At 42.9% G+C, this 72,089-nt stretch overlaps 2 protein-coding genes across 8 annotated transcripts in view; one reads left to right on the top strand and one right to left on the bottom strand.

Annotated features, from left to right (window-relative positions):
* Positions 1–9,864, top strand: part of LOC105895755 (NACHT, LRR and PYD domains-containing protein 3-like) — an 11,579-nt gene extending 1,715 nt beyond the window's left edge. For 2 of the 7 annotated variants that reach the window (XM_031580917.2, XM_031580918.2), the window contains exons 5-20: positions 936–1,043; positions 1,552–1,662; positions 1,808–1,873; positions 2,135–2,245; positions 2,413–2,526; positions 2,781–2,894; positions 3,262–3,318; positions 3,727–3,840; positions 4,148–4,216; positions 4,674–4,699; positions 4,910–6,710; positions 7,071–7,244; positions 7,504–7,677; positions 7,809–7,982; positions 8,226–8,272; positions 8,812–9,864. In XM_031580917.2, the coding sequence (XP_031436777.1) occupies positions 936–1,043; positions 1,552–1,662; positions 1,808–1,873; positions 2,135–2,245; positions 2,413–2,526; positions 2,781–2,894; positions 3,262–3,318; positions 3,727–3,840; positions 4,148–4,216; positions 4,674–4,699; positions 4,910–6,710; positions 7,071–7,244; positions 7,504–7,677; positions 7,809–7,982; positions 8,226–8,272; positions 8,812–9,347 (3,796 nt within the window). In that variant the 3' untranslated portion in view covers positions 9,348–9,864. The remainder of the gene's footprint in view (positions 1–935; positions 1,044–1,551; positions 1,663–1,807; positions 1,874–2,134; positions 2,246–2,412; positions 2,527–2,780; positions 2,895–3,261; positions 3,319–3,726; positions 3,841–4,147; positions 4,217–4,673; positions 4,700–4,909; positions 6,711–7,070; positions 7,245–7,503; positions 7,678–7,808; positions 7,983–8,225; positions 8,273–8,811) is intronic. The other 5 variants (XM_031580919.2, XM_031580920.2, XM_031580921.2 and 2 more) reach the window with 5 other exon arrangements.
* Positions 9,865–14,946: 5,082 nt separating this feature from the next.
* On the bottom strand, positions 14,947–43,828 carry spred1 (sprouty related EVH1 domain containing 1). The gene is made up of 6 exons (XM_012823014.3): positions 42,619–43,828; positions 30,372–30,594; positions 26,813–26,981; positions 24,061–24,107; positions 16,115–16,267; positions 14,947–15,723 (listed from the first exon to the last, which is right to left on the bottom strand). Exons 1-6 carry the CDS (start codon positions 42,645–42,647, stop codon positions 15,064–15,066), a joined length of 1,281 nt encoding a protein of 426 aa, XP_012678468.1. The 5' UTR covers positions 42,648–43,828; the 3' UTR covers positions 14,947–15,063.
* Between the last annotated feature and the right edge of the window lie 28,261 nt (positions 43,829–72,089).

The raw sequence follows: 72,089 nt of genomic DNA, 5'->3' as shown, positions 1-72,089 counted from the left end.
GTGAAAACTGCTAATTAAGACGGGGAGACATGAATTATTTTGTTAATGTGGACTGTATTTCATTTCGGAGAGGTATCCTCCATCTACAGGTGTGGTCTCTCTCTCTCTCTCTCTCTCTCTCTCTCTCTCTCTCTCTCTCTTTCTCAACACCATTCACCTGTTTTGCATGCTTACTCAGTATATTATCAGTACAGAGCTGAAAGTACAACCTGTTGTTTATTCTGCTATTCGTTTCTCTCAGCAATAAAGGGGTTAAAATAGGACTGCAGCTACTTTGTTTTTGTTGAACTATTTTAAGTCTGCGGATATTGAACAATGACTCCATACTGTTAAGGTGGTTTATTCATACTGGACAAAATCTTACTAAAATCACTGATCTCTGGGAAATCATCAGTGTGATTCAGTGGAGTTTCCTGTAGTCTTCAGTCAAAGTTCATCTGCTAAATATTTCTTAATGAACTAATTGAAATTTAACGAATCTTGAGCCTTGAGACAATTTTATTGTTTTGGCGCTATATAAATAAATTGAATTGAATCTGATAACCTTTCCCCTAGTGAGTACAGCGCTCATTCATTTAGACTTCATAGGCCGGTGTCTCCATCTGTTAGTTGTGTGTCTGTGGAGTGTTATGTGTTACTCTATAGAGCAACTTTCCATGTTAAGGGGTCCATTAGAGGAGCTCTTTTACTGTTTTTAAAAGTCCATATTAAACCAGGCCTTGCATTTTTATGGTGTTTTATACACAATTTCTTAATATGTTATGAACAACATCATTCAGCTCCACTATGTACGCTGTATATAAAAGCCTCATGTTAAATTCATGCCTGTTCTTATTGTAAACAATACTCTATTCATCTCTTTAAGCACTCTGAGGTGTACCTGAGGATGAATTCTACATCATTTAACTGTATTCTATGTTTCTGTGTGTTTACAGACTGAAGACAGACCGTCGTGAGTCCGCATCTAGTAGCATATCTTTCCAAAGTGACGGGTCTGTAGAGCAGCCTCCTAATATCAGCGATGGAAAACTCTCAACAAGCAAGTGAGGGCACTGTGTGTGTGTATGTGTGTGTGGAAAAAAGCAAGACCCCCAAAGCCTGAACGTGGTTGTGACTGAATCCCTTTAAGGTCATTTCAGATTTGTAAAGAATTAAAGCAACTCTGCAACAATTTGCCACTTATTGGGGAATGTTTTTTGTATTGATCTAGTGTACTGAGCCTGTGTACTGAGCCAGTGTACTGACTTGTGTACTGACCTGTGTACTGAGCCAGTGTACTGATCCAGTGTACTGATCCAGTGTACTGAGCCAGTGTACTGATCCAGTGTACTGACTTGTGTACTGATCAAGTGTACTGACTTGTGTACTGACCTGTGTACTGAGCCAGTGTACTGAGCCAGTGTACTGATCCAGTGTACTGACTTGTGTACTGATCAAGTGTACTGACTTGTGTACTGACCTGTGTACTGATCAAGTATACTGATCAAGTGTACTGACCTGGTGTACTGTGGACTGTATCGTTCACCATGATTTGTCAATGATGTTTTGCAGTAGCCAGACAGAGAGGAGAGACTCATCGTTCAGCTATGTTTCTCTGCGTAGTGATAGCTCCGTTCAGATGCCACCCAACCTCAGTGAAGAAACTGCATCTGAGACCACAAGGTATGGCCAAAGTGTCTTTGCCCCACAGTGAAAACTGATAATTAAGACGGGGAGACATGAATTCTGTTGTCGATGACTGCAAAAGGGTGAGGCAAGAAATGTTAATTATTTTCTTTTTCATTGCACTGGTGTTACTGGACTTCAGGATGGAGAAACAGAGGATTAGGCGCTGGCGTGGTCTCTCTATCCCGCCCCCTCACATTGCCCAAAGGTAACGGACAAGACATGTCTCCCCACTCCTCCCATGATTCTTTCTGTTGCCCAGAGCCACCCCTTAGTCCTGTACAAAGTCACATTTCTATTTCTCCCACAAGTCTGTCTGTTTCAATCAACACATTTCTGAACTGAATTTGCCAAACTGTAGAATCGTCACACCCACTTCTTCCAGAATTTCTTTCTGAGGTCTCCCTAAATAGGCCTTGGAATAGGGATTTGCATTTACCAGTGAGTTCGTTCTTGGTTGTATTTTCAGGCAGCACACAGGCCGACAGCAGACTTTTCCCAGAACTGTGTTAGCACAGAGGAACGCCACAATAGAAGATTCTCTTAATGTTTGTGATGGAGCTTCTCACTGTCACATCAGGCAAGACCTTATACACTATTGTTTCAGTGCTTTGGTCACAGCTTAATTTAGTCCACGTATATAAATTCCAGTGACAGAGCCTGAATGACTGAAAACATGTCTTAGGTAGGCTAGGCTAGGACTTATGCAATTTGACTGTGCTGAACATTTCTTTCTGATGTCTTTAGTCTGGAAGCAGACAGACGTGAATCTTCAGCATCCAGTTGCTTGTCTCTACACAGTGACATCTCCATAGGTCTGCCTCCTTGTATGAAAGATGGAACAGTATATCCTATCACCAGGTGAGGAGGCTGTTAGTGCCATTGCCCTCCTGTAGGCATATATTGGAATATTCATTGAAAGTGTGTGTGATGGAGTGTGTAATGCTTTATGAGTAGTTAATGACGGCTTATATAGATGTATTTGAAATGAAAGTGTTGGAAATGTCACTCAATTCCAGTGAAAGAGTCTGAATGACTGAAAACTTGTCTTTGGTAGGCTAGGCTAGGACTTATGCAATTTGACTGTGCTGAACATTTCTTTTTGATGTCTTCAGTCTGGAAGCAGACAGACGTGAATCTTCAGCATCCAGTTGCTTGTCTCTACAAAGTGACATCTCCATAGGCCTCCCTCCTTGTTTGAAATATGGAACAGTATCTCCTATCACCAGGTGAGGAGGCTGTTAGTGCCATTGCCCTCCTGTAGGCATATATTGGAATATTCATTGAAAGTGTGTGTGATGGATGTGTAATGCTTTATGAGTAGTCAATGATGGCTTATATAGATGTATTTGAAATGAAAGTGTAGGAAGTGTCACTAAAGAATGTTTCACTCTGTTTTAAAACCAGTGTGCTTGCTCAGTATATTATCAGTACAGAGCTGAAAGTAGAACCTGTTGTTCATTCTGCTATTCGTTTCTCCCAACAATAAACAATTTTAAGTCTGAGGATATTGAACAATGACTCCATACTATTAAGGCTGTTTACTTCATACTGGACAAAATGTTACTAAAATCACTTATCTCTTTCTAATATCAGAGTGCAAGAAGAAGAGTCCCCGAACAAGGGAGAGGGAGTAGCACCCTATGTCATAAGGTGAGGTGTGTTGTGGTGAAGTGGTTTGAGGTTATGCAATATGGTGTGATTGTCATAAGGTCTGTTCATATCATATTAACAAAATTAAGTCAGTGCATAAACACTAACCTCTTGTTATTGGGAGTTTTTCAAAGTTTTTATGGGGAACCTCTTCACAGGACATTATAAGTTCACAATGCATTGTGTTATAATGCTAAACATAATATGATACACAACTCTGCCATTCTAGATATCTGAGTAGCCTAATCTAAATAGCATCATTAAGTTTAAGGGGCTTAAAGGCTTGTAATGTTGATCATCAGTCTCATATAATGTTTACTCTGTCAGCAATCTCTCAGTATTGCCCTGTAGGCTACTGTATGACTGCCTATAATTGTTCATATTTTCCCTGTTTCTACTGTGTGTTAGGTGTTTGGGGTATAGGCCACAGTCACCATCTCCTAGCCACACATCCACAGAGAGTGACAGCTCTCTAGAAAAGTTCCCCAACTCTGACCAAGCAACATCACAACATCAGCCTAGGTAAGATATCACCTATCTGTAAACTGTAACATAAGAGATTTGTCTTAAGATAGCACTTGTCTGTGTCAGTCTTTGAAGAAGCTCACCCTCACCTCTTGACAAGAGCTTATTTTCTGAGACTTTGTTGACTATTTAGCCAGTGTCCAGTTGTCCGTCTCTACCGAAAGAAAGCTGACCCTACTAGCATCACTACAGGCATATCTGTGTCTATTACAGTGTTAATGAGCCGATGCCAGGTAGGGTACTTCATAGGGTACTTTGAAGTCCATCTGATGGAAAGCTGTGTTTTAATTTATGTTTTGGACAGACGTCTATCCTCTGGGTCTCTTTGGAGTTTGGGGTCCCTAGCTTCTCATATCCCATCGGAGGAAACAGTGTAAGTGTCCATGGCTACAGAATAAATCCTATAAAAAGTGCTGTTTTTGGTGTTTTCACTCAAATGTGAATCCTGCAATAGTACTATGCTATGTTTTACTCATGCTTCATTCAAAAAAACATAATTTCTGAAACCTAAATCATTTAAAAAATGAAAAGTAGATACAGAAATATAATTTCTCTAGCATATTATGCCACATCTGGCCATTGACAGAGCTCAGGAAGTCCCCTTTGCAGTGCCCAGTGATGATTTGTACTCAGCACATGTTGCTGGTGGGTGGGTGGTTTGTAGAAATAAGGTTGTGTGCTAGTTTTCGTCCAGATTGGTGCAGACTTTAAGTGGAGATGATGTGGAGATCTTTGATTTCACTGGGGACTTTCATAACATGAAATTAAATGTTCATGGTGTTACCTTTCTTTCCTGAACTTTATGCATATCCTGAATTCTGCTGGAGAAGTGTCCCCTCACAAAATACCTCAGCAAGTGAGTGACATCTGTGCTCAAACAGCCTCCTAAATGCATTATTTTCATTATCAATAACATGCACACCCACACACACACATACAGTTGTACAGTTGTGCAAAACTGTGTGGTTAGGTATGGTTATTTGTAATCTAATCAATAACAGCAGCAGCAAAAACAGTGTAGTTGTATATAACTACCTACCATTGTTTTCTTTTCATTGTATTCCAGACATACAGAGGGCCATAGAGGGCCATAAGGCCAGTTTGAAGAAGAGGTTTGAGGTCATGCCTGGGGGGTCCACAAAACTCAGCTGTGATGTGCCATTCCACGCCATCTACACAGAGCTCTACATCACAGCAGGAGACAGTCAGGGAATCAACATAGAGCACGAGGTCCAGCAGACTGAGATGATGCACAGGAGACAGGCAATGCCTCCAGATGAGGCAATCAACTGCAGCGACATCTTCAGACCGCTACGGGGAGAGCAGAGGCCCATCAGAAGAGTCATGACCAAAGGCATCGCTGGGATTGGGAAGACCATGTCTGTGCAGAAGTTCATTCTGGACTGGGCCGAAGGGCGAGCTAATCAGGATGTGGATTTCATTTTTTTGCTTCCCTTCCGCGAGCTGAATCTGATGTGTGGTGTGCAGCATAGCCTCCACAGTCTTCTGGTGGAGCTCTTCGAAGAGTTCCAAGCCCTGGAAGATTTGGAGGTTTACAAGGCATGCAAACTCCTGTTTATCTTTGACGGTCTGGATGAGTCTAAACTCCGTCTGGACTTCCAGGAGATGGAGGTGTGTGACGTGAACAAGGCAGCGACAGTTTCAGCACTAGTGACGAACCTCATCAAAGGTCACCTTCTCCCCACTGCTCTGATTTGGGTGACCTCACGACCAGCAGCGGCCAGTCAGATACCTGCCCTTTACATTGACCAGGTGATGGAGCTCAGGGGGTTCAGTGATGCGCAGAAGGTCAAATTCTTGAGAAGCAGAGTTGCCAACCAAAGGCTGGCTGACAAAATCATTGCCCATGTCCGGGCAACACGCACGCTTTTCATCATGTGCCACATCCCTGTCTTCTGTTCGTTCATTGCCACTGTGTTTCAGCAAATCTTGAACAAGAAACCCATCAGGGACATTCCTCACACACTTACTCAGATCTTCACAGAGTTTGTCATCACACAGATCAACACGCGACAATCACAAGAGTCCAGCAGAGAGGCTATATTGAAGTTGGCGAAGCTGGCCTTCACTTATCTACAGAGTCAACAATTTAACTTCTATGAGGAGGATCTCAGAGAGTGTGGAATTGACACAAGGGATGCCTCTGTGTTCTCAGGGTTATGCATAGAGATCATCAAAGAGGAGTCGGTCGGTCGTGGAAAGCGGACCTACTGCTTTTTGCATCTGACCATTCAGGAGTTTCTTGCAGCTCTTCATGTGATCCACTCCTTTGTCACTAAAAATGCAAAGGTTCTGGAGTCTTTTCACCTTCTCGTGTCTGATAAGAAAATGGACCTGTATGACCTGCTGAAGGCTGCAGTGGATAAGTCCTTGCAGAGCGAACATGGACACCTGGATCTTTTTCTCCGTTTCCTCCTGGGACTTTCGCTCGAGCCCAACCAGAAGCTCCTACAAAGCCTGCTTAAAGGCACACGCAGTCGAGCCTCTGACATCACAAAGAAAATCACTGAGTACATGGACCAGATATTGAAAGCACAAATACGCAAGAGAACCATCACTTACATTAAAGAGCTCAGAGGGGAGAACCTCTCACCCGAAAGGTGCATCAACCTCTTCCATTGCTTGATTGAGATGCGGGACTTCTCCATGCAGGATGAAATCCAAGAGTACCTAAAATCAAAGAGGTGCGTGGAATTCAACCTCTCTCCGGCCCAATGCTCGGCTCTGGCATATATGCTCCAGATGTCCGAGGAGCCGCTAGACGAACTGGACCTGAGGCAGTACAACACCACAGACGAGGGCCGCAAAAGACTAGTACCAGCAGTACGGTGGTGCAGGAGGGCTCGGTAAGCCTATGAGTCTATATGTTGTCTCTTTAACCAGAATTCCTGCGAAGGCCTGTCTCAGCACATTTCATGGTAGTTCATACATGTATTATAACAACAGAGCCTGGGACTTTGCCCAACAGGCTCTGTCAGCTGTAAGCATCCCGCCCCAAAATATGTAATCTCTTTACTTTACTCTTTACTCTTTACTATCTCTTTATCTCTTTACCATGGAAAATATTAAAGTAGTATCCAGTGTACTTTGATGAAATGTAACCAAACTATAAATACCAGCTGGGGAATGGAAATTGGAGCATCCCAGATACAGATATCCTACCATCCGCCCAAACCCTAATCTCAGCATCTTGTGTTGTCCTGCAGGTTGGATTGCTGTAAACTGACAGTGAAAGCCTATCAGACTGTGGTCCTTAGCCTGCAGTCACTGGGTTCACAACTGAGTGAGCTGGACCTGAGCTACAACAGCCTGCAGAACTCGGGGCTTAAGCTGCTTGCTCAGGGGCTACTGAGTCCTCATTGTAAACTGCAAACGCTCAGGTGGGATACTAAGAATACCAGTTCAACATATTGTGACCTCACCTTCACTTTACCTGAAATGCTTATGTCCACGTTGACAAAGTTAATCATAAAAAACAAAGCGATTCATTTCCATTGTAATTTGTCATCTTTTGGCTTTGATTTACTCCATGAGGTTCATGAGCTCAGTCATTGTGACTTCTGAAAATATTTTGTTTTTGGGACAGAGACTCACCTACATGTTTACAGGTTATACTGAGACTGTGACTTGTGTTTGCAGTTTGGTTGGCTGTCACTTTACAGAATTGTCCTCCTCGACAATAGCCTCAGTTCTCCAGTCTGAACACTCTGCTCTGAGAGAGCTGGATCTGAGCGACAATGAACTACAGGACTCAGGAGTGGAACACCTCGCTGCTGGTCTGAAGAGTCTCAACTGTAAAGTACACATATTGAGGTGAATCACTCGCAGAGAATCTACATATACCATGGTAAACTCCTTGTGCTGAGATGAAGTGGAGAATGCATTGTAGCATTAAGGGATAAAACTGAGATCTGGTGCTCTCTGCCCCTCTTTCTCTGGTTCAGGTTATCCACATGTCTTGTGTCTACCAGAGGCTGTGCAGCCCTGGCTGCAGCGCTCACCTTTAACCCCTTTCATCTAAAAGAGTTGGACCTGAGCTACAATTACCCAAGAACTTCTGGAGTGGAGCAGCTCTCGGCTAGACTTCAAGATTCTGACTGTGCTCTGGAGACCCTCAAGTATGTCAACATATTGTAAGCGTATCCTGAGTTTGTGATAAAACATCAGTTTGATCTGCAGGTTGAAGTGGTTGTGCTGAAAAAGGATTCATTCCTTTAAACATTTGTGAGAAGTAATGCTTCTAGTCTATGTCTGTCTCTTACTGTGTGTGTGCATAATTGCATATGAGTAAGTGAGTAACTGTGTTAACGTTATGAATGTTATATTTCTTAACCTTTATTCTACCGTAACTTTTCTTCTAGTGTCAAGCATGCTGGAAGGTACCGTTTGCTGTCAGCACCACAGAGATGTAAGTATGCTGTGTGTTGACTCAGTGTATACATAGTTAATCAAATTTCCAGCATCATTACGGGATGTGGGACTTCACAGTTTACACCTGGTGAAAGACCGATATATAAACAGTCAACCATTATAAAATAATTGACTTTAAATTAGTATTAAAAGAGGTATCACAGCGTTTTTGTCTGAAACTTGCAAGCTAACTAGGTGATAGCCAACAGACTTTCCTTGCAAACACTAACAGTTGTCACTGATAAAAGGTAGATAGATTGCTATCAGGTCTGTTCATCTGACCATTTATCACCAAAAATAGTAAAAACCTGCCTAATGTTGCTTTAAAGCTACAGTAGGGAGTTTTGATCTTAAACTAGCAAGCTAACTACCAAAACGTCAGGCAACGCATTCATTACAACAGATTTTCCTTTCATTCTAGTATTTCATTTTCCATACTATAGATAATGAATCAGGGTATGTAGCCAACAGCAGGTGTTTGTGTGTATATATGCAGTATGTGTGTTTTCCAAAAGGTTCAGATTTTTCACTTCACAGATTTCTACAAGCTGCATTTAGACCCCAACACGGCTCATAGGAACTTAACACTGTCTGAGCGGAACCAGAAAGTGACTAGGGGGCCAGCTCAGCCCTACCCAGACCACCCAGAGCGCTTTGACTGCTGGCCCCAGGTGCTGTGCAGGGAGCCTCTGACCGGACGCTGCTACTGGGAGGTTGAGTGGACTGGGACAGCTGCCATTGGATTTACTTGCAAAGGCATAAGGAGGAAGGGAGGAGGAGACGATGTGGTGCTGGGACACAATCCTAAATCAGTGACTCTGTACTGTAACGAGAAGGGCTACTCTGTGTACCATGGTAAGAGGAAGACCGAGATCGAGTTCCCCCCGTATGAGTGCAATAGGGTTGGGGTGTTTCTGGACTGGCCGAATGGCTTGGTGTCCTTCTACAGAGTCTCGTCTGAAGGTTCACTGCTCCTACACACGATATATTCCAGCTTTAACAAGCCACTGTACGCAGGGTTCACACTATACCCCTCAGACACAATCATCTCTTTGTGCAGAATGAAGGTGTGACTAGGCACACACATACACACAGATATTTCGAATCACCATTTCTAGGATGCAGTGATCATTTTGACACACTTCTCAAAAAAGGTCAATCATGAAAATGAGTAATTTGTGTGCAGTGATTTCAAACCCTTAGTTTGCACTTTATTTGTATATAACTGAAGCACGTGTAGCATAGCATGTCAAGATAATTTTCCATTTTGATTGATGTAATGGAGGCCTACGGTAATTGTATGCTATAGTGTGCATTGTTTGTTTTTTATTTTATTTTATCTGGTTGTATGCATGAAATGTCCAAAATATGTAGTAATTTTTGTATATAATTTGTAAACATTGTCAAATATTGTGACTTTGACCACCTCAGTATCATGTATGACTCATCTCCAATATCAATATTTCACTGCTTTCTCCATTGTGCTCACCACCTTATGCTAGCCAGATAACTTGCTTATACAAGCCCACATCCTAACATCGTCTTAATTGTTCAACTAACTATGAGCCTATCATAAATATGGTAACTGAGCAATATGCTATCCGTGTTATCTGTTACTGACATACACCTCCAAGGCAACTTTTCTGGGTCAGTGAGATGACTCACAGACCTGCACTAATAATATGGGTGGCCAACTGTAAGGATGTTAAGGTCTTTCAATTTTGTAGATTCTGTGATCATAAATTGTATGGTCACAGTGGACCTGCAAAATTATAAACAGTGCAAAGAAGTGGATATGTCGGTTGTACTCATGTAAGTGCTTGGTAAATAGTGACATGTTTAAAATTTCTTTGGCATAATGCCTGAGCTGACCTTTGTCCACAAAATCAATGTATTTCATACAATCATTTATACTATCTATGAGGTCAAGTAGGAGAAGCTGACCCTCCACATTGTGACCTCATTAATCAGACTATCTGCAGTCATGAACACAGCTTTTGTAATTACTATGATTTTCATTCTGTTAGTACAACAAAGTTTTGTTGAGTTGAGAAGGCAGTTTTATGCCTCCACAGTTTGCCTCAGTTATGTAAACACATCGATAAACTTTGCCCACAATCAATGCTGCCACACCAGCTTCCTTACACACAGAAGTATAATAAATTATCGACACAATACAGTGATACCCCACAATGTCATACCAAAGGCACAAAGAAACAAAAGTATACATAGAAGAAACCTATTAAAACTCACCATTTTATTATGATAATGTTATTTTGATATGTCAAAATTACAAGTGTGTGATGTAACATAAAAACAGTTACAAACATATGTATGCATATTTACATGACATTTATGAAAAGTAACACGCTACATCTGTAATAAAAAGAAAATACAACTATGATATGAGTTATTGACTATAAATTTTACATCGTATAGTTGGTATTTTCAAAAAAAAAAAAAGAAAAAAAAAAAGGGTGATAGAAGTACCTAGAATGCATATAAACCGTTATAACCGGAAATCAGCACTGTTAAAGTTTAGATGAACACTACAATGGATGTGAGGCACTTGTTGAGGTTGTCAGGGTGTGTGAGTGAGCAGACAGCACTGGAAAAACAGAAAGAAAGAAAAAAGAGATGCAGAAAAAGAAAGGAAAATTCAGGCAGTGTTTATAGAAGAATTATCAGAAGAGTACCATTTATACTGCAATTATTTTTTTTTCCAAAAACACAAATGTTTTTTCCACTACCAAGAACTAACCACGGGATAGTTACACCATCGAGCGCTGGAAGGAGAAGAAAGAAGCCTAGCTACATACATCAGTGCACCCAAGCATCAGAGAAAGTGGAGAAAGAAACAACTCAACTGCTATGAAAAGTAAATTCTTTCATAAACAATACACTCAAGAAACATGTTCATATATGCATTTCTTTTCTTTTTTTCTTTTTATTATTATTATTATTATTTTTAACCCAGACAAGTTAAGAATGTATGTCTTTCTGCATTCCAGAGTTATGCACAGTTTCCAAGATTGAAGGAAGATAGACTACTGTATAGCAGCAAAGTGGTTAAAAACTGAAGTCATGTTTATGCAAAGTTAACGGATAGGTTCATAACAAATAGACAAAAAAAAGACATGAAAAATCCAAACAAAAGCAGACATCTTGCATATAAAATACAGTACATGACATGGAGTTGCACTGTGCTAGTTAATGCAGAATGAAACTTTGTGGCATTAAATACAGATTCTGTATAAATATTGGTAGCCTATGGGTGTCTTACATTTAGCTTCTCAGCCAGCAAGTTTTGTTATGGTTCCTTAAACCTTTGTGTAGGGTGGTGGAGATATGGAAAGCAGTCCAATTCAATCTGGTGCAAGACTAAAGGCATAGCAAAAAAAAACATATGCTCAGAGAGATGGATGCACATACAAAACAAACACACCTACAGAGACAGACAAACAAAAACAACGAGACAGATGTGTGATCTCAGGTTATATGGTATCAGATAACTACTTAATATTTTAACAGTCTGAATTCTGTATTTTTTTTTTATATATATATATTTGTACCCTCAACATAATAAAATTAGTGATTGTTTCTAGCAGCTTCATATATCAAACTTTTTAAAAGTGGAACTGCCACTACTGTACCGCTCAGCACCCCCTCCCACCGCTCTCAATATAAAACTAGAAAGAAACTCTATTTAAAAGCTCGCTCCTTGTCTTCAGCTCCCTCTACTTTTCAATGTGAAATAATACTAAAAGGTGACCTATGTACATAATGCTGTCAATGTCAGCTACAGTACTATACTGACAGCAGTGATAAATACAACTCTATCTTCAAAATTTAGACTGGGATTATTATTACGGTTTAAATATAGTGTTACTTATTTACATTACAAAAAGAAAAAGAAAAGAGTTTGGTACCTGGGGTAACTTTTTTTTTTTAAAGTGTCATGTTACTGACTGCAAAAGAGGTTGATTTTTTTTCCTTTTAAGTGATCATAGTTGCATAGAAAGTAAATAATGCTGTTACTTAGAACAGAAGGGGTCTGGAAATAATCATGGTAGCTACTGCTGTTCTGCAGTCAGGAACAGCCAAGATTCTACAGTGAAGATCAGCTCTGCTGCTAAATGAATCAAGAGTGCTGACGCATCAGTGAATTTTGCTCCTTGGGTTTTGCACTGGAGACTGCAATGAGGTTCATGGAGTTCACATTTAAAGCTTTCAGGCCTGCAATCATGAAATCTACATGCCAAAGTCATACACCTTCCTAAAAGCACAACTTCTGACACACAAGTGATCTTCTTTTTTTTTTTAGACACTGTACATGTTTTATATGAAAAGGTACCACACAGATCAGAAAATGGCAGCGGCAACCACTCTGAACTTAGAATGACTTTGATATTACTAGAATAGTATAGTTCTGTTTTAATTTATATACTTTAAATTGAAATACATAATGATTTTGCCATTTTATGGAAATGTTCATGAACAAACTACTGGTATTACTGTGCAAAATTGCTTTTTTGGGCAAGTGTGCTATGATTTTGGCATCTGTTGCATGATGTTCGCATGAACTCCCATATGCTTTCATCACTTGTAATCCATCCTAATCTTACAGCTCCAGTGCAAAACTAGGAGGTAAATGTTTGTATTTCAAACATGTCTTGAGATGATCAACTTAATTTGGGGTAAATGGAAAATTTTAAATTGTATTTGTCACTGAATTATTCCTTTATATTACAATTCCATTACTTGGAGAGCATCCCTTACAGAAAATGCCTTCACATATGCCTGGCAATCTAAACATAACGCAGACCAATCTCATTGGATGCTTTTAGTCCGTTTTCTATAATTGTGCATGACAGTAGAGGGAGGTTCTTTGAGAGGGGTGTTCCACACCTGAGCAGAAACTGTTGTGTGTGTGTGTGTGTGTGTGTGTGTGTGTGTGGTGGTGGGGGTCTGTGTGAGACAGTCAAACACAACTCACATATCACAAAAGAAGTACAACACACATAAACTAGACATGGAAAAATGAATGTCCCAATGTACTGCGTGATACTCAGCAGTGGGATTCAACAGATGCATTATATAGGTCTATACATATTTCAAACTAAGAAATGCTTGCTTAAAATGACAGTTGTTTATTCTTCATACTGAGTATATGGTCTGTCTGTGCATGGTTGTGTACATAACAATAACATACCATGAGGGTGTCCACAGAGGAGTATTTAAGTTCTCCATTTCAAATTGTGAACTTGTGGTGCTTTGATGAGGGGCAGGTTAGACTCCTCAGAAGAGCATCAAGGACCAGATTCTCTCAGATAAGCCTAATGGTAAGTGCCTCTTTTACAACAAATAAGGGTGCAAGGGTCTCTTCACCCAAACAATAACAATGACAAATAAGAAAACAAAAACAATGTTCAAATGAAAATAAAAATAAAAACTTGCTGGTTGAGCAAACTTTTTGTTTGTTTGGAAATGGTTCCTGAGCACAAATGCAGAGGAGAAAATAATGTCAGTTTCATTCTGAAACGCACGCGCAAGGGGGCGGACAACACTGACTAAAAAGGAGAGCTGCAGCTGGGATTGTGGGGTGGTTGGTCTTGTGAGTATTAGGCAATGGGCAATATCTTTATTCCTGACAGTAGGGCATGAGTTTTCTTCCTAACTACCCCCCTTTCTCTTTTGAGGGAGGTGGCCAACATGATACCAGTTTCCCTTCAGTTTTATCTAATCCTCCACTGGAATGCAAGTAAATGGTCCAAAACAATTCTGTCAATACAGGGATGGAAGTCCATTCGACATCTTGGAACTGTCAAAAAGCTATTTCAGATGATACCCTTCAAAAGCAACAGTGTTACTGTACTTGAACGGTCATTGAAAAAGGAGAAACAAGGAAATGTATGTACATCCACCATAGACAAAAGAAAAGATAAAACATCTCTGCACAGCTAAAACACAATAAGGGAGTTCCTGTTAATGTACCATTAGAAGCCATTTGGGTTACCTTATATAGAAGGAAAAATAAACATACCTAGTGCACTTTTTCTTCTGTCTAAATGATTACACTGTCAGCGAATGCTTAAGTCAGAAAAGAAAGGCCACGGTTATCCAACTGCAGTCACAAGAAAAAGCAAGAACAAATCCCTTTTAGCATTTTAACTCATACAGTAGATTTTTCTGTAAGCACAACTGGGTACCGAGTTCCATTTTTTTATTGTAATTATCTTCATTTGTTATGTTTTTTGATCTCTGTACAAAAGGAAAAAAGACAGCATTCCTTCACGAAGATACACATTACTTTCATGAGTCTGAAATGGTGGCCTGTTTGTTTCCATGTTCAAGTTTATGCAAGTATAGGTGTTGAACGTGTATGTGTGTGTGTTCAGTAATATCTCCACATCTGGTTATCCTGGCGCTTCTCCATAGCGCATTGAAAGCCTCCGCTGACAAAGAGCCTTCCAGATCCACTGAAGCCTTTCCTGATGGAGCTTCTGCTGCTGCTCCTCAAACAAATCGCTAAAAGCCTTCCTGACGGCCTGGAGCAGGAGAGAGAAGACCCCTCTCCCTCAACCCGTTTTGTCAAGGCCAACGGGGAGCAAAAAGGGACAAACTACATGGATGCCGACGCTTTGCTCTTCCGCACCACTTAATTCTCTTTTGTTTGTTTTTTTGTTTTCCTAAATTCCAAAAAACAAAAATCCTCTGTGGTTGCGGTTGTTATTTTTTTCCAAAGGTGGTCATGGGGCGACTTCCGCGGGGGTGGCGAGGAGTTGCCGCTCAGCCGGCTGCCTTGTGCTTGCCGCCGCAGCAGTGGCACGCCTCGCCGCAGTGGTGGCACAGGCGCAGCGGCAGGTAGCAGCACATGCACGGCGCCACCAGTGAGAGCGCCAGCAGTGCCGCCCAGCGCAGGCAGAACTGCTCGTCGGACGTGTCACATGAGCAAGGGTCTGAGAAGTCGCCCTCCGAGTCGGACATGCAGTGGTAGAGCAGGCTCTCGGCGCAGAGCATGCAGCTGACGCGGTGGATGCATTGCCGAATGGGATCGGGCGCGTCCGGGCACTGGCCGCGCCGGTTGTCCTGCCGGTTGAACATCTCGCGGCAGTACAGGCAGCGTGAGCGCTCGCCTTCTTCCCGCCGCCGCCGCGACGCCTTGCCCTTGAGCAGTGGCGACGGCTGCTGGGTTTTCACCGGTTCTTTGTGGCCGTGGCCACTGCCGATGCTGCCGACAACCCCCAAGCCACCCCCCAGAGAGCCCTCGGGGTACAGGTAGGGGCAGGGCTTGGAGTTGTGCTCGTCACGCTCTGCCTCCTGCCTCCACACCACCGGGTGGCGGTAGTCCTCGTAGCCCCGGATCAACACGTCCTTGCGGGGGTTGATGCGCACAATCTCCTCCTCGTCTGTGTGGAAGGTGACATGGCGCTGGGAGCTGAAGGAGACCTGGGCAGTGGAGAGCGAGAGAAAGAGAGAGACTCTCTAAGCTGATGCAGATCGACTTGCAGAAGACACCCACACTATGATGCTATAAACAACAGATGCTATACAACTCCTCAAGGTTTTCTCCCAAAAGGGCTTTTTCTCCCAAAAGGACAGTTACCCTAGCTACATTTAAAATATTCAATGTGTAATCTGAGAATAGTAACCCGCTTGGGTACTTTTATAAATGCCACCAATCTACTTTTTAAGACCAGCTTAAACTCTCTTTAACAGCAGGATCAACACATTTTAATAGTGTCCACTGTTAGTGGACAGACCAGCACAGGAGCATTCCCTTTGGCCTGAACAGGATGCAAAGCCTAGTGAGGAGGGGGTGGGGTGGGGTGGGTCATACCTGGGGTGGCAGGTAGCGGCGGTGGGAGGTGGGGAATTCGTCAAAGGGCTGGGCACGCACGTAGCAGCTGCGGAACTCGTTGGGCAGCATGGCTCCGTGGGGCGAGAAGGGCTCCTTCATGGGGCTGCAGACGGAGGGGGGCTCTGTGGGCACCTGCAGCACAGACAAACAAACACCCACATAGTTAGGAGCACCAAATCACCATGCTACAAAACAGAACAGAACACACAGGAATGTATGCAGAGGCATTAGTATGAACTACTCATAAATATACAGTGCTCTCCAGGATTATTATTGCCACCCATATTATATAGTGAAATAGGCAGATTTTTCCCCCTGCTATTAATTAAATGTTGTCTTTACACAACAGACAAAAAAATATATAAATTCTATATGAACCCATTGCCACAAGAAAAAAGGTCACAGGTGGTTAAAAAACATGTTCGTTATTAATGAATTAATGATTTATTATTGGCAACCCCTCATTAAGTATTTTGTGCAAAACCTTTTGCCAACTGAGTCTTCTCTTGTAATGTGTTATAAGACTTAAGAACACACAAGAGGACATTTTCGACCATTCCGTCAATGCAGAATCTCTCCAAATCTTGTAGACTCCTAGGTCTTCTCATGTGCACTCTCCTCTTGAGCTCAACCCACAGTCAGGGCACTGGGATGGCCTTGGCAAAAAATATGATTTTGTGTTAATTTAACTGTTTCTGCTTTAGATTATTGTCCTGCTGGATCCAACCACAAGCAAGTTTTAGCTTCTTGGCAGAGGCAACCAGATTTTGATTTAAAATCACGTGGCACTTCCTGGAATCCATAATGTATGCGAGCAACACTGCCATGGCCTTTGGAGGAGAAACAGCCCCACAGCATCACAGATCCTCCACCATATTTAAAGAGGTGCTTTTCTCTGTAGCCATTTATTTCTACACCAAACTCACCTAGAATACCTGGAACCAACACAGGGCTCAATTTTTGTTAATTGTTGTGTAGTTCTGCGTCCCAGTTAAAGCTGATTTTAATAGGGAAGAACAATGCAGTGCAGCTCTCACTCTCACACACACACACACCTCTGTAACCGGGGGGAGGGTGGAAAGATATTCTTTATCGAATACAATCAGGATAAGTAATTCACTTCGCTGGGGCAGGTCTGTGCACCCAAACCACATTTTGCTAATGCTGACAAATAAACAATTTATGGGATTTGATCGTTTCGTAGTGCCTTTGCGCTAATAATCTTGTTCAGTTGTTGACTGTTACTTACTGGTGAGCCTATGTAAGTAATAACCTGAACTATAGCGTCAAAACGACCGATTTCTGTGGCCTCTATCATCTCAAAATGCCTGAAAACTGCGTTTAACTACAGTAAACAGTACAAATATTTCTCCAGGGGTGAAATGCCACATTAAACAGTATCCTAATAAATAAAACCCATTGGTCCTGACCTGCTTTCACCATTTCGAGTTGACAAGATTTTTTTCCGTGATCACGTTGATAAACCCCCCCCCCCCCCCCGCTGAACTTCAGTTTCTTTTGAAAATGTAGATGGTTGCTAAGCAAAACCCTTGAAGAGTTTCCACACTATGGCAGATGGGTAGGTTCTGGATATTATACATTCATGTTGAATTCAGGAACCCATCCAACATATCCATATGCCCACCCAAGGATGACATCCTGATAACGGCACTGCTTATGAATATTTTGAAGCAACATGATCATATAAGGCATCACCAGTGGTGGACCTTCAGGGCCTGGCTTTTGCCTTATTGCAATGCAATGCTCTTGAATCTCACCCATGGAGACTTAAGGATTTGGGCCCCGTTTCACCTCATTTTAATACCCCAGTGAAACAGGATACCATTGATGACTGCTTAAAATGTACACTTAGGCCAACTTAAAATTAGCTAAATCTGCATGGGATCATAGTTAATATACATTTCCTTAATTCAAATGTCTTGCGGTGCCAATAATTGTGATGTGATTTTGTTTTTAAAATATATATTTTCATTATTGCTTTTTTCTTAGACTAAGCTTACTTCAAGTAAAGGTAAGATTTTATAATATTAATAACTGTTCAGGTGACATTTTTTAGAAGCCTTTTTAATTCAACGTTAGCCAGTGTGTTATAATGGTGCGTTCCATTTACCTTGGAGGTCAGAACTCGGAGGTGGGAATGGCATCACGCCAGAGTTCACCAAGTTCCAGTAACAAGTCAGAAAACCATGCAATGCAATGCAATACCAATTGTTGTCAGCAATACCAGTTGATATCAACGCTTTACTCAGTATTTTGCACATACAAACACCGTATCAATATGTCCACAGATAGAAGTTGGACAGTAATTTAATGACACAAATCAGACAGAAGTGCTAATAAAGTTGATTCGTGGGGGCAGTCATCTTGGATTCTGAAGTCAGGGTTGGTGAGGTTCATCTGACTGAGTTGGAATTCCGACTTGGAACTGGGAAATTCTGACTTCCGAGTTCAACTGGAACTCACCATAATTCTGGAGGCACACTGTACATACTAAGGTGGTCAATATTATTCTCAACGTATAATGAAACACTGTTAAACTACTACATTTCATGTGCAAATTACAGCAACACAAACAAATAAACCTACTTAAAAAGGTACAATCTTCAAAATGGAATCACAGGGAGAGGGTAAACCTCCCTTTGTGCAGCAGTAACTAAACAGGTATGGGAAAGCAAAGTACCAACATTACTGCGGTCAAATACTTATTTATAAGAAAGTTAAATTACTGACTCATTATCTGTCTTCAAAGAACACTGAAGAAAAAAAAAATCAATAAAAAATATTTGCTAATGGTGAACGTATTGTATTGAATGAAGGATTCTGTAGCCCATGGGGACGGACGCATTCCCCAGCTGTCCACAAGGTGGAGCTCTGTGCCTAGAAAACACATGTGCTGCTGGATCACTCCACACCTTCTGTGTGAAGAACTTTCGAGTTCCTGTCGTCCTTGCACACGTTCCTAGCATTTCTTTTTCTTTTTTTTCCCCTTCTCCGTCTTTCTGTGGGTGGGTGGCAGAACTAGGGAGCTGTGACTGATGTACACTGAGAACCTTTGAATGTGCCAAATGCAAGAATTCATCACTCCGACACCAGCGCATTCCTCCCAGTGACAAATCCCTTCTTCACCAGCTTCCAGACATCATTATTCTATAATACAGACTTTATCTAAATATGGCTGCAAGGACGGGAGAGGTCAAATTACAGTAGTTTATGTTTCATGATCGCCTCCTGATATTTTACAGCATGGGGAGATAAGAGGGGTAGGGAGGAACTGAAAAGGAGAGACAAAGCAAGAAATGCCTTTCGTGTGAATGCGCACACACACACACACACACACACTATATATATATATATATATATAAACTTCATGTAGAGAGAAAAGGGGTTGACTGAGAGTGAAGACATCCTCCACCATGTCATCCTTCCTGACCAAATGTCCACCCTCTCAAAGAGAACAAGGGCCGGCGTGAACTCCCTGCAGGAGAGGCATCCAGCGTCATGAAGGACGTCTGTTTGGATTGTCCGCTTACTGTGCCGACTTTTGCCTTCCTGTACCATCGCTAGCATCACAACGCCAACCTGTGTGTAAACATGAGCGCGATGGCTTTGTCTTCGCCCCCTCTCGCTCTCACTTGCACGCAAACACATTCAAACCTACATGCGCACGTGTATGTGCACACTTTCTGTCTATCTCTCTCTGTCTATTAAACAGACAGACAGACAGACAGACAGACAGACACACACACCCACGTCCTGGCTTCTCTGCGCTCCGTGTGGAGGAGGCTGCTGGCAATGGTTTGTTGCTGCCGTGTTTTGTGTGGGGTGTGTGTGTGTGTGTGTGTGTGTGTGTGTGTGTGTGTGTGTGTAGTAGCCCACGCCAGTGTTTTTAACGCACAGCGGAAATCTGGTTTGCTCCCAGCTGCTGCTACAGTAATTACTGTCCTGTGGTTGCTAAGAGATGCTTCCTTTGACTTCTTTTTTTCCCCACTCTCCCTATCTCTCCCTCCCTTTTTTTTCTTCGTTCTCTTTCCCCCCACTCTTTCGTTCTTTGCTGTTACTCTGTATACGCATGTATGTGTGTGCATGCGTTTATGTGTGTGTGTGTGTGTGTGTGTGTCGCTCTCTATCCCCCCAATTCTGGAGTGCAGCATGCTGTGTGAGTGTGCGTCAGAGAGAAAAAAAAAAAAAAGACAGAAAAAAAAACGTATGGACAGCGAGTTAAAGCGTGAGCATGTGTGAATGAGCGAGTGAGGGAGAGCGTGTGTGAATGAGCAAGTGAGGGAGAGCGTGTGTGAATGAGCGAGTGAGGGAGAGCGTGGCCAATGAGCGAGTGAGGGAGAGCATGTGTGAATGAGCGAATGAGGGAGAGCGTGTGTGAATGAGCGAGTGAGGGAGAGCGTGTGTGAATGAGCGAGTGAGGGAGAGCATGTGTGAATGAGCGAGTGAGGGAGAGCGTGTGTGAATGAGCGAGTGAGGGAGAGCATGTGTGAATGAGCGAATGAGGGAGAGCGTGTGTGAATGAGCGAGTGAGGGAGAGCATGTGTGAATGAGCGAGTGAGGGAGAGCGTGTGTGAATGAGCGAGTGAGGGAGAGCGTGGCCAATGAGCGAGTGAGGGAGAGCATGTGTGAATGAGCGAGTGAGGGAGAGCATGTGTGAATGAGCGAGTGAGGGAGAGCGTGTGTGAATGAGCGAGTGAGGGAGAGCGTGGCCAATGAGTCTGCCGGGACAATGTCATAAACCAGATCCAGCTGGAGAAATGTTGCCCAGAACTTAAAAAGCCAGATGACAGCTGTGTGCGTGTGTTTGTGTGTGTGCAAATGTGTAGGAGTGTAGGGAGAAAAGGGGGGGGGGGGGGGGGGGTATTAAAATGGGAACCAGACTTAGAGCTCTTTTAGCAGTCCAGATTCTTGCATGGTCCTAACCCTAGATCAGGCAGACAGCAGGGAGTGGGGAGGCTAACAGCTAGCGATTCGCAGCTAGCCTCATAGACCTTACAGAGAAGCTGCAGAGGAGCGGCTTTCGTGATCAAAAAGCCCAAAGAGCCGCTCACAGAACTAGCCACACTTAAGGCTAAATCCTACAACAACAGGTTGTGAAGTAGTTGAGCAGATGTGAATGTGGTCACAGAGGAAAAGAAATGAAAATAGAGAAGTGATTTAGGCTTAAATTCTTTGTTCTCTGTAAAAGAGAAGATGGTAAGTTAGAATACAGGTTTTGCACATGTGTGGTTTACAGGATCTGCTTTTTTGATGGCAACGTTTCAGAGACTGATAAGACCGGTACAAAACACACACACACACACACACACACACACACTAAACTTTGGCTCGCCACTTCCAACACAGGGTTAAGCGTCATAAGATCCAGCTAAAAAAAAACAAGTTCAACACCACAAGTCTTCTTTGGGCCCATTAAAAACCATTCTCCAAAAATGAAATGATCACTGCCTCCCCACAAGACTTGATTATTCCTCTACACAACTTCCTTGGCTCTCAGGAAGAGCGAGAGAGCGAGAGAGCGAGAGAGAGAGAGAGAGAGAGAGATTTAGCCAACAGCCCCCTTGGCTGCAGTTAAGATGGCTGCAATCACACAGGGAAGGGGAGACTGAGACGGAGTGCTCCTGTTCCCAGTGGGCCAATCAGGCTGTTCCATTCACATGTGTGGGGCTATCGCAGGCATTTACACAACACTGTGCCATTCCTGCTCAATCGCACATGTGCAGCTCTTTCAGGCCTGGAATCTGCTGCTGGTGAATTTATCCACCAGCTAATGGAAGAAGCTTTCGCTCTCCCTTACACACATACACTCACTCTCTCTCGCTCGACTTGATTGTGCGGTCTCTCCTCTCTCTGTGTACCTTGGCAGAAGATGAAATGGCTTTATCAGAGAGCAACAATACACAAAATGGTGCCAGAAACAGGTAATGTGCGAACGGTGACGTGTCAAGTTAAGTGTGTGTGCGCGCGTGAGCATGTGCTGGTGTATGTGAGCATGTTCTAGTGTGTAAGAGAGAGAAATGTGCCCTTGACTGTGTAGTGCGCTGAAGGAGGGCTGGGTCACTGCTGGGCTGTGGGTGCTGAGCAGGAGGAAGACTGTGGTCGGCAGTCACAAGGAAAAGGCAGAAGGGGGAATGGGTGCTGCTCACCACCCGGCAGGATGTGGGTCATGGTGTGTGCGTGTGTGTGTGTGTGTGTGTGTGTGTGTGTGTGTGTGTGGTCGGGGCGAGGAGTTATCTGAACATTTGCTGCTCCAAAGCTGCAGCTGGACTGTGAGACGATGTGTGTGTGTGTGTGTGTGTGTGTGTTGGAGGGGGTGGTAAAGCCATGGTTCCAGATGCCAGGACACTAACGTGTGTGAGCTGTGAAAACGCACACCCATACCAAGGCCTGGGTCAAATCAGATTCCACAAGTCTCACAGTGTCTAAGACAACATGAACATGAAATTCCCTACTCTCTCAGTACGAGTTTGTTTTGTTGTTTTTGTTTTTTATATAGAAAACCAAACCTTCAAGCAATAAACGTGTCAATACCATGATCTATTGCGGTCTATGCTCAGAATATTAAAATGACAGAAGTAAAAAAAAGAGAGACTAAGAAAGGCGAGATAAAAACAGAGATATTTCCAGAAGGCGAGATAAAATAATTACAACAGATTTCTGTTTTATGATCGAGTTCTGAGAAAGGAAGTGATTGGCTCATTGCCATCTGGTGTTTGTGTCGTTTCGTGGTCTTTTGCTCTAAAACACTGCAGCGTTTCGGTGACTAAGTGTTTCGTCCGCTCCCAGGCCTGAAACCCTGCGTGCGGTCTGATGCCATGTCACCATGGCGACACCCTCGGCGGCTTCGCTGCCGCTGCCTCCCCCTGCCTGCTCCTCTGCCGCCTAGCAACAGCCGAGCCACTGGGCTTCCTGTATCATTGATCTCAGGTGATCTCCGCGGGAACAGCTTTTCCCAGCGATGTCTGTGAATGAAGTAGCAGGGGGAGGGGGCGGAGGGAGATGGCTGCTGCTGCCACTGCCTTCCTCCTGAAGGCTAACTAACCATTCACTAACCCGCATTCACATGTTGTGTACTAGATTAGTATTAGTAATCTATTTTAGTACACTACTTGCCGCTTTGCTTGAAAATATACAGTCTCTTCTATAAGCAGTAAACCAAATTCTAGCAAAAATGCTACACACTGGTCAGAATAATTTAAAATTATATATATATGTTCATTTCCACAGCTCTTGCCAAAATGGCAGGGGTTAACAAGCCACTATTCCTCACCTCCGATTTACATACCAGCAAGCTGATTGGAATGTATGACAATCTCAAAAATACATTTAAAAAAGAAAACCACCTCACAAAGGTCATCATACATACTTAGATGGTAAATGGTGAAAGTTTTTTGATGGTGCCTTATTTCCTATTGCATCTATTAAAATCCATCTTTTAAGTGCAGAAGACAATGTTTCGCAAAGCTCAAAACTTCACAGACTTAAAATAACACTAAAACAACACTGTTCCATACTACAGAATTATAAGCATGGGAACCATACTTCAAGATGATCAACACAGGAGGATACGGAAGTGTGCACTAGAAGAAAACAAGTCAGATCGAGACGCAATACATAATATGAAGGACACCGGCAGCAAAGAGACACTGCAATTAAATATAGCCCGAGGTACAACATATCGTGAGGCCAACCTTACCATATCCCAACTACTCAAAACCCACTATAGACTCATATTGTGACATTCATATTTATTGGGATCTTATACATTTGGGGCTTTAGTGAATAGTATTTCCTTTTTTTAATAACTCAAAACAGACCATTAAAACAAAACGAGTTCTCAGCTTCAGTATCTGGAGGAGGACAGGGGGCACATGGCCAAAGCCTTCAGGAGTCGGAAGCCTTACCTGCAGTCCGTCTTCAGGAGTGTCTGAGTCGCTGTACACTGGACAACCTGTGGAAGAAAAGATGCACAGAGTGAGTCATGGCTTTAGCTGCATGCATTCCTCAACATTAGCATGGAGGCAGACCCTGCATTAAGGGCGGATTATTCCATCTGTTTAAATGAGAGACGGCTCCACTGACTCCTGACATTCAGTGACCATTTCTGTCTCTGTGAGGGTGAGTGAGGGAGAAACTATCACCACTTTCCTAGTGTCATTACAAGCAGGCTGTGCAGTGAAGGGGTTGCCTGTATTTGACAGAGTTGAGCCCATGTTGACTGTGTATAGATTGCTAGCAACCTAAGAAAGAGGCAGGGAGAGAGGCAGTGGGAATTTTGCTGGCTAGAAAAAAACATCAGGAAAAAAAATAAATAAATAAATCACTTGGTGGTTTGTCTGAACAGATATGCCTAGAATTTTAGACGATATAGTTGATCTTAAGCATTGGCAGAGAAAGTGGTGAATGAGAGGGGAGAGAAGAGAGAAGAGAGAGAGACAGACTGACAAAAGAGAGAGAGAGAGAGAGAATGAAAGGCTGAAAGAAAGATCGAGAATGAGAGAGAGAAGCCAAGAGACAGAGCAAGACAAAAAGCAGTAGGGTGAGAGAGAGAGAGAGAGAGAGAGAGAGAGAGAGAGAGAGAGAGGGGAAGGAAGGCAAGGAAAGGGAGGGGTGGAAAGAAAAAGCGAGAGAGAGGGAGGCAGGCAGGCTTCAGCTTCAGGCTCCCTGCAGCACGACTCCTCCAATGCCAAGCCACTGTTCTGGATGAGCCATGTGCGCCGTTGCCGTGGCAACAGAGCCGTGCATAGCTGACACACACTGCGGGTCCGGGCAGCGGCACGATGCAACAGGAATACAGAGGAACCTGCTCACTCTCGCGTTCTCCCTCCCTCCCTCTATCTCCGCCTTTCGCTCGCGCTCTCTCCCTCTCTCTCTAGCTTGCGCACTCTGGCGGCATTACACAACACACCCGTGCCTTAACTACTCAAGAGACGGACACTGGTTGTCTGGCCGGCCTGCTGCGCTGTGGCGCTCTGATGTGGCCACTTCAGATGCGCTAAGGATGTGGCCACTTCAGATGACCGACCTTCGGGTTAAAAAAAAAAAAACACCTCACAAAACCACAATCAAAAAGTTCAGACGATAAAACGTTTACCTCAAAACAACCTCAGTGCACACTTTGCATAACTAAAAGCCGTTCAAACTCTTTAAAAAAAAATAAAAAATCCTTCCTGGTGTGGATTTCAACTAAGATTTTGGAGTTAAAAAAGAGCTAGAAAGTGAAGAGACGTTTATGGTATCTCACATGCGAGTCTGACCTTCAGCAAAACAAACAATGTAATTTAAGACATAACTGTTGTGCTATAAATCTATTTATCTATTTGGATGACACAGGAAAACATTTGTTTATACATAAAAATAACACAAGTGGCCATTCCATCACATCCAGATCGAAGCAGATTCAACCGTAGCCTGGCCGGATGGCCGACTGTTGTGCAACACCGGTGTGGTATGGAGGTCTGCTGAGCTGGCTGTTTCCATGCTAACCACTTGCCTCGCTGTTTCGCTTTCCTGCTCGCCTACTCTCGGGACCTGAAAGTCCCGTGTCAATCAAACTCTTCCGCTCATCATTCGGCTGATGGGCAACACCACAGACTTTGATCTTGATAAATAAATAGGATCCTCTAATGTGATACAGTCGCACCAAAACACTATGACAATGAGTACCTCCATTTTATGCGGTTGGAGTTGAGCAACTTTGAGATGTAGTATATACGAGTTGGCTTGTCAATAAATATGCAGAACCGTGCTTGTTTAAAAGCAGATACAGATCAAATCTATGTCGTTTGTTGTTACACAGTCAGACATAAATATAAATTCAGTTAGGAACACTGACACAAGCAGTCAGGTTGGGAGAGCAGTGAGACAGATAGATTATTTACAAATAAATAATCTACAGGTATCAAAGTAGGCTATGTGTTGAGTCAGTCAAATAATGGTGAAAAAACAAAAACACATATTTGACAAAGTGCCTTTATGGGGTGTGGCAGACATGTTTATAGTAGCTTTGGGATTGCAGACGGCAGAGTTTCATTAATTAAATGCAAATCTGGTTGAAAACACAACTTCTCAACTGCACAATCTGTAGTAGTCAGCTACGCTAGGGATGGGATCACCATTATAGGGCTCACGACGCTTTCCCACTTGACGACAGAGAAGTACAACATAAGCCTATACAATTCTTGAAACCTTAACTGTTGCAAGTAAACAACTGGCAAAGCCACATTTTGGGCTTCCTTTCCATGGCTTCTCGATGCCGGTATACCATGAGCATTGATGATATGCACAACAAATAACTATCGGCTAGCAGAGACAAGACAAGATTTCTTGTGTCTACTTTGAACACCAATAATGTACTTCTGATCAGAGAAGAGAGACCACAGCTTTTTCCATGACTACTGGCGAAGAACTCAGGACAAGTCTTGCTTGTTTGGACTGAAGATGTCAAGTTGCCATGGACCACAGACTCACATAGAACAGGCAGTATCCAGAAGATGTGACTTCCTCAAAAGTAGCAGCACCAATTCTCTGAAAGTGCTTGACTACACATGTCAAACTACAAAGAGACTAGTTAAGAGGCTAGACCTCCAGACCCACCAAAGATCAAAAACCATATGAGAATTTCATTAAGAAATGAAGCATAAAGAGAGGTCCCACCTTGCTTAATGTCTTCCAGTGCTCTGCGTATCCCCCTATCGAAGGCCCGTGCATCAGCCGGACTCTGAAAGGTCAGGCCAAACTTTTTGTTGTCGATCCTCCAGTGGTGGAATATGGGATTGACTTTGTTGTAGACCAAATCCCTCTTGATGTTACACTCCAGTACGACCTATGGACAAAGAAAGGGTAGGTATATGAAGCTTCATGGTTAGAATCTTGACTCAGTTAAAGGAGCTGGCATACAAAAGACACGTGGCTGGCACATTGTAGAACGCAGTAATGAGATGACATTTCATTAAACTGTTTCACAGTTGATAAAACCAATTGCCAGCAGAGTCTGTGGAATGGTTTCAGACGCTTTCATTTTGACGTGCGAATTCTAAAACAAGCCTTCATGAGAGAGAATTCTTTTGGCAGATCCAGCATTCAGAAGTCCTCCATATGCCAAACTTGGGAGGAATATTAATTGTTAAGTCTCAGGCAATGGTATGGGGCTTATTAAAGCAGTACATGAAGAGGCAGTCAAAGTGTGCATTCAAAAGCCCATTATTAATGAAGACCTTTCAATTGGCTCCAGGCCTTCCCATGAGCAGATGAAATGAAACCAGAGAGGCCTATTAGTCTTTGGGGCTTAGTGTGCGAGTGAGTGCGTGCGTGCGTGCGTGCGTGCGTGTATGTGTGTGTCTGGTGCCGGCATGCCCAAGAGCATGCATATGTTCAACGTGTGCGTGCTTGTGTGTGTGCATAGCATTGTCAAATAGAGCAAAACAACCCAGTGTAGCATTCTCTTCTGAGTAAAGCATATGCCATTCTAAATAGAGTTCCCTCCCTTTTGACATTGACACACACACCACACACACCACACACACACACACACACACACACACACACATATATATATATACATACATATACATATACATATACACACACACACACACACACACACACACACACACGTCATAATCCAAACCCAAACAAGGATCAACTAAACCCAAAGCCCAGGAGGGGGTGGATTTCAAACGGGGCCTCCAGAGCATTTGCAACTTCAAAAGCCAGAGGTGTCAGGAGGTTGGCTAACCCCTCAAATAAACTGAATGTAAGTGGATTAGGGCCAGTAAATGCCCTAATGCAAGGGCTAGGCCGATCTGCTTGTAATGTGAGCTGGTTAGTCCTTTGGGCGGGCAGGCGGGGGCGCACACACACCCACACACACACACACACACACCCCACAATCGGCATGCTAATCTACGTTGCCTGCTAATGCTAATTGTGCAGGTGAGCTGGGAACCGCCAGCAGGGGCAGGTGCATGTACACACTAATGGTTAGATGATCTATTTGCGGTGTGTGTGTGTGTGAGTGTGTGTGTGTGTGTGAACACGTGTGTGTTTGTGTGTGTGGATGGGTGAGAGTTGAGCCCCATGTTTACCCAGTCGCGCACAGGGCTGGGGGTGTGCTGGGAGTGGGTGGAGGGGTTCTGTCAGGCAGCCTGATTGTGAGGGCGAGACTGAGCGGAGCCAGGGAGAGTCAGGTGAGCACAGGCGCGGCAGAGGAGGAAGTATCCCCGTTACAGCATACGAGGATGACACTCTACACCACATTCCACCAGAAGGGGAAAGAGAGGGAGCAAAAAGAGGAAGAGAAAGATAGAGGGGTGGAAACACAACAGCAAAAAAAAAAAAAAAAAAAACTGGGGTGAACTGGAGATGGTGTGCCTTGGAGGGTGTATATTAATATGTGTGTGTGTGTGTGTGTGTGTGTGTGTGTGTGTGTGTGTGTATAAAAAAAAAAAGAAGAGAAAACGCTGTGTTTAGCGCTGGGCTGGGGTGGCCTCACTGAGATGAGAGATGCCCCATAGGGCCACTGTTGGGTAGGGAAAGAAGAGGACCAGCAAGGACTCCCCCATACAGCTACATCATCAACAAGGACCCACAAGCAGCCACAGCTCAAATGATTATCTCCCGCTCTTTATTTTCTTCTTTTTAACTTCACATTTCAATGCCTGTTATGGTGGCATCTTTCAGGTTTCCAATCTTATATACCCCCCGCCCCCTCTGGTTGGCTGGCACACACACGCACTCACACTCTTTCCGATTCATCCCCATTTAAAGCCATTTGACATGCAGTAATTGTGTAGTCAATTAAGCCCGAGTCCTTAACATGGGAATATTAAGTGAGTGCAGGCACATTGGGAGGCTATATTGGGCACGAGCTGACTCATCAGTACACTCTGTACCACATCGTTACACACGTGTGGGCAGATCGCCCCTCTGACACTGTTGTCATCAGCTCTCGCTCTCTCGGTTCCGCTCTCGCTCTCTCGGTCCTTGAGTCAGGGTCGGTCTTCTCGCTTTTCAAGTCTGTTTTTGCTGGTCTCTTTTTTTTGGTTTTTAGTCTTTGCCTTGGTCTCCTCCACCATACCTCTCATTCTTTGCCCTATTTCTTATAGGCGACGTCCTCTTGTCTTTCTCTGTGCACGCAAATCTTTTCACTTCAAGCAACAAAAATTGTTGTATTTGTCAGGGAGAAAATGGTCATTGTCATCGTAGTGAATTTGACATCCACTTAGAGCTGGTATGCTGCAAGTTACATCATAAGTAACCTCAGGCTGAGGAAATAAAGTGCATCCAGCATGTTAGCACGGTAGCCAGAGGATATAGTCCTCTGCAGTGAGCAAACCTCACTCCCTGACACCTTAAGAGCGACAGGCGCTAGCAGCCATGGGTTATCGCCTCCTTGTGTGCCCGGTGTGGGACTGCTTGTCTACACATTGCAGGTTACATTAGCAATAGCGTTTACTCGCTCCCTTAATTCCCGGCCCTTGTTTCATGAAAACTGGACCGCATCTAGCTAAAAGCTAGCTGGTAAGGCTGGCGAGGAGGCCAAGCCCATACACTGGGCTCTGTTTGGGTGTAAAGGGTTACAATGAATTTCCTGTATCCTCTTCTGCAGCTCCTCAACACTTAAATACTGCGGCAGAAGCAGGATCGAGGCAGTGAATCATCCTGTTTGGACTCCCCCGTGAGCCACGCACAACAGAAACCCAGCCAGCTTTATCTGGGGCTCGAGAACGCAAGGAAGCGGCTACTACCGGGTAAATCTAATTCAGGCCTGGATTCACGTCATGCATCTAACCAGCCAGTGAGCAATTGTCAACCCCACACGCACATACATGCGTACACACACAACCACTCACTAGTAAGACAACGGAGTCTCTCCTACTTGATGAGAGAAGGATGCTTTACCCTGGAGCTGGCGGCTATTTTCAGGAACCTGTGCTGTGGAGGAGAGCCAAAGGCTCACTTCATGTGCAGGGTGAGGATATGACGCCAGGACCTCACCCTTATCACCGGACACCCCCACACCACCCGACAGAAAACCCTTGACTAACCTCCTGAGTAACTGTGTAGCAGTGTCGTCACGTGTTTAATGAGAAGGAGTGTGTGTGTGTGTGTGTGTGTGTGTGGTGGGTGGGATCTGGAGTGTATGACATATGTCATGTGGGAGTGTGTGCTGAGGTAGATGTGAATGTTGTAGGCATGGCTTTGCACAGCGTACCGATTTGTCTTTGAGCCGCTCCCCCTGGATGAGGAAGTCGGCCCCGCCGCCACCGCCGTTGCCACCATTACTCCCGTTGCCGCCACTGCTGCTGCTGCTGTCGTCGGGCCGATTGACTCGGTGGACGGTGACGCAGCTCAAGCCTCCGCCCCCCAGGGGGAGCCACCCTCCGCTGGAGTCGTCCCGTGTCATCACCACTGCTCTCACACGCGCGTAACTGTCACTATGGGAAGATAAAGAGCAAATGAACATATAGCATATACAGCAACATAGTTTTCAGAGAAAAACATAAACACACATTTTGCGTCTACTGTGCTCAACTCTCAGGATGTTGATATATGAATATTATTTTAATAAACGTCAAGCAATAGCATGCAGTTAAGGTATGTTTTCATAGGCAACTATTTTTGGCATCATAGTCAAATTCATTTTGATGATATATGGTCATGTGAAAGATAGATAAATAAACTAGTCCTTCCCACTAGCTGCAGAGGCTATGCACAGCACCATGTCACCAACAGAATCACCAAAATAGACTCACTAGCATGCTATAAAGGTTTGGTCATGACATCCTGCTGCTTGCAAGTTTTTGCATGCTTTATAGATAGTTAGCTTGCTAGTTTTAAATCAAAACACAGGATGAGCTCAACCGGTATGGCAAGCGTGCTTTCCAGCAGTCATGGTGTTACTACAGTGCTGTGTGCCAAGCTCTTTAATATGATACTGACTGGAGAATTTCACTCGTGTGCCACTGGAAAATGGTCAAAGTTCACGGCAGACAGCCTTTTACAGATCCCCTGGTGACACATTAAGGAAGGTGGGACCGGGAGAGGAGGGGGGAATTTGACCTCCGAAGACATCTCACGCAACACACCACTGACGTTACATCAGCTGCTTCCTTATCTTGTTGAAAAATTGATGGTAGCAGCAGGATGCACTCACCACCACCCCCCCCACCCCCCCCCCCACCGGGGCCAAACTGGTCAGAGAAGCGCTAATTAGCGAGGTCAATAACTCTGAGGCTAGAATAGTGTGCTCAACCATGTGAGAAACTAACGTGAATTAAACAAACTAGCTTTTATGTAACATCAGCACAGCGGCACTGGAATGTGGGTCTGATTGGTTAGAAATTAACCTCGCTTATCCGTCTTCCTCTTACTTCTGTCCTAGAAAAACGGCTACTTGTCTGGTGACTGTTTGCCAACCTTCCGATCAGGATCAATGGCCCGGTTAATAAAAACAGGGCAGTTGCTCTGGCTGTCAAAGTCAAACAGGGTCACACAGCCTTAAAATACCCTGACTACAACAACAAAAAATGAGGTGTGTGTGTGTGTGTGGGGGGGGGGGGATAAAAGTCAGCTTGGACTAATACAGTCGTGATTGTGTGTGCACTGTTAGGCCCCGCCATCTAAAGGGGAAAAAAGGACGACAGATTTATATAAAAAAAATAAAAATTTAAAAATAATAATAATAAAAAAAAAAAAAGTCAGGCTGTTTTTTTGCTTTGGGACACTTTTCTCTTTTTCTTGTTTAGTAAGCAAAAGAACCACTCTCATATCCCTCTCGGCAGAGAGAAGTTCACCTCAGGGGAGAATGACAGAGGGAGGGGTCACTTCCTCCTCGAGACCTCTCACGCCCGCAGTTTCTGACTGACTGCCTGAAGTCACAGAGCAGTGAGAATGGGCTGGGAGGGTTGGCGCCGGGAGCCTCGCAGGTAAGGCTTGGCTGGTTCTCCACACACCAGCGAACAGAAACCCTGCCCATCTAACAAGAGGAGCTGTCACTCACACAGCAGGGAAGTGGCAGAGGAGAGGGCAGACGTGCTGTTCAGGCATGACCAAGGCACAATGACCATGACCTGCCTGGTTTAAAACATGTGCATGCAGATATGTGCTGACACACACACACATACGCACACAGCACTCAACATCAGAGGCAGATATAAGGGTTGAATCACAATTTTCAAAAAGACAAAAAAAGACGACATAACGTCAATAAAAAAGTAGCCTACGCAATTACATGAAAGGGTTCCCCTACTTTACCATTCTCTACATGCCCTTGTGTTGCTGACGCAAATACATTAGAGGACCGGGAGAGGGAGGAGAAAAAAAAAAAAAAAAAAAAAAACACGACGTTCCTGTGACTCCAACAGAGCCTCCATATTGTGCACTTCCCGGTTTTGGCATCCACCATGTTTGACGTCAGACTGGAGGTTTATCAAATCATCACGGTGGGATGGTCGCTCCTCATTCCTTAAAATAGCCCCTGATTTCCAAGCACACACGTGAGCATCTGTGGCCTCACTAGTGGCTCAAAACAGACAAGACCGCGAGCTGACAGATTAGGGAGCGGTGGGATGCTCGTGTGCTGACGTCACACACACGGGGGTTTCGTTCTCCTTGCATTCAAGTCACCACGACGATTAATAACCCGTTTCTTCCGTACCAAAAAAATTAAGCCAAGACACAAAAATAACTAGCGGGTCACACCTACCCTCCATTATGGCCCTTGTTTTCCATTTTGGCAAAGCACGATCCCTTCTTTAACTATCTGCTACCATCTGTGGTACCCCGCAGCCTGACAAGGAGAGTAGGCTCAGTCTACCAGCACCAAGGTCATGGCTTCAGAGGATATTCATGTAATATGCCCATGCCTTCATTGTGCTTTGCTCGGCCATCTGCTCGGGACAACTTACTGATCAAATGTAGGGACGGACTTCTGAGACTACATGTAATATCTTCTGGAGATCTGAAGATCTTGCACCCTGGGAATGGAAGACGCTTCCCTGTTTTAAATTCATCCCAGGAAAGAATGAATTCGTAGGAGACAAAAGGTTTGGGAGCCGTAGCCCCCTCTCCTCACTGAGAGAGAGCACAGTCCAGTGGTCACACAGAGACAGGCCGGAAGCAGGATCAGCTGGTTCAGAGAGCCGAGGGTCAGGGGCCGGAGGGGGGAGGGGAGGAGGGACCAAATTATCCTAAGTTAGTCTGCTGGAAGACTGACTTCATTTCCGAAGGGGAGGGACAGATGAAAACAAAGGAGTGGGAGATGTGTGTGTAAGTGTGAGAGAGTGTGCGTTTTGGGGGGGGGGGGGGGGGGGGTGCAGGCTGTTGTCATTCATGTTCACTGCCAAGTTCAGTGGAAGTTGCCAGTCTTGCCAAAATATAACAAGGGGAAGAACAACAACAACAACAACAAAAAACACCAAATATTTCACTGGACTGATACAGAGTTCAGGATGCTTAACCCTTACTGTCCTGTTGGACACTTGGGGGAAAAAAGGCATTTAGACATTCACTTAGAGTTAAACCTAGAGTCTATTAAGATGGGAGGCCATGCTCCAGCCATCAAGTGTCTGCTGTCTAGCTGTATGTACAGGATAAAGGCATGAACCATTTGTCTTTTCAGGATCCTGTGCTCCAGAGGCTTGAACATAGCATCATTAGCTTAGTCTCCATGGCTGCTACTCTGTGGTGCAGGACCCTTGAAACATGGGTGCTGGACCTTGCATAGTGTTTGTAATGGTGGGATGAGTGGCACTGGGATGTGGCTTGAGCCCTGAGTTCTCGCCAAGTCAACTCCTCCTCCTGGACCCTCTCGCTACGCCACCCTCCCGTTCCCTACCTTCTCTACACAATGGCTGCTTCTCTGCTGAAATTTCACGTTACTGGATCCCCGAGCCCGGAGTTTTGTGCCCTCACAATGTCCAGGCAGTGGAGCATGTAGCCGGAGAGACACGCTCTGCAAGCTAAGGCTAGAGAAACCTCCCCTGGTCATTACCATCTCAAAAGAAATGGGCAGGGGGGTGTGGAGAGGGAGAGCGGGATGTGTTGCTCCTCTCCTCCTTTCTTTCCTTCACCCATCCAGGGGAGGCCGGTCAGGCTCCAGTGGGGTCCTTAACTTTAGAAACAAACATTTCTTTTTTTTGATGAAGGGCATATTTTTGAAGACACAAAAGGGGAGAAAGCAAGTACTTCAAGCATAAAACGAGTCATTCTGCTCCATGTTCACAGTATGGATACAAGCACTAATATCCACAAAGACACAAAGAATAGGTCAAGCCAGATCTTTCTTCGATAGAATCCAAAAACAAGGAATGAAATGTGAGAGCTAATCACAATTTGGGTAGCCTAATCAGATTACCAATAATCAAGGGGATCTGTTCACCAGATCGTACTCTATCCCCCCAAACAAACAATCAAAAAGGCTTAGTTACGTAAATCATAAAAACGGAGTCTGAAACAGACGCAAAACAAATTTGCTCTTAGACACCAACATAACCATGGGAGATTATCCTTCACCGACATAAATTACAAAACAATGTGACAATCTCCAAGATGACAACATCTAATCTTAACAGTTTCTCACCTTATTTCATATGGTTGACATATCACATTTTAAACAAATGGCTGCTATACAGAAAATATCTAGATTACCAGCCAACCAACCTTTACATAACACTTGATCAAACCAGGGTTACAGTCATTCAGTCCATCTTCAATGGCCATGTCTGCCTAACCCACCTTAAGAGGGAAGGGTTCTCACCTAAACACAAGATCAAAATGACTAGCTGCGCCTGCTCTCCCACTGCTTTACTTTCAGTGATCAAGGACGACCTTGTCAGTTACTTTAAATAATAGCCTCATTCTGCCAAACATCAAGACCAGGTACTTCATTAGGCATCACGGTCATTCTGCAATGGGCTTTGGAAGAAGAGAGCTTGATTTGTTCACGCAGTGAGGGCTTCTGCGATGCCTTGTGTAGAGATGCACCTACACCGATGGCTGATGACTCATCTCCGGCTCACGAGAGTTTCCATCTTGAGCAGTGCAGGCGACACTGAGCGAGGCCGCGTGAGAGGCAACATCAGACAGACATGGAGCTACCAGCTAAAGAAGCATCAGCTCCAGTAAATGACAAAAAAAATAATCTAGGCTGGACCCCAATTAAGGGTATGGTTCCTCCTAACAGTAATCACCCGCCTCATGCTAATATTTGCCTACATTTGCTGGTAGCGCAATAGATTATTTTTTCCCCTTGACTACCAAGATGAGGGTTTACTGCTGCCACTTCACACACACATGAAGTGATTTTGTATGGTTTCAAGCAGAATTCAGAACGTGGAAATTATATATATAAATAAAAGACAGTTTTCCCCTACAATCAAAAAATAGCACAGAACATATGCTGGTTGAGGACTAAAGCAAGCAATATAATACACGGTCACAAATCAGACAAAGAGCAGCAGGAGTGGGATAAAATAATCCAGTGGGGGCCTAGGATTGTAATGTCTAAATTTTAGACAAAATCAACACCGAGTTTCTACCCCACACCGATGCTGATCCTGCTAGTGTTACTGGATCGGACAGCTGAACCCACGGCATGGTTCTGGTACCCCGCGACTGTGGCACCACTATAAATCTAGGTCTCCCATCTGCATATCAAATGCAGAAACAAACCATTCTGAAGACATCAATCATGCCACATATTGAGATGATCGTAATTTCAACCGCAAGCATTTGGAAAATGAAAACCTTGCGCTGCAATTACAGGAAAGAGAGAGGAAAAAAAACAAGAGGAACCACAGATTTGGACTGCAACAGCAATGCTGGGAGGCTTTGATGTGAGGAGTCTCCAGGGACCCTGCTCTTGTTGAAGGAAGGAGGGAGAGAGAGAACACAAAGCAGGAGGAAGGAGGAGAGAGATGAGGGTTTGCTGGGTGAACCACCATTACAAGTCAGCGCTTTGGGGGGGGGGGGGGGCACAGCACAGACACACATACAATCTGGCTAAAACCCCTGTAAAACCCCTGCACTTCTTGAGCCAACTTTATAGAGGTGACAATGCAAAACTTGGTTCCTCTAAAGCAAGGACAACATACGCCTTCTTGTTTTGAAGACATGAGGTTTTCTTTCTGCATGCGTGCACATGCATACAAACACACACACACACACACACACCCTTTAAATCCTTCCTGTTTTTCAAAGACTAGGGGAAACTCAAAGACACAAGGCTTGAGGTTTCCATCTGTGCCCTGTTATGTTTGTGGTGTTATGGGGGTGGCTGTGGTGTGCAGTCGTATACTCCATATGCCCCAAAACCATGCCTTCATCTAACAGTATGCAACATTCTGAAGTCCTCTGCATCTCTACGGTGTCCATCTTTGACAGCTATGAAAGAATGTATACATCAAAGTTAAGCATTAATATGAAGGAGGTTGAGGGTTAACAAATGAAAAAAACAAATAAATAAATTATCAGCTTGGTATGGGCAACACATGGAAGCTTGGGTGGTCAACAATCTCTACCCCTAGGGGCGTATTATTTTTACCAAGATCTTCATGTTGCATCAAGAACAGGAAATGAATGAGTCAAAGCCTTTCCATTTTGCTACCAAGCTGAACCTGACTGAATATCATGAGCTAATACCACTGAGGATTGGGGCTTTAAAATACATCTCACCACTGAAATACCAAAGGGAAGTACACAGAATTTAGCACTGACCATGGGAAGAAACACACTGATCTCACACGGTTCACGAGAAACAAAGCATCACACACAGGGAACAGTTGTTGCATGTCTGAACCTCAGTAATAAACTAGATATGTATTTCCGCAAGAAAATGTGAGTGTGATTGTGCCACAGCAATAGTCGGCCATTGCATACTGTAGCTGCAATTACGCAGATACTAACACATCGCCCCTGCGAAAAGAAAGGGTTGACTCTCCTACCCCCATTGAATGAGAGGTAATCATCTAACAAGGCGCAGGGCAGAGATTCTCTGTTTAGTTAAAAAAAAAAAAAAAAAAAATTTGGTCAGCTTGTGTGAGCCTCGTGTTTACAGCCATGTGTGCAGCTTGCGTCGAGACTGAAACGGCCTTTACATTACACATGATTACCTAGGACAAACCCCATTACCTTTGAAATAAAATGAATAATATCCATGAACTTAATTACACGTTACACTCATGGTGAATTATGTTGCAAAGAGAAAAGCTATGATAAGAATGCTTCAGACTAAATTTAAATAGGAATAAATGACTGTACACAGGCATAACACCAATGAGCAACTGACATTCTGGAACACATAGGCAGGACACATTCAGCAATTAAAATGTAAATGTTCAATCAGTTGATGGTCTTTCATTCATCGTGTGCAACGCACCTTATTGAGATCTAGGTGGCATGTTCATCCTCTGTGATTAAAAAGCACAGCTGATATTAGAGCGAAGCGTACAGGCTGTACCCTCTGTTAGAACAGACTCCACTCCCACCACACGCACAAACGCTGTTTGTGGCTTTTAATAATCATGATGATACGAGATATTTGTCACCAAGTTAGACCTATAACAATTAACTGAGGGAACATAATAATGTAGCATACTAGGCTACATATTAACATTTCTAGAGCGCTCAGCAATATTCTGGTATCTCAAAAACCAATGCCACCACTCGTTTCATGATAAGGGTGTCATAATGGACTCCTACTGCTCTACACTGCTTCTAGAGAGTTAACTATTTTTGGGAATGATACGATCTACCTAGCACTCCAAATTCATCGTCACGGCTAGCACGAATATAATAACTGTTTAGACAGTATAATATTGATGGTACCATTAGATCATATTTTTGTCAACTCTTCCCAGAAGGGTTCAAAGGTCCTGACTGCATGACACCAACCAACATTGCAGAGCTGGAGAATTAATGTAGCCAAGAAGCTAGTCGCTCTACTAAAAACGTTTCCACCGACATAATAAGTGAAACGCACTAACCCTCACAACCAAGTAGGCTATCAGTAACAGTAACATAAGACAGACCATGTTAAAGTTACATTAAATTGCTAACGTTAGTCAGACACCCCCGCAAGTGAGCTTGTTTGAGAGCACACTACAGTGTCAACATTAGTTAGCTTATAATGCTGTAGTTTCTCCTCTTACAAAAAAAACACACCAGAAATTGCCTTAAACTATATTGATTTGTGATAACATACATATAAAAGGATATTCTGGGGTATTAATGAAAATGTTTCCATGTTGCCTCATGCTCCATGCCATCCTACTGAAGGGTTGAAAATGCCGTAATGTTCTCAACTTAACTCATAACCATAGCTCTTCGAGAAAACAACTTTAAATTATGGAAAATGACCAAGATCAACACCCTTTACGCTGGACTGATACTGCCCCTTGAATCAACGGTGGGCACTAAGCACAGCATGATGTGATAAGGAGTACTAGTCATTTTTGAACCATGTCTCCACCTCCATGAATTCTCATAGAAATGTCAAGGTCACATCGAGATTTTCTGTGTGAAAACAAGGAAACACTTCTGCACCCTTTATGTTTAGGCAAATTCTAAAAAGAGACAATTGTGCTCTGTACTCATTGGCTATAAAGTCACAGAGTGTCCCTTTTAATTCAGCTGATGTCACTGTAGCAGTGCCACTCAGCTAACTGGCTAGGATAATAATATATAGGTACTAATTGTAGGGTAAGAAGCAAAACATGCAAGTTATGGTGAACCCTTCAACATAAGCAAATGTGCCAAAGGCAGTCCACATCCTTACAAAACAACTAATTAGGGCATTGTGGTTTACTCTGGTTCCCAGAATCCTGAGAATTTGCTACGTTGTGCGTACATGTACAGCAAGCCCCATCTTTACCAGCTAAAGGTTCACCCTGTAGTTCAGGACTGGATTTCGGTATAACGGTAAAAGTTAAGACATACGTCTCTCTTCCTCCCCCCCCCCACAATATTATTCACCCTACTCCAACACAAGCACTCACTGCCACAAAAAACATATGTGGATCTGTATGAGATCCGATCAAAAAGAAAATCTCACAACATTTTGTAACCTTGTAAACATCCCTGTATCTTTTTTAGCTATACATTCTCCCTAGTCAGTTCAACTCAGAGTCCTTGCCAAAACCACTATCACAGGAAATACAGATGCTTAAATATAGATGTGTGAAAACCAAGGGCATGTGAAATTAGTGTTGAGAGGGGATATGGATTGGTTACTGTACACTGCTTAAACACACCACAGGCAAAAATGTAAGTAAAAAAGCACTGGGTTAGTTTAAGACATCTGTGAGGCTAGCTAACAATTTCCTCAGTAAATAAAAACTGCTGGGCCTCCTCTGAGCCAGAGAAAGCTCCATCAAAAGGAAATGTTACACATTTCCCAGATCACACTCACACAGTCCTGGCCTAGTCTAGTTATAAATTCTGAATTTGAGGTTTAAAAAAATTGTTAGATAGATAGAAGATTTAAGATTGTGAATGGAAATTAAACCCCTTCTATTTCAAATCATGATAATTTTCCCTCAGTGTCAGATTGCACTAATGGTTGTGGTTGATCGTAAATTCTCATGACAAATGCAGCCCTCTCAAAACGGAAATGGGAATACAGTGGGACTTAATACTAAAGAATCTCTATCCAGTACCACCAGCAAAGCATACTAACAAACCATAATTTCTTACACTCCAACTGATCTGAGGAAGAACAAGCCTCTGCTCCATCCATTATATTAAGAAACACAGAAACCAGAATCTCAACATAAAATGAGCCTAAACCATACCACACACTGCTATCCTTCAATGTCATCTGGCACTTTGGGTGATAAATATGCAGTCCACGATTCAGTTTCGCGAAAAGGTTGCTGATATTTCAACTAAACAGCCAGTCAAATTCACACCCCTCCCTTCTGTTCTGCTGAAGCACATGTTTGATTGCCTGGAACTGTTTATGGCTCGGTCCGAGACACTGTTTGTTTCCCGCAGTGTAAGGACTATGTACGAATACCAATTCCTTTAGTGCAAATACTGAACGGACAGCTAGGACTGTGAGGAGGAATTCACTTAATCTGATTTTTTTTTTTATGGGATTAGAATAGCCGACCTGACTTTTAAACTGGCCTAAATTTGTTTTACACAACAATTATGATGTAAACGGTGAGACAATACTTCTACCATACGGACTTAATCAATACGTTACTACATTTAAAAAAAACATGAAATGTGTTAGCCACTGTAATGTCTGTATTTTGCTTATAGTTTTCCTTAATGGATTTCTTTTTCTCATGACATGGAGCACCTCTTCAGACTTTGGCAATGCTTATTCCTGATAAACAATCTATAGCCTAGTTTGAGACATACATCAAAAAACATCAAGACACGTACAAATATAATTGAGAGACAATATACAAGTAATGCGATAATAATCATTGGCAAAAAGATGACATTACTGCAAAGACAGACAAAAACTAGCGAACAGACAAATTGTCTGCCTTCTGGTAAGAAGGAAGGAAAAATGATCAAAATGGCATCCTCAAAGCCCATCAAAAACATCTCGCTTCTTTGTGCATGGCTTTGTCATCAGGAGCATGTGCTGTTCTTGGGTGTTACGTAAAAGGGCTCCCCATGCGGGGGGGGGGGGCAGACTGCTGAGCATCAATATGCAAATGTCTCATCTCTTTCACTTCTTTCTACTGTTTCCAAATATGAATAAAAAAACTCCAACTTTGCTTTCAGGTTTGGTTACAAAAGGACAAAGCAGCTACTATACCAGATGACCATGAGTCACATAGGAAATAATGCCACTAGGAACATATAGGACATATTCAAGGACAAAGAATCAGTTCACTGAAGTAAATGAGCCTGATGCACAGGAAAAGAATGCTACGTGAAGAAATTGTCGTCTACTTTGTAATGAAGCAACTCATTCACGCCTGAAAATCGTGAACTGTATAAAACATTTTTTTTTTTTTTTTTTAAACAATCAGCGTCGTGAATTTAAAATAATAATAATACTGCCAGCAATATACAAACTCAAGGAGTGGTAGTCGATCTACAAGATTAAGATGAAGATTCTTTGTGCAATCCTGCGGGCGGTGCATAAACACACGGCACTGTACAGCTTGCTGTGAATGGGCAGCCAGGTACTTTATGAATGGAGGCGGTCACGTGACCACAGCACCTCCCGAGCAGATATTTCTCAGTGACTGTCAACAAGCGCACGCAAGCGATCACCCATTAAAACAACATGGCTTTACGGCTAGAAATAAACCGATTTCGAAGAAATGTGTCGCTTTTCTACTTCCTTTTATTAAGGGGGTTCTAAGTTAACAAATCCTTCGACTAATATTGCGAGCAAGAGTGATTTTTTATCATTTTTATGAATGAAGATTGTGATATGCAAATGAGTGTGATTGAGAAAAAAATGGCGTCTTCAGCTTTTTTTTGTGTGAGTCAGACATTGCAGTAACCATCTTATAGCAATGCACTGATTAAGAAAAAATAAATAACAATTGTTACAGAGACAAGTTGTACGTTACTGAATACATTAAGACGGCGTTACATACATTTTTCCGACACCGATAGACACGGGTTAGTTCTAACCAGTGGTCACAGCATTTTGAACGATTTCAAAGTTTCCAGAATGTATTCCCCAACACATCAGCAAGCTTTAGACATGCAATTTAATAAACGTTGAACTGGCCTAGCTTTACAACGTCTTATAAAACAGTCTTGATGAAATGTAGAGAAGACGCCTGTTTCCCTATATTTAAGGTTTTAAGAGGCTACGTACACATGGAAACTAAGACGATTTACTTCTTGCTCGTTTAGTTCCTACATTGAAATGTATACAATTTGATGGCCTACTAACCATGGAGGTTAACATAGACTACTGTATCACACATACATTATTTGACCATCAATTACGTGGCAAACAGGATTGAAAATTAGGTTATGATTATTTCGTTTTGGAGTGAAATACATGTGTCTGGATATAAGAAAAGAGGAAAGAAAATACGTGGCCGTCTTAAATAAGTAACTGAGCTCATAGCTGGAATAGTAGCCTAGCTAAGAGCCTATAAATGGAATTACAAAATAAAAGGCCCTGAATTATTGACCTGCTTGTAGTTCTCCATTAAGTAATAATGATGGTGCTGATGACAAGATTGTGACATAAAGCGAACTGCAGCCAAATTGGTGTTACACACAAGCATGGTGTGCAAAACTAGTCCTATATATTTAACTAGACCATGAAATCTTGACAAGAAAATAGCTTTGACTCCTAACTGGAGGCAGAGATTAGAATTACACATCTGTAATTGACATTTTCCTGCAGCGATATGCCTCGAAAGACTTTCGACTAACTTTGTTACATTGAAATCATGACAAGACACATACCCGGAGCCCAATATTGTAAGCATGAAGGCTATATAAAATTATAAATGTTGACTTACTCATTTGGATTTGTCGATTCTTCGCTCATTTTTTTCTCACGGGGATCCAAATACTGGAAATAGCATCGACGACGCAGTCACGGCGGAGAAATTAACCGCAAAAATAACCATTTTCGTTCGAAGAAAAAGCCACTTATTCGATATAAATAAAGGGTCTACAATGATGCATGCCGTTTAGCTCTCAGAGGAAAGCGAAGAACTGAAATTAGAACGGGAAAGGCAACCGCTGATTCATTGTATGCTCCACAGAAGTAAAATCCGACTGCAATGAAATAACCATTTTCAGCATTGTCCTCTGCCACGGCGATAACCAAATTCCAATACGGTCAATCGGTTACAAATGCAGATGCAATTCGACATCAGGCTCGTAATTCGTGTTCCAGCTAGCCATCGAGCTATTCCCTCTGCAACTTCTTAGGGACAACACTTGAAAAAGGCAGCAGCGTTTCTCCGACAATATTTCAGTAACTGTCCTGACGAGGCTTCCAGAGAACGTGAAGTATTCGGACAAGTATCCTATATCCTTTCCTACACAGCAAACGTGATCACGAGAACAGACATAGGATATTTCCTAATTGGAAGTTCTGAGCATCTATCTCACACGAACTCCATTTTCAACTCGGCCAATGCATAGCCTATCTAAAAACTGGGCGGAAGCGTTGACCTCCGCTGTCGAACAAAATCCTTCCGCGGATAGCTCGAAAAAGCTGAACAACTCCAGTCTTTCTGATATCTTATATGCTGTCAGATGAGATGTCTCGACCAAATAGTAATGTACATTTATTGATTATCATATGAGAATGAGCCATGCAATATGTGCAAAAACGGTTTTCTGCAAAGTTGTTTGAAAATAGTCCCAGCACTTCCCAAAAGAAGTTTCCCCACAATAACGCTGAGTGGATTGATACATAGAAAAGGGAAGAGCCTGTGTGATAGCACGCACCGTTGAGGGAAAAATCTGCAAGACAGGGTACAGGAAAAAAAAACTTCACCAAACACTGGTCAGTCCTATTCCTTCAAACACCCGGAATTAAGCCTATGTGAGCAATATACAAGTTATTCGGGAACTAAGTTTTAGGAAATACATTCGTGGAAGATATAACCAATCTAACACTGGTGCTACAGCACGTGGAATTACATCATATTGCTTGTCGCTAGGTACACAGTAAGGATCCTAGAGGGGGGATATTCGTGTTGGAAGAGGGACGCTTAATATGCTGGAAGAATCATCACTTTAATCCTAAAGATGATGTATATATATATATTCGTTTAATTGCAAAATAACCACTTTAAATGAGACTACTTTACCTATGTGGAATGTCTCTTAAACATGCTGACCTGCATATATCAGCGAACATGTTGAAGTGTCATTAAAAGACCTTATCACAGAGCGTAGGCTACAGGCCTATTGATGCAACTGTCTACGGTCTTTTCAGTAGACCATTTTCCAACACGTAGGCTACTAAAACACATTAAAGTCAGGTGAATGTTAAGGTGAATTGCTATTAAAGCGTTTAACATTACATTTTAATCATATATGAAAACTTGCATAAAACAATTTTTTATTTTCATGGTTTTAGTGTAGACTTAAGTATTCATCCATTGCAAAACTGAACCTGGACAGAAGATTCTCTGAAATGCTTATTTCCTAACAATCCACAATGTGGTACAGAAAAAAAATAACTTTGTTTATTTGTTAGTTTTTCAAATAATATTTGGCTCATGAAGAAGAATATGGAAGAAGTGAAAAGTAGGTGGATGAGAGTGGGTGAGGTTGTATCACCTACTTTTTAGTGTATGCGCATTACAGTGAAAGTAGGCCTATGCCTAATGACAATCCTTCAAATACCCTCAAAGATTTGAGAGGAAGTTTTCTTAGAAACGCATGAAAGAATTGTATACATTGACAAAAATAGCAGCAAATACATGTCAACTGGATGAGTCTTCAGCATATGTTAGTGTTCAATACTCTACTCTGTATGTTGTATGCTATGCCCAGCAGCCAGTAGGAAGGTTATGTAAGAGTAATGCGATTGGATTTCTTTGCTATGTGGAATGGAGAGAGATCAGGCTGAATGATTCTGCCCGGTTGTCATAGTGACAGTATGTTGTGTGAGAAGTTTCTTTGTGTTCCACTGGCTCAAATACTGTTTGTGCCTCAGCCTTAGTTGCAACAGGCATCGCCAGATATCTACCATCAGCATGTATATGTAGGCCTAAATGGTTATGTTACAGCATTTTTGGTAAACATTTGTTATTTGCACTTTTGTAATGTCTTAAGGAAACAGCAGCTGTATTGTGTCTGATAAACAACAGATGCTTGAAGAGCCTTGAACATGAGATTGAGAATTACTAATGTCAATTATGCAAAAGAAAGTAAGGTTATTGAGTAAATAAAAAAACAAAAAACTATTTTTGTTTTCCACCATCTTTTTTTGGAAAGCAATGTAATGACATTATACACGCCCTCCCTGTCTTTTTTTTAATTAGTTTTTCAAATTACAGCCTGTGTGAGATGGCTGTGATGATCCCAATAGATCCTACTTTAAAATGTCCCCAGCATGGCTCTGGCTCTCTTTAAAAAATCAAGCTCACAAGCCCATATAAAGTGTCCCTTGTCTAATTTTTGTGTAACAGAACAACAATGACCATCTTTGAGATTTCAAAACAACATGCCTCTATCCTTTGGAGTATTCAAAGTTCAGGAAGTCAGTCAGCTTTCTCATCTCACAAATATGGATGTCTCAGTGCATTTCCTGTGTTGATCACACAGAAATGTGTACCGAACACAAGGGCAACAGGATGTTTAACTCAGTGAAGGCTCAAGCTCCCAGGCCACGCACATTCAGGAGGATCCCTGAAATGTACAGGACTGGAAAGATAGGAGTATTGGCGGTGACTGTTGTCCCTTTACTGTGACACCCAACGGTGATGTGTGAATCCCAAATGTTTTAACTTTAGTGGCATTTGGATGGATTGGTCAAAGAAGTGCACTCTCGCGCTGTAACGCTGATTATGTTAAATCTACGCCTTTAAACAAGCCCAGTGTATGCATTTACCCTTACCTTATCAAAAGTGATTTCCTCTTTCAGCCGCACCGTGAGAGCCGCTAATGAATTGAAGCATGCACGACCCTGTTCAGTCCTACCACACTGACTGATTGCATTAGCGAGTGAGGAAAGGAAGAAGAATGTAGACATCAAGGTCCTTTATGAACATCATACAATCTGGGTGTAGTCTGCCTTCACCTTAGACCCTTGACATTTGAGTTGATCCAACAAAACATCTACACTAATGTAAACAGGAGACTTCTTTGGAGTGAATGAAAGGTGCGAAGTATGAAGAACTGTAATACTGTTTTCAGAGCAGAGACTGCTGTTTTATAATAATAAAACTAGAGCAGTCATAATCATAGGAAATGTCTAAAAACGACAGCGATCAGTGGGCTGAACTTCCTCTGTTTTTACAGTTAAATGAGTACACAAAGCATCTTTTGTCGGCGAAGTGTGGGGTGAAAACAGTCAGAACAGTGTGGCACCATCACACCAACCTCCTTTGCTGCCATTATGTTTGTGTTTAGCTGTGTGATTAGAATAGTATGCAGGCATAATGCAAAACCTTAGATCTTAGCCTTACACATTGTGTCTCATGAGACACAGTTCGGGTGGCAAGTGTCAAAGGTCACCTCTAGAGAACTATAGAAACACTCTTGTAGGACAAGCTGAAAAGACCAGACAAACGTCTTAACCGTCATATTTCCTGCCCCGCAAGACAGTCCTTTTCCTTGTCAATGGTGACTCTTTATACATGTATATACAAGACTTCAGCTAACTCATTTTGAAGGGTGGAGCCAGTGCAAGGTGCTGTTTATAGCGTCGTCACCTGATTGCAACAACAAATGCCTATGATTAGAGCAGGCCCAGCCTCGGAAGCGGGTGGTTGTCAGGCATGCTAATTGCAGGTTGACAGGAAGCAACATAAGGGTGTAGTAGCTTGAGGGAACACATGGCCTTTGGGTACGTTTCACTGAGCCTGTCTCACAACAAACTGTGCACGAGGAACAAGTCAGTCAATGTAGCTGCACTTAAAATTCATTTGAATCTAAATCTTTTGCTAGCATGTGACTAAATGTTTATGAATCTGAAGTAGGCCTATGCCTCCAGGAAAAGTACATTGCCTTGAATGACCCAGCACTGATGACAGAACAACAATGGGCAAAATGTATTGGACTGCCAGCAGTGGTCTCATGATGGCAAGGTTATGGGTTCAAACTGGGGGTATGGTGCTGTTTTCAGACCTCCTGGTAGATCTTTTGTGAACCCAAGAAACGGTGTTATATAATTATAATTGTAAGTACTGCATTATGCATTAAAGCATAAATGGTAGTCTATTAAAATGGGTGCAGTCTCTTAATTTTTCAGAGAACTAAGAAAACTGAGTGAGTAGTTTATGTATGAGCATGCAGAGCTACTAAGAAGACATGGATATTTTGAACACAAGAGCAATTCATCCCCCATCAAGGTGGAACACAATGGAGCTCTTTGGCGGCCGGGGAGACCGGATGAAATAGCTAATCCCTTGTGAGGGAGTGTCCATCTGGGAGGCGTGACTTGTGTTCCCTCTAATTAATGGAAGCCATGGGATGAAAGGGATTAATGCACAGGTGGCAGAGGAAGTCGCTGATTACTGTTTTCAACCATTCCTGAGACTACCAGTAAGGGTCATTTCTGAGTGTGTGTGTGTGTGTGTATGTATATGTATATGTATGTGTGTGAAAGAGAGAGAGAGAGAGAGAGAGAATTGTTTGGAGTTTGGAACACTGAAGTACATGCTATTGCTTTCAGATGTGTGCAGCAGTGGGGTCAATCCAACATTTATTTGTATTCGTATTGGGGGAAAAAAAATGTTTTTTTTTTTTTGTCCACAAAAAAAGGAGACAGAGAGTGACAATAGAATAATAAAATGCTTGAACTGGAGCGGAAGTGTATTTTCCTCTACAAGTCTTCTGGAACAAAATGACTGCCATATAAAAGTGATGCACCTCTAAACTATTCAACATGATTTCTCAATATTTGGGTTGTTCATTTTTCCCCTCTTTCTGACTAAATGGAATTCTCTGAGTGTTTTGCCCCCATGGTAACCATTAAACTCTAGAAATACTCCTCTCTGACAGAATAGTATTAGATGCGGAAAAAAAAGTGCTCTCTTTCAAGTCTGTGTGCTGCCCCATTGACACACCCAAGCTCAGTCTTTCTTGGGAAGCAGTGACAATGCACCCGCCCTTTCTCCTCCATGTCTGTATGATCCCCTTCTAATCTCCCTAGCCTCATCTGGAAGCCACCGGCAGCCCCTCTCATGAAGAGCTGCATTGTGCCCAGATTATTTTATTGTTTTCAGATGTCGGAGCGTCCTACACAAAAGGAAAGGACAGGGTCCTTTCCAAAAAAGCTTCCCAAAAAACCTCCGCACAGATGCTGGGATGGGGAGGGGAAAGAGTTTGGGGTGGGGTGAGGTGGTGGGGGACGTGGGATTGGAGGGGGGGGGGGGGGGGCGGGGGGGGAGTCTGGGGGTCTGTAAGGGCTTGGGGAACGGACATACAACTCAGGAAGTGACCCCTGCGATGAGAGATTACAAACAATGTGCTCTCTCAACTTCTGCAGTGCTGGAACGTACCACTACTGAGACACTCAAAGGGGGTTGCTTGTGACTGCCTCGGCTTTCCCCCTGCTACGTCGATTAAAAGCGGGGGAACGCTCGGCACTCCACTGATGAAAAGTGGCCATATGGAAACGGGGGAGTGGGTGGGGGGGTACGTGGGTGTGTGTTTGTGGGGGGGTTAGTGATGGTTGTTGGCCTGGTCCCCTTTGCAGACATGAGTAAAAGGGAGGGGGAGGAGGAGGAGGAGGAGGAGGAGGAGTTGGAAGCGTGAAGGGAAGGTTTGGTCCAGCAGGCTGCAGAATAATGGGCTTGATTCAGGCTTTTCAATCACAGAGTCTCGTGCCTGCGAAATAGCATGTACCATTGGACCTTCTTCTGAGTGCGTTTGTGTGTATGTGTACTTGTGTACGTCTGCATGCACTTTGTGTGTGTGTACAGTATGTATGTATATGTGAGTGTGTACGTATGCATGTATATGGGTGTGTGGGTGTATGTGTGTGAGACGAGTAGTGTGGAGGGGAAGAGGCTGGACACGCTCAATGGCGCTTTTGTTCTCAGGCCGCTGTGGCTTTTTCACATTGGGCAAACCCTCCAGATACAACTGCCTCTGCATGAGAGAAGCATTGAAATGAGCTCGCGCTCTCTCTCTCTAACACACATACACTTCTCCCTCTCCTCTTTCCCCTCCACCCCTGACCTCTTCTCTCCCTCATCTCCTCTTCCTCTAACTTCGGTCACTTGTGGCACTCTTGTGTGTCTGTTAGTGTGTGCCGACTGAGCTCACTCCAGGACACATCCATCTCTGCACCTAGCTGTTGGAACAGATGCTGAGCAAAGCTGCTAAAAGGATGGAACAGAAAGACCCGGATGGTGCCCACGACCAATCCCCCGATCCACCCACCCATCAGCTCTGTCCGTGTGTGAGTCACACAAGCGAAGCTGCGGCATCGAAAGAACTTCAAAAATGAAGCCTCTCTCTGGCTTTCACAGCACACCCAGCACCATGCTTTAAATAGCTGCACCTCTTCCAAAACACAAAAAGGAAGAAAATCCATATATTACAAAGGATTGAATCATACATGAGATAAAGCCATAGAGAGCAGATTCCTATGCAAATCACTGTCTGAGGAACGCTGAACCCGAACAATGGCAGTTTGTCTGTACCTACAAACTGTGTGTGTGTGTGTGTGTGTGTGTGTGTGTGTGTGCATGTGTGTGTTTATATTTATTCATGCAGGTTTATAGGGTGTGCTCTTGTATTATCTGGATACAAGTGATCCTGTGTTTGAAGGCTTGTTTGTAAATGTGTGTGCCCTTGTATGTTTGTTCAATTTGCAGTTTGCACATTTAAGTGTGTTTGTACATGTTTGTACAAGTGTTTTGTGTGTGTGTGCTCAGCTAGTTAGAGTGTGTGTCTGTTTTGGTACATTGTATGTGTGAATGTGTTTCCTTTTCAGTGTGTGTATGACTATCTGTGTTTATGTTCAGTGTGGTATGCACCTGGCCTGACAGGCAGGCAGAAGAATGCTTCAGGCTCATGGCCCGCCCAGGAAGACAGGCTGGAATGTGGCCCAAGTCTTCCTCACTCTTCATTGCACAGAAACCTGTGTGTGTGTGTGTGTGTGTGTGCAACCATCACAATCAAACCCACGTGTATGCACCTCCCCCCTTGCCAGCAGGCCTCGGGTCAGCAAGCAGCCAAAGGAGCAATGTGCACCTGTGTGTGTGTGTGTGTGTGTATCTGTGTTTGTGTGTGCGTGTGTCTTTTATCAGAGGTGTTTTCTCGTGTGTGTATGTGTACGTGCAAGCACGTATGTGTGTGTGAGTGTGTCTACAGTTATTTGAAAGGAGAAAAAAAAAGAGATCTGGTTTACAACCTGAGAGCAATTAATTTTCCCGATGGACTGGAACCTAGGTAATTTTCACTGCTTCACGCATTGTTATCAAGAGGTTCTACAGTGCTGTGAATTTCACCCATCAAAGTAAGCACACTTCTGGTTGCAAAGACAGACAGTTCTCTTCCACTTTCATGTCAGAGTCATGAGGCTTTTAGCCAACGTAAGCCACACTAAGGCTGACACCCTGAATAGCACCTCCAACCACGGATGTGTTTGTGTGTCAATATTAACAAAAGACAAGCATGTCTTTGCCAAGATCCTATCTTGAAAAGTACTATTTACATGGGATAAGTTGTGTCTGCCAATGTGAACAAGAACTGACTTTGCTTGAAGACAGAAAGAAACTAATTTGTTTGGTCTCTACAACAAATAAAAGCTCCTCGGTGATGTCGAAAGACTGAAGTTGTTTAAAGATGTGGTTGTTTGGTATGTGATGGTAAATCAGAAAAAAAGTCAATGAAAACCCCGAAGAAGAACAGCAATGTGTGTTTAGGACAGTGTGGTGAGATGCAGTTCCTCATTTGGAACTACAGACCTACATTTGGACATCAACAGGTTTGCCTACAAAGTAGTTCTCTAACATTGCAAGGGAGAGAGAGTAATTCCTCCAAACAAGCACACAAAGAGTGAATACCCCTGTGGATTGCATGTGATTCATTTATATTCTTTCATTGGAATTTGTTTGCGGTCATCTTGAAAAAAAGTGGCAATGCTATGATGATATTTAAATAGAATATAAATAAATATTAAAATGGAATTTAATGTACTGTAGTTTGCTGTACAGTATTTAATAACTGGATTTAAACAGTCTGCGGTTCTGAGAGCCAGAAGTGAAATGTCAAACCAACACATGCACATGCCCATATGGCATGAAAGCTTTCCTAAACAGCCTCCTCACATGTGTGTGTGTCTGCATGCGTGGGTGGGTGTGGGTAAGCGCTTGGTGGCGGTGGCGCGTTTGGAGACCGTCAGCACTTCCTGTTCCTCTGCTGCAGTGAGCCGCCCCACAGGACGCCCTCCAGCCCAGGCTTAACACACATAACACAGATCAAAGAGCTAATTAGCCAACCCGGGAAACTTAGGGGAAGTTTGGCTTCCATGGTTTATGTGGCTGACACATACACACACATACACACACACACACAAACTGCATACACGCACAGACCCGTGCATGCACAGGCACAAAAAACACACACAGAATTATTCCCATACGAACACACACGCATGCCACAAAAGAGAGAAATGAAACTACAAACAGTCAGGGAGTAATTAGTTCATTGCCTCCAGAAAGTCAAGCATGTTTCAAGGTCAAGGCACAAGGCAGATTCAGTGATTCCTATCTTTTTTCCCCCAGCTGTTCTTTGGCATTCTGTTTGCTGACAACCCAGTGCAAGTAATTAGAAAGATGTGCACTGCAGTGGGTCAGATGTATATTTTGAGGGGGAACATTAGGTACCACTTCTGAAACTGTCCTCCATGTAAAATCAATCCAGAGTGGGTTTCAGGAACGAGAGCTTTTAAACCTTTTATGAAATAAGTGCTGCTTGGAGAGACACAGAGATCGAGTCTCTGGCATAGTGCTGTCTTTCAGGGCCAATTTGCAGCATGCCTGTCTTGGGACTCGCAGAGCCAATTGATTTCTGCATTGCCTTTTATTGGTATCTCTCGCACACAAGCTTGCCGTATCAGGATCTGTTTTCAAAAGACAGCACAAATAGTCAGGGACTGTCTGTTTATTTGAATTGGGCACAGGGCAGTTAGTTAGCACAACCCCATGGGAACTCAACTCAGGGACCTGTTGCACTGACTTTCAAGCGTGGCCAGAAAGCTAAGGCAAAACCCTCCCTTTCACATTTAAAGTAGCCCGTCCAGTTTTGGCACTGGTCTGACCAACTGAAAAGTGTGGGGTGCGGGTGGGGGATTATCCCCATGTTATATAAAAATGATTTCAATATGAAATTGCCACTGTGCATTTCTTTCATGCAGAAGACCAGTTAAGTAACCAAAAGCAGTAATACGTATTATGAATGCAAATCTACATTCATTAACGTGGAGATAAACGTGTACTACATTTTGTTTTATGGTTTCTATCGCCACCTGCTGGTAAAAATATATTCCCCATTAATCATGCAAAGGGGAAATTCCTTCACATGCAAGAGGAGGTAGAATCAGAAACACGGCTTCCTTAATCACTCTTATGAGTTTTCTTTGTGGCTTAATGTGAAAGGAGAACTATTTAATCACAAATAAACAAACACGGAGTCATGGTAACACACAGACAAACATTAGCCCATGTTTTTAACAGGCATGCAAGTCAATACAAAAGCTGTCAATATGTTACCACATTGATTGATACAAATGTTGGATACAAACACTCGACACAAAAACATGTGGTATGGACATTGCCAAATAAATAACAGACTGTTAGTGTATTTCCTTACCTCAGTTACTGACACAATTTTTTAATAGAACAAAAGAACTCAAAAACACCACTGTTGATAGGCTTCACTCCCCGTCTTGGCCTTTCTGAGGAAAGATACAGCCAATCAACTTACCATTTAGGCAAATAAAGAATAAACACAAGTCACATGCACCTTAATCACCACCTGCAACTTGGGTGAGCATTAATCCATCTCTTAAAACTGAAGCGTGTGGTGAAGACAAGTGTCTTTGAGTACACTATAAGAGAGACATGTGGTTTGGAGGGCCTCCAGTATTGATTAATAATGCATGGCTGGGCTGAGCTCATTATCTCTGCTGATCTGCTCAGCTCTGTGGGGCTGTTGTCTGCCTTACTGAGTTTCGTCTGCATTCTCTCTACACTATCCTGAAGTGTCTCAGTGGTTTGGGATTTTAAGTATTTTCAGCACATTCCCTTGCTGAGGAGGATTCTCTACAGAAAAGGCTAGACTGAGAAAGCGTTTGCTCTCCCTACAGCCTGCTATATTAGTTACTAATCATTTTTGTATTGTAGTCTGGCTGTAACCGTTGAATTTGATTCTGTTACATTATCATGACAGTGTCTGACCTATCATATATTCACATGGAGAAAAAGCGTATCATATACAGACAATATAGAGCTGAAAAAAATGGAGAGAGAGAGATACAGAGAGTGGGAAATAGACATAGAGAGACTTGCTTCAGTTAAGAAAAACCTACCAGCCTGCAGATGAAGTCATAGAACCACATACTTTGTTTCTAAATATTTAGATACTGTCGATTGCATGTATGACTGAGTCAGTAACACCGGGCTGAAGATGTTTTGTGAAAAGGTTCAGACATCCATCTGAATCTGAGCAAGCCTCTGTACTCACACTGTGCAATGTGACTTTCAGCGGTGTGGACCTAGCATGCTGAAAACACACGGGGACAGCATCTGATGGTCTTCACAGCCAAACAGGTCATCCACCACAACATCAATATCAATATTGACTCTTTATCTCTTGTTCCATCCAAAACAGCAAGAAACCTCAGGGTCATTATTGATTAACTGACCTTCACGGCCCACATCGCCTCTGTCTCCAGGTCGAGCCGCTTTGCGCTATCCACATCCGCAAAATCAGGCCGTACCTAACCCAGTATGCCACCCAGCTGCTGGTGCAAACCCCTAACGGGCCTGCCGGCTTGCGTGGTGAAACCACTACAGATGATCCAGAACGCGGTGGCGCGTCTGGTGTTCAACCAACCGAAGAGGGCAATCCAAACTATTCTCATTTGTAGTTCCACGTTGGTGGAACGAACTGCCTAGTACTACCAGAGCAGGGGCGTCCCTCTCTACCTTCAAGAAGCTTTTGAAGACCCAACTCTTCAGAGAGCATCTCCCTTCCTAACTGGCACCTTGACTAGTGCTTAACTTGCACTTCAGCAGTTACATTCCTGCACTTCTTTTTCTTTCTATGTCGTTTTTCTATTTCTTATGTAAAGTAGTATTTTTTGTTACACCAGGTTTTTATTGCTCTTAGCTTGACTGTTCTCTCCCTTGTACGCCGCTTTGGACAAAAGCATCTGCTAAATGACTAAATGTAAAATCTGAATTTATGGATATACATACAGCCACACAACACAAATTCATGAGTAAGTGTAAAATAGAAATATCTATGAAAGGACACAAGTCAATTAAGACATGAAACATGATGACTAAGGAGGATAGTAACCTGCAAACAGAACAACAAACTCTCACTAAATCCTGGTGGCAGAATAGTTTTCAGCTGGTCTCTAATGGCGGCTTCATTATGTAGGGTAATTATTTTGACTGTCTATGTTTAGAATATAGTGGGGCTATGTTACTATAAATAGTTCTCATTTGTTTGTTCCTAAATCTGGTGCAGTGTCCTTGATTTTCATAGAAATGACAAAGTATGTGACTCTTAATACTTCCACAACTATTTAAATTCCCCTTGAGGGTAGTCTACAGCTGTTGACATTTAGGTAGCTGCAAAAACACCAGTGGATTTCGGAATGGTTCAACTTCCCCAGAATATATTCTCAGAATGAAACTAAGAGGTTAAAGGAAGTCCTCATAGCCAATAACAGTGAGAGCAGACCAGAAGTGTTGTTGTCAAGCCTGCTTCTGTAGAAGCCAGAGCACAAATGTTAACAGGTGCTGATTTGTTTGTTTATCATATGTGAGATCAAGGGGGAGAAGGAAATGGGGAAGTTTTGAAGATTTTACTGCACAGGAGTGCCCCTCCGGGTTCCTGTTACAGTCAGTTTGGGAGTTATTGGTGGTCATAATATGTTACATCACATAGGCCTTAGTACATTATAGTTATTTAATATAAGTTCGACTTTAGTGGTTTCTCCTGTTGAGACAACAACATGTTTAACATAACATTATTGATTTATTGCATATTAAAACTATATAAATACACATAAGAATTTTATCACAATAGCTTTTTTTCAAATCTACCACAGAATAGCCTATTTTAGCTTTGTGTAGTTACTGCAAAAATACTAACAACACATTCATATGTCAATTTATATAGAAAAAGGGAATGATGGCTTGGTCTCAGTCTACAAATCTGTCTTTATTCAAAAAGGCTAATTTCAGAAGCCGCGCCACAAAAAAAAAAAAAACAATTGTGGTTTGAAAGCAAACAGCTATGATCACCAGACAGCTGCTCGTAATAGTGACATCTGGTGGAGGAGCTGAGTAATGCATGTAACTGTCACACCATGCCCTGAAAAGGGTATTTGAGTGCAGGATAGGAAATTCATGTGAACCACAGTGAATGAACTTTGGTTTGTTAAATCAAATTTAAATTGTCATTCAGTGATTGTGACGACACCTGCCCCATCATTTGTGTTTGTGTGTAATTACACCTGGATTCTTCATGCCTCCTGAGGAATAAAAGTATCCAATTTCAAGTTTCTATGTCATTTCTGCAGTGACAGTTAAAGAACAATTAAAGCCAATTGCACTGTGCATTACATGATAATGTTTGTAGTATAAACCAAAATCTTTTTAATTACAGTGCATGAAATGCCCTGTATTGTTAATCCTTCGTTTCTTATACTTCTTCTTATTCTTTGTACCGACTTCTGCGATTAATAACTTTATACTTTTTAAGATATTAAAGAAAAACTAATACAAATTTTCCCATTGACTTACATTGGGCCATTATGACATCATAATAGGGTCATTAAACTGGCTTGCACCTGTGCTTCACTGACACCTGCGCCAAGGTTCCAAGGCTTCTTCCATACTCTAATTTGTTTTCTCTTTCCTTCTTCCACTCTTCTTCCAATCTTTTTTCCTTCTTCCACTCTTCTTTCCTTCTTCTACTCTTCTTTCCTTTCTTCACTCTTCTTTCTTTCTTCCACTCCTCCTTCCTTCTTCCACTATTCTTTCCTTCTTTTACTCTTCTTTCCTTTCTTCTTTGCTTCTTCACTCTTCTTTCTTTCTTAACTTTTGCATTTCATGCACTGGTATTTCCTTCAGGAAATGCATTTTCTAGTTCTCATTCTCATCTCTTGCAACTTGCGACTGCACTCGGCCTACTTAAGAGGAACATTTAAAGGTGCAGTTCGTGATTTTAATCCAATAGACTTTTGTGTAAATTGTTCCACTTGAGCTGACCATTCAGTGTTGCAACCTACTTTCAATCGAAAGTAGCTATATGTCGCTACCAGATGTGGTGTTCATTACACTAATTGACATATTGGTGACATTATCACAAAGAGGACCTATTAAAAGACTGTAGTCTTATAGTGTTCTAAAGGGTCCTCCTTGCTAATATTAAGACAATTAATAACCTTAACATTAAACACCATTGCCCCATATACGTACATGTTGTATGTTTTTATGTGCATATGTATGTTTGTCCAGAGTTGCTATATTTGGGCTTTCCTAACACAGTCACATCAAGCAAGTGCAACACAAGTAATTTGTAATTAAAGTAATTTGATTTGTGTGTTTTTCTGTCTGTGTGCTCGCTCTGTGAAATGCTGCTCTCCGCTGTCCCTCCCTTTCCGGTGGGGCAACGACAAAAAAAACATACAGTCAGATCAATGCCAGTAACGGCACTGCTATTTAGCTATCGCTAGATTTAGACTATTTTGGAAGTGTTTTTTAATTCATACAATGAATAACGTAGATTATTTGTTGAGGGTGCAATTTAGTACATTGCCGCTGGAAGAAAAATTAGCAATCAAACGTTTGGGACCACACAGACCAGACGACTTGATCCTGCTGCAGCCTGGTCAGAAAGCGACTCGAACTTTCAAGTCGGAATGGTATGACAGAAAGACATGGCTAACAGCTAGCACATCAAAACGAGCACTGTTCTGTTTCCCATGCCTTCTTTTTGGAATTGGTACTAATGCAGACTCAGTTCGGACAACGGATGGATTCAAAGACCTGAAGCATCTGGCAGAAAGAACAGTGAAACACGAAAGCTGTAAACCCCATAATCAATTGCACCCTGCAATTGGGACTATTGGGGCAGGTCAACATCATGGCTGTAGGTACACCTGGAATGGTCCATTGTGTTTGACTTCAATCAGCAAGTTGCCTATGGTTTCATCCGGAACCTCTGTAAAACTTTCCCTATCATAAAACGGCAACCTGATGCGACTTTAACCACGCCCACCTGAGCGTGGACAATAGCCGCATCTCCCCAGATATCTCTCTCTCTCTCTCGCCGGCCTTCCAGCCAGGCGCACACGTCTTGACCTCTCCTCACCTCAAGCAACGCGTGAGCACACCGTCAACCGGTGAAGAGCAACTCTCTTTGTTCTCACTTCTTACGGCCGACATACGCCTAAGATCTCTCAGTCAACGAACTGCTCAGTGTGACGAAGTAAGTTTAGCGAAAGCAGCTAACATTAGACCTGCTAGCTAAATTGCAAAGGAAAGCAGCTAACAATAGACCTGCTAGCTAACGGTGCAAACCCATGACAGCGACGCGATACGCTTCCATCACTTTGAGTGGGCGTGTTGTAGTGTGTGGAAATAGCATTTTCAAACTGTCAGAGACGACACCAAACATTCTGATTGGCCGCTGCGGAAAAAAATCGCTCCTCATTTGCATAGGATTCAACATTTTCCAACTTTTATCGGTCGCGTCGCCCAAAAAGGTGGTCTACGTCACAATGGATTGGCTCCCGTTGAAATGCATGGGATTAGAATATCGCGTCACTCGTAACGGTGTCATGGGTTTCCACCGTAACTCTACACAACGGGAACAAAAGGGAAACTGCAACGAACGAACGGTCAAATCCTCCGACCTAAACTGCAGTGAAACAGACATCACAGCAAGGACAACTTTCTCCATTTACGGACAGCATCATCTCTTCTCTGCCTCATATACGTCGGACCAGCACAACACTTTTCCCAAAGGACTGGTAACTCTGACATTAACTGGGCATTTAGCTATCCTAGCTATTCACAACCTGGCTAAGCATAAGACTGTTTACATGCCATTGTTCATGTGTTTCATATGTTTTGTTTAACGTAACTGTTTATTTTCATTGTTAGTTGGTAGTTGGCATCGCCACACCATCTGGGTTGTCGTTAGGATTGCTTCTCAGACACATCGGGTCTTGCATGCATCACTAACCATTTCCCTCTTCTAACATGGCACCTAAATCGCACACGATTACATATACATTGGCCTTCATATAGCCACACACGCGAAGAGAATACTCGAACTTCGCGCTGCATATAGGCTCGCCCTTGTTCACATCACATGTATGTTCGCGTACGTGCACACACATGCACGCGGAACTACGGTGATCAAACAAAGGAACACACACACATTCTTTCTGGCGCGCTCCTAACAGCGCAACCCCGAGCTCACAAGCTCACACACTTCAACCATACTATTAATAAGGTAACTTTGGTTGTAGTTATTAATTTAATTATTAATCAGAGTTCCAAATTGATAGTATAATATATTTTATGAGACTGATATATTTAACGAGACTGATTTGTGGATTATCATTATTTTTACCACGTGGAGGACACTACACTTTGTGTGGCGCCCCCTAGGTGTTCAACTTAATTGATCTGCCTTTGTGTTGAATGGTTGATGCCTGTCCAATCGGGTGAGATTACCAACATATTGTTGCTGTTGCAAGGACAGCACCAGTGTGTCTTGGTGGCCCTCGCAAAGACGGTATCACGATTTACACACAATTGCACCCACATTCACCCGGCTCCTGCTCACAGGGTAAGTTACCTACATAGGCCCTCATTCTCGAACATTTTCTGAAGTTTCTTCTGAAATGTTTCTTACGGGCTTCGGAAAAACAACGTAAGCAAAAGACATCCGCCAAATTCATGCACGCTTGAAAATGCGGTCCTACGCAGCAGAAGTTTTCTGGGCTGTGCTCCCCCGGAAGAGTTTTCTTAAATTGAAAGCGCGTTCTCGTGCTCCTGAATTTGCATACATACACGCCCTGCCAGCTCCTTATAAGGGCACGCAACCGTAGTGACGTGTGCAGTCGGAATCGACCGAATCTACACGAAAGCAAATCGTAAACGAGTCATGTCAAAGCGGTTTCGTGTACATTACATTTAGTCATTTAGCAGACACTTTTGTCCAAAGCGACGTACAAGGGATAGAACAGTCAAGCTACGAGCAATAGAGACCTAGTGTAACAATAAATACTACTTTACATAAGAAATAGAAAAACGAAATAGGAAATAAAAACGAAGTGCAGGAATGTAACTGCTATAAGTGCAAGTTAAGCACTAGTCGAAGTGCCAGTTAGGAAGGGAGGTGCTCTCTGAAGAGTTGGGTCTTCAAAAGCTTCTTAAAGGTAGAGAGGGACGCGCCTGCTCTGGTAGTGCTAGGCAGTTCGTTCCACCAACGTGGAACTACTTGAAAATTCTGGATTGCCGTACTTGCACAGACGGCAGTGCCAAACGACGCTCACTAGACGAGCGCAGCATTCCGGTGTAGTCCTTTTATTTATTTTATGACATCACGGTGCCTCGTAGAATCATGACTATAGGCCTACATGTGAAACGTAATTGTTAATGATACTTTAATCCGAGGATCTGTAGAGTTGATGTGAACGCAATCACCAACGATTTCTCACAAATTAATTAACACGGAGAGTTTTCTTAAATGCGATTCCTCAAAAAACCACAAGATGGCCCACGGGGTCATCGCGCTGCATATAGGCTCGCCCTTGTTCACATCACATGTATGTTCGCGTACGTGCACACACATGCACGCGGAACTACGGTGATCAAACAAAGGAACACACACACATTCTTTCTGGCGCGCTCCTAACAGCGCAACCCCGAGCTCACAAGCTCACACACTTCAACCATACTATTAATAAGGTAACTTTGGTTGTAGTTATTAATTTAATTATTAATCAGAGTTCCAAATTGATAGTATAATATATTTTATGAGACTGATATATTTAACGAGACTGATTTGTGGATTATCATTATTTTTACCACGTGGAGGACACTACACTTTGTGTGGCGCCCCCTAGGTGTTCAACTTAATTGATCTGCCTTTGTGTTGAATGGTTGATGCCTGTCCAATCGGGTGAGATTACCAACATATTGTTGCTGTTGCAAGGACAGCACCAGTGTGTCTTGGTGGCCCTCGCAAAGACGGTATCACGATTTACACACAATTGCACCCACATTCACCCGGCTCCTGCTCACAGGGTAAGTTACCTACATAGTCTGGTACTCCCATGTGAGGCTGGTACCAATTTCACCTACATGGCACAGCTAGATAGTGCATATCAGCGAAACATTTTAGAGCACAACAAACAGACGGAGGAGAATCGTTATGTACCGGGGAGGCTGATATCGTGCATAAAGCTCTGTGGGAAGTGCAGACTTTGAGACGATGTGCAAGGGCGAAACCAGGCTGCAAAGACACTGCGATTCTGATAGTTAAACCTTCTTTTTTTGGAGCTGATGGATGTATCAATGCAATCTGCAAGAACAAAGTTTTGTTCATTTAGCAGCATGTTTTGTTGCTGTTATTTGTTTCAGTTGCGCCTTTTGCTTCTTATTGTGTACCACACGTGTGCCACAAGCTTAATAAATTATGCAAGTTATTTGAGCTATGTGTCTGTCTAATCTTTTTACTTTGTTGCAATCATTTTACTTTAATGCTGTATTATAGGCAACATCTTTGTGTCGCGCTGAAGCATGTGAAATGTATTTAAAAAATAGGATTTCTGCTCCCTGCTGGCACTCAAAATTCAGCCCATAGCATATCTTACTGGTCTATATAGGCCTACTGCTTATAATAATCAGCTACCTCTATTTTTGTGACGGTGACATGACGTCATACAAAATTGCCCCACCAGAAATTTCAGGCTAAAATCGCCACTGCTACCAAGCATGATTACAAACAAACAATACATGACTACAGCAAACATACAGTATATCAAAAGCATCACCACAAGAAAACACATGAAGACTTATTACTCTAAAACATGCAAACATTCGGAGCTGGGGTTAGAGCGGGAATGACCATTCCCACTGTCCTCCATGTTTTCTCAAATGTTTTGAAAAGATGGAAAGCACCGTGCTGCATCGTGGGATGCAGTAGCCGACGAAGATAGTTCTGGCTGTATACTGGACATTTTTTGCCAGAGTAAGGTAACTGTCATGTACTGCAAATGATGATTCCGTCAAGATCAGTATACGAGAAGTAGTACGACTACATCAGTGGAATTACATGTGAATTTTGTATTTGTACTCCAAAAAACTCCGTTTGCACGGAGCCTGGATTGCCTGAATCCGGACACATTTTTGGATCTGGTGCTGTCACGAGTCAACACACAGCGTGCCCTCCAGGACAGCAGAGGGCACTAAGGAGTCGGAGCAAGGCCGGCTCAGCCCAGCTGGTGAGGAAGTGAACGGCCATGCTTAAAAGGAACCCTGAATTGTTTGTCAGTGCTCATTCATGGTTTGCATGCCATGGGCGCTACTTCGCTTGGAAACTTCTCTTGGAATTACTCTTTTGGATACGTGAACTCTTTATCTGTGCTTGACCCCGCTTGCCTCGACTTCGGATTTCGGATTATGTTTTGGACTGTTTACTTGGACTCTCTTTGATTCACGGTATTGAACCCCATTTGTCTTTGAACTTCCATTTGTCTTGCCCTATCTGGATACCTCGACTTTGCTGGCTGCTCTGTGTACTTCGACCTTGGACTGTGCCTTGACCTCGATTTTGGATTACCCTTGAACAAACTGTCTTGATGAACTTTAAGTTTGCCTTTGCTTCACAAGTGTGACTTGATCCAGTGTGTGGTCGTGCTTTAAAATCCTGCTTTGCCTTATTACTCTGACCACTTTCTAAGTTATTAAAGTTACTCAGAACTATAAAAACTCTGAACTGCATCTGCGACTGTGCTCTTCATTCCAACCTGACAGGTACCTTTATTTATCGTGTTCACACGGAGCCCTGTCAAGAAAAATCTGCGTACACATGGAAACGTTGGAGCAGAGCGGTTGAATCTGCTGAAAAGACGTCATGGAGCATGCGCATAAAGTGACAGAAGATGGAAGTCGAGATCCAACTAGCAATCTTCCGATTGCTGAACGACTTCTGTACCACCTTTCCGGATTCAGGAAATCCAGGCTCCGTGTAAACAGCCCCTTAGTTTTACACTTGCGTTGCTTGATAGAGTTGCCTAGTTGCCTGTAACTATATCGACCAATATGACAATCCCTCCAGATCACTGGCCTGTTAGTTATTCTTAGTGTGAGGACAATGAATTAGGGGAAGGCAGCATTTAGTGTCTATGGTCCTCGCCTTTGGAACAACCTCCCAGAGGTTTTAAAAGAAATCTGAAGACATACCTTTTCAGTTTAACATTAATCCATTCCTTTTCCTTCCATTGTTTTTATTGATTTTGCCTTTAACATTTATTGTTACTTTTATCTATTTTTTTATTTTATTCTATTTTACTTAATTTTGTAGTTTCCTTATTAGGCTTATATTTTTTTCCACACTCCAAGCCCCATGGGGGACAGCATACAACATTGGTCCAACCCTCCTTCCTCTCCCTATGCAGAAGTAACATAAAGGTTTGGCCAAGATGGCAGAGGCTAAAGGTTACATATAGCATGAAAACATTTATATGACTGAAAGATAACTATGCTACTCACGGTCCTCTAACTGTTTACTGTGTTTAATTAGCCATTTTCTGTTAAAACTTGATTCAATGTTCCTGGTCACACATGGTTGTACATGGGATGACCAAGTCGGGGCAACACACATTTCACTAGTTCACCCATTGGAATGCTTGAATGGAGTGCTGATAATATTCATATTTGGCTTGGTAACTGGTCATGGTGCTGGGATGCCTATAGTGCAAATCGTGCTCGCAATGTCCGCTGACACCCCAAGATAGCTTTTATTTGACGTCCCCTTTGTTGTCACTGAAGGGGCGTTGCAAAGTGTTGTAAGGCAGATGGGCGAGAATATCAGTGGTAATTGATTGTACCGACTCCGGTGTTGCTGGCTGTTGCTTGTGAATACCTTTCATTAGTAAGCCTATCCTGGTGAAAGGGACATTCAGAGTTTGTAGAAAAAAATTAATTGGTAGACTGGCTGGAATCTTAATATTATGGAATGTATGAGCGTATAAGATCCGTTAGTGTCTCAAAGATGGAGAAATTGAGTATGTGGCTGGAGTGGAAACATTTAAAGGACCATGCTATTCACTAAAACTGGAGTCAGGCCACTGGGGGAAAAAAGTGGCCCGGGAGTTACTGTCAGACCGGCCCACTCGATGCATCGTACGTATCGACCAGTCAGTGGCCTACTTGGAAAAATACCCATACACCTTTGAGTGGCATTTGATTCCTACGTTGGAATCTTCTGTTCCATGGATGCTCTACCCTGTTCTGATTCCTAGGTTGGGATCTTCTGAGTTTTTTCCCTTTTTGGATTTTTGTGCTTGTTCTACCCTGTTCTGATTCCTAGGTTGGGATCTTCTGAGTTTTTTCCCTTTTTGGATTTTTGTGTTTAACATTTTGTAAATAAAACCTGAACTCTACTGCATGTGGTCTGCAATTGGGTCTCTACCTTCCGAACCTTGACAGGTATGCATGTGTCAGGAGGTTGTACTACTTCAGAACTCGGTAGCAACAGATTGGACCGTCCTTGCAAGATGAGCAAACCATCTTTATGTAAACCATCTCTGCCTGATCTTCAGCATCCTCCGGCCCGGGTTCTGTTGTCTTGGTTGTGTGCTCCTCAAATACTGATGCCTTCAGCCTATCCCACTGTCGTGCCAGACTTTTGAGCTTGCTTTGTAACTCGGCCACTGTTGCGCTGTCATCAAATGGCAGCAAACATTTGCGTAACTCTTGGAGTGCTGACTCTGGGGAAACTATCGCCGTAAGATGTTACCTGGCTGAAGTTTTTCGGGTCCAGAAGTGCCAGATCTGCATACAAAGTGCCATTCTTGAGGAAACGCTGGTGCATGCTTCCTGCGACTGTGTCCATGATTCGATTGTGGACATCAATCTTGTATGATGTTTTGGCATCAGTCAGCCTCATCTCGGGACATCTCTCCAGGCATGGATTTCTTCCTTCTTTCCCGTTTCTGTGGCAGAGTGGTCTCCAGCTCCAGCTCAGTCTCCTCACTCTGCTCCTGTAGTTGATTGTTGGCCCACTGGACGAATTTGTCGGCCGCTGTCTTGACACTGGAAATCTCTGGTCGTATCCTTCAGCTCTGCTTCTGCAGCCACAACCATCCGATGAGCTGTTAGGATGTCCATTCCACTTGTCTGAAGGTATTTAGAGACTGGTGACGTGACCTGGAAAATTCGAAAGATCTGAGCTGTGAATATAGTCTCATACTTCAGAAGCTGGCCGATGTATCCCTGTGCATTGACTCGTGCCGTGGCATTGATAGTCTCTCCATATTGAATGGCTGAGAGGGTGTGAAGGACATCAACATACAGGGCCCCGTCTGGCTTTCCAAAAGAACCAAACACCTTTGTCACAGCTGCATCTTTGGACCACCAGCGCGTTTCTCCTATCGAGGTGAGACGTCTGCGTCTTGGGTCTTTGCTCTCCTTCTCCCAGATATTCATCCTCTGGTAGGACTCTCTGAATAAGACAGCGATGTTGTTCATCAGGGAAAAAGGAGAGCCACTTGCCGGTACAAACTGTGTTGTGTCTGACAGCACAAGGTTTAGGATGTGTGAATAGCACCACACATGGATTTGAGTTGGGCACTTTTCGGAGAGCAGTGCAGAAAAGCCTTTATATTGGCCCTGCATATTGGAGGCCCCATCAGTGGAATTTCCAATACACCGCTTCACAACCAGATCCATGGTCTCCAGCACGTCATTCACAAGTTGGGCAAAGTACTGCCCAGTGGATGCCTCACATCTGATCACAGCAACTAGTCGCTCATGAACAGTGTCTGTCACATACCGTATGACAACATAGCACTGATCGTGGGCTGTGATGTCCTGTGTGGTGTCGATCTGGACTGAGTACATTCCAGATTCCCGGACTTCTGCAGCATTGGTAGTTTTCATTAAGCGTTGAATGGTGGTGATGACGTAGTCGATGGTCGTTTTGGATAGGAGAGTAACAAGGGCACCTCTACCTCCTCTTGAACCAGACTGGTGTATCTGCTTGCGCTTTTCGATGCAGAGAGTGAGGTGTTCCTTGAGACAGACGTCATATTTTCCCAGTAAAACTATCATTTCCAAAAAGTTACCATGGTCAATGGTGTCGTCATCAAGCGTGTATGCTGCCTCTCCCTGTTTTCACTCTGTAGCTGAAACCTCTTTTGCCGATGAGTTTCATCACATCTATAATGCGCTCCAACACTTGTCGCCTCCTGCGGACTTGCTCTCTGTGAAGAGACATCTGAGGTCCCATGAGAAGGTCCTGGATCGTGATTCTTGAGGATCTGCGCAACCTCTGTGTAGGTGGTAATGATGGGAAGTTCGGATCATTTTACCGACTCGGTTCTTTGAATCTCGTTCAGTAAAATGAACAAATCTTTTTTCGAGTCATTCGTTCATTTCGGGGGGGGGGGGGGGGGGATCAGATCCGTATCCGGCAGATGAACGAATCGTTCACCTCCCGACCGTGTCTTCGGGTCAATGTTTCGTTCTTCTGCCAACCGAGTCTTCGGATCAATGTTTCGTTCTTCTGCCAACCAAGTCTTTTGGATCAACGATTCGTTCATCTGCCGGATACGGATCTTTGGATCATTTTTCACGTGACCTGCATAGGCTCAGTACTGGTAGCTAGAGGAAACAGAAATTATTCGTTCATTTTCCGACTTGGTCTTCAGATAGAGATCTTTGGATCTTTTTCCACGTGACCTGCATTCAACGAATCATTTCTGTTTCCTTGGCTGAGCCTATGCAAGTCCCGATGCGTGGCCACGAGAAAATGAACGAATCTTTTTTTGAGAGGACTCGTTACTCTCGAGTCCTTGTAAGGAAAGAACGACACATCACTAGTAGGTGGCTCTTCTCATGCTCTTCAACTCTCTGGTGTACGTGTGTGAGGTTGGACATGCCAGTGATAAAAGAGCTGCTTTCTCTGGGATTAACAAAAGCCAGACAAAGGGAACAGAAGAGGGCTTATTTGTCTTGACTGTATGATAGCCATTTTCTGTTTGTGCTGTCTTTGCAAAAGAAAGCTCTCTGCACTAGTGATGGCAGCCTGAGGTCACTGTTACTGAAGCTTCAAGTAATGAACCGATTTTTGAAACAATGTGCCTAATGGTTCAATGCTTCACCAAAGCTTCATTTGCACATCACTACTCTGCACTACAGCCTCGTCTGCCTTCTGCTGGGGGTGAAAACGGAATAAAGAGGTCTAATGTGTCTGATTTTGGCCTGGTGAAATAATCAAAATCTTGGCCTTTACTTTTTGTGTCATCATGCCCTTGGCTATCCCTGTCATCCTGGCCTTGACTATGTATGTTAAACCATTGACACAACACTATCAGCAAACTATGGTAGTATTTAGTATTAGTACCCCAGGTGAAAAAAAGTACATTAAATTTAAGTATACTTTTTTGTACTTAACTTTACACTATTGGTTAGTACACTCAAAGTGTATTAGATACGTATACTTTAAATACATGTGCTAAATTGAAATACACTACTTTTGTACTTAGTATATTAAAGTGTAACTTACGGTGTACCAGGGGCGTAACTATAGGAGGTGCAGCAGGTGCGGCTGCACCTGGGCCCGTGGGGTGTCGGGGTCCGTAGCAGGCCCAAAGATATACATACGTCTCTCGGCGGGCCCCCCCCCCCCCAGTACTGAGTCAAATTTTCGCCTCTCAGATAAGCTTGTGTTCAAAGAGGAACTATTATTACACAGTTAACAGTGTCTATTGCTATATATTCTCTTGAAAAGGCAAACTCATCTCCGTCATGGTTTTTATTATTTTTGGGGGAAAATAGTGGCAATTTATAACAATTTTAGTGGTTCTTATCCGTCGGTACACTGTATTATTCACAGTAAGCTAATCAATTATCTTTTGGCCGTGATTGTCTATGAGCCAATGTTTACATGAGTGCTGGCTAGTGTGGCACCCCATGGCCTCCCTCACCTATGCTTCCCTCACATTCAGTTCCTACCGCAACCTGCTGTTTACTCCAACTTTCCCCTGTGACACATACACTATAGAAACTATCAAAAAACTATTCAATGAAATGAGTAAGTTCTTATTTTCTTTGATATTTTTGTGATTGGCAATGATGATTGCTGGGTAATATGTATGTTGTTGTCCAATGTCAAATCTCTATTTGATCCTGTGACGATACAATACGCCATAGTTAAACCAATTCGAAGGTCACGACAACCTAGTTCATTGAGCACAGCACAACTTTACTAGTAACAATGCCTTTTAAGCATAAGAGTGGAAGTAGAAAAAGGCAAGAGAGAAAAGAACAGGAGGAAAAGGTGGCAAAGCTGCCTAAATTAGATTATTTTGGCTTTTTAACTAGCCCGTCAACTAGTCGCCAGTAGGGATGGGTATCGTTTGGTTTTTATCCGATACCGGTACATAACCGATACTTTTAAAACGATACCGGTGCCTAAACGGTGCCGGAACCGATACTTTTATAAAAAAATAAAAAAAATGTTTACGATTGACGACATTTAAGCTTTATTGCCAAATTATAGAACTGTTTAAAGTAGATTATATATATAAATAAATACAAAACACCTTTTAACTTAAAACTTAAATAATATATGAACTGTTAACAAAAGTTTAGACTATACTTAAATAAATACAAAACACACACACACACTCTGTACACACACTACAGCTTCAATTTTTTTTCTTCAAATTGAACAATATATTAACTGTTTAAAGTATATTATAAATATAAATACATACAAAACACTTGGCTTCAAACTTTTTAACTTCAAACTATGAACATTATATTAACTGTAAACAACAGTTTATAGTATACTTAAATAAATATAAATAAATCACAAAAACAGCTTCAAACTTCTTTTGCAAAAATATGAGCATATTTGCCTTTGGAGTCAAAAATGTATTATTTTGTTTGCATTTATTTCATGAAATTTCACCATTTTATGATTTGTTTATACCTATCTTTTCTAGCTTGTTTATAGTTAATCTTGTTACTTGAACACACTGAGTACGAGAAAATGTGTACTGCCCCTTTAAGAGACTACCGTAGGTTAAGTATAGCTGTCATCTCCGTTTATTTTTCAGTCTTCGGTTGCTGAACTGCCGTTGACTCTTTGCCTTCTCTCCACTCTTTTCACGCAATTGTTTTGTTGCATTTGCTGCACGTCGCGATGTTTGAATATTTTGGTGCGAAATACAGCCACACTTTTGACCGTTTACCTTTCGGTATTTTCTCTGTTAAAAGGTTGATGGCTAGTTCTGTTTGTGCTTGCTCTGTGAAATGCTGCATGCTCTTCACTGTCATAAGACTGTTGCTATGAAAACACCAATGAGCGTGAGCGACACAGGACAAAGTTTACATTGGGAGCTGGGGCAGTTTTACATGTGCCCCGCGGAATCTGCCTAGCAACCGTTTTCAATTGGCTCAGGCACCGAAATGAAGCACCGAAATCTGCGTTGCATTTCGGTCCGGGTAGGTACCGGTTGTATTGGAACCGGTTCCATATTGGTACCGGTTCTCGGTACCCAACCCTAGTCGCCAGCCCACGGAGTCTGTCACGGACGACCCCCCCCTGCTAGCAGCAGTTCAGCTGGGGTCAGCATCGCTGCTGTCAGTGGTGTGTCAGCAACCATGCAACAGGTAACCTACGGCTATTGTGATAGATATACATTTCAAGACAAGTTATAGCCTACATACATTATGGTAGGGGCAGGATTACTAGGCTACAAGTTGGGTAAATAGTGGTCGCTACTAGGTGCATAGCAAATGATTGTTAAGCTAGCCAATAGCCTAGCAGGGTGCTAGGGAGGCTATTCCTAGCATTAGATAACCCTTTCGGGAGGGGAGCAAATTGTAACGAAGTGTTTCCCATTTATTCCAATGTAAAACAAATCCATATTCTTGGTTGCAGGCCTAACCAGTCAGAGACAGAGTCAGAACCAGGCAGCTCAGTTGTAGTCAGCACCCCAAGTGGCCTGACCCAAGTAGAAATGCGCAATGAAGATGATAGAGGCGAGGACGAGGTTGAGGTGATGCCAGTCAGTGATACAAAGCAAGACGACGAGCGACAGCCACTGAAGCGTTACGCCACAGATAGGGGGCATTATGATGTGGGATGTCTGTCATGGTTAAGATCAGGGTTATCGTAAACACTAGTGCTCTCTATTATTATTACTTTCTAACAATTTCTAAGAAATGTTCCCGCTGAGAGTCAAACTTAGTTAATTGTGTACACACCCGTCGCTTCTGAAATATGTAAGGTTGATTAATTAAACACTATTTATATCGATAACAAACATCTTTGTTTAGCGTTTTTTTTTTTACGCGGGTGCGGAAGTAGGGAACGCTACAAAAGTATCTAGCGTTCATGGGCGCTGTTGAGCATGCCTAGAGAGTAGACGTGTCTCCCGCAGCTCCTGCAAAATCCTAAATGTAATTAATATTTTGTGAACCTTACAAATACTTAGACTCGAATATTTCGTACACCAAACGTTTGATATCTATATAATGTCGCACAAGACTCCTAAAGACTCCAGAGAAAGTCGGTCAACCTCAAGAAACACGACGAACTCGGAGGATGCTAATTCCAAAACTATGGATGCGCTAGCAAAAGCTGTTGGTGTTATCCAAGCTTCCATCAACTCATTCTGAGAAGAAAACCGGGCGGCTATTGCTTCTTTACACACAACGCTTAATGCACTTGGCCAGAGAATTACGAGTGTGGAGGAAGGACTTAATGAACTGGATAAAAGATTGGACGGTGTGGAGCTATCACAAACGTCCTTAGCTAAGGGAGAAAGTATTATACCTGGAGAATTACACAAGAAGGCAGAACATTAGAATCGTCGGGATAAAGGAAAACATAGAGGGAACAAAGCCAACGGAGTTCATCGCTAATCTACTTGTGGAGTTGTTTGGAGAGGATAACTTTCAAATGTCACTGCCTGTGGCTAGAGCTCATCGAAGCCTAGCTCCTAAACCGCGAGATGGCGACAAACCCCGACCATTCATTGTAAAGCTACATCACTTCCAGACCAAAGAGCGGATCCTGCGCCTTGCGCGAGAGAAAGGTGCGCTTACCTACAATGGATCAAGAATTCATATATTCCCCGACTTCAGCCCGGACATCAACAAACGTCGTGCAGCCTTCTCCGATTGCAAGCAGATGCTCCATGCTGCACACATCAAATTTGGTATGTACTTTCCAGCCACACTGCAGTTCATCCACGACAAGAAGCGTATGAAGTTCACCGACCCCGTAGAGACACTTGCATACATCAACAATCACATCGCTGGCCAATCTCCTTCACGCTCCACTCCGGACGAGGATAATCAAGGTGACGAGTCAAATCCAGAATGATTATGAACTATATTTGACCAATTGCATAAGGGGGAAAGAACCACTAGAATCCTTTTTTTTTTTCTAACTATACGTTCAATGACCTATCCGCCATTAATGTAGCTATACAATATATGATGGACAGTCCTTTTCCCTCTACACCGTATAGTTTCATGTTCATAGTATGTCTGAGGGCATGACCTAATTTTTACAAACATAGAGGTTCACAAAGTTTAGACTGCTTGTTTAATAGCAGGAGAGTTGCAAATGAGAGTTTGCGAAAAGTTAATGTGTTTCAGGGGGGGATGCCATTGTCAGGCTTTAGTGCTCTGTTTACTATGTGTTAAGTGTAATTGTGTGTGTATATATGTATTTTTTGTTTTTTGTGCATCCATTATCTTATACCATTCAAGTAGGATAGACACAGGTATATTTGATAAGTTTACTTGCAATGACACATAATACCTCCAATGCAATTCTAGGCAACAGGGATGTAAACATTATAAGTTGGAATGTAAAGGGTCTTAATCACAATGTTAAAAGGAAGAAGGTTCTCTCACACTTGCAACATCTGGAGGTAGGCATAGCAATGCTACAGGAAACTCATCTACGCAACAGGGATCATATTAGGATTCATAGAGACTGGGTGGGACAAATGTTTCATTCAAAATTTGATGGCAAAAGTAGAGGAGCAGCCATACTTATTAATAAGAATATTCAATTTGATGCAACGAGCGCCATCTCTGATCCAAATGGTAGATATGTAATGGTTGTGGGAAAGCTATTTCAGATCCCCGTCATATTAGTTTGTATATATGCTCCTAATTTTGATGACCATTGTTTTTTTGAGAGGATGTTTAGCTCTATCCCTAATCTTGACAGTCATCATCTTATTTTGTCTGGTGATTACAATCTAGTAATGGACCCAACATGGGATCGTTCGTCTCACTCTATGTCAAAACCAACTAAATCAGCTCAAACAGTGCAAGCATTCATAGATTCACATAAACTGATCGACCCATGGAGATTTAAAAATCCCTCTAAAAGGGAATATTCTTTCTTTTCCAATGTACACAAATTATTTTCAAGAATAGACTTTTTTCTAGTTGATCCTTTTCTTCTAAATGTTATCACCGAATGCAAATATCACTCAATTATGATCTCTGATCATGCCCCTGTAGGTATGACAATAAAACTTCTATCTCAGAGGTCCAGGCGGTCATGGCGACTTGATCCACTCTTGTTGGCTGACTCTGACTTTGTTGAGTTTGTCTCAGAACAAATAGATTTCTACCTGGAAACCAACAGAACAGATTACATATCAGCCTCAACTCTGTGGGAAGCACTTAAGGCATATCTTAGAGGACAGATCATTTCTCACAATGCACGCACTAGAAAAAAACACCATAATGCTATTATAGATGTATCCTCCAGAATTAAGACTTTGGATAACCAGATATCAACGTCCCCCACCCCTGAC

Source organism: Clupea harengus, chromosome 14 (assembly GCF_900700415.2).
Source record: "Clupea harengus chromosome 14, Ch_v2.0.2, whole genome shotgun sequence".
Taxonomy (NCBI): Eukaryota; Metazoa; Chordata; class Actinopteri; order Clupeiformes; family Clupeidae; genus Clupea; species Clupea harengus.
Note: the sequence above shows the minus strand (reverse complement) of the source record. Positions and strands in the feature narration are given on the sequence as shown.

Excerpts from the sequence above, each read along its gene's own strand:
- spred1 (XM_012823014.3), bottom strand. The coding sequence starts at position 42,647 with ATGAGCGAAGAATCGACAAATCCAAATGA. Across the intron at positions 24,108-26,812 it reads ACTGGAAGACATTAAGCAAG|GTTGTCCAGTGTACAGCGAC; the intron begins GTGGGACCTCTC and ends TTTCTTCCACAG. Across the intron at positions 15,724-16,114 it reads GCCGCTACCTGCCACCCCAG|GTCTCCTTCAGCTCCCAGCG; the intron begins GTATGACCCACC and ends TCCACTGCCCAG.